At 31.1% G+C, this 57,003-nt stretch overlaps 6 protein-coding genes across 6 annotated transcripts; 2 read left to right on the top strand and 4 right to left on the bottom strand.

The window, feature by feature from the left end:
* Positions 1-9,963: 9,963 nt before the first annotated feature.
* Positions 9,964-12,711, bottom strand: LOC119675341. Its single transcript, XM_038086535.1, has 3 exons — positions 12,563-12,711; positions 12,292-12,462; positions 9,964-10,164 (listed from the first exon to the last, which is right to left on the bottom strand). The coding sequence occupies exons 1-3, from the start codon at positions 12,693-12,695 to the stop codon at positions 10,106-10,108; spliced, it is 363 nt and encodes a 120-aa protein (XP_037942463.1). The 5' UTR covers positions 12,696-12,711; the 3' UTR covers positions 9,964-10,105.
* Positions 12,712-17,359: 4,648 nt separating this feature from the next.
* On the top strand, positions 17,360-18,370 carry LOC119671692 (DNA excision repair protein ERCC-1-like). Its single transcript, XM_038082442.1, has 3 exons — positions 17,360-17,874; positions 17,931-18,104; positions 18,158-18,370. The coding sequence occupies exons 1-3, from the start codon at positions 17,461-17,463 to the stop codon at positions 18,344-18,346; spliced, it is 777 nt and encodes a 258-aa protein (XP_037938370.1). The 5' UTR covers positions 17,360-17,460; the 3' UTR covers positions 18,347-18,370.
* Positions 18,371-18,395: 25 nt separating this feature from the next.
* LOC119671691 (probable cytosolic iron-sulfur protein assembly protein Ciao1) lies at positions 18,396-19,541 on the bottom strand. Its single transcript, XM_038082441.1, has one exon. It carries the CDS (start codon positions 19,455-19,457, stop codon positions 18,468-18,470), a length of 990 nt encoding a protein of 329 aa, XP_037938369.1. The 5' UTR covers positions 19,458-19,541; the 3' UTR covers positions 18,396-18,467.
* A 130-nt stretch (positions 19,542-19,671) lies between these two features.
* Positions 19,672-21,953, top strand: LOC119671690 (Hermansky-Pudlak syndrome 1 protein-like). Its single transcript, XM_038082440.1, has 3 exons — positions 19,672-19,912; positions 19,976-21,151; positions 21,212-21,953. The coding sequence occupies exons 1-3, from the start codon at positions 19,789-19,791 to the stop codon at positions 21,688-21,690; spliced, it is 1,779 nt and encodes a 592-aa protein (XP_037938368.1). The 5' UTR covers positions 19,672-19,788; the 3' UTR covers positions 21,691-21,953.
* Positions 21,954-22,017: 64 nt separating this feature from the next.
* LOC119667187 (U3 small nucleolar RNA-interacting protein 2) lies at positions 22,018-23,829 on the bottom strand. The gene is made up of 5 exons (XM_038076475.1): positions 23,623-23,829; positions 22,762-23,567; positions 22,508-22,705; positions 22,318-22,454; positions 22,018-22,259 (listed from the first exon to the last, which is right to left on the bottom strand). Exons 1-5 carry the CDS (start codon positions 23,674-23,676, stop codon positions 22,018-22,020), a joined length of 1,437 nt encoding a protein of 478 aa, XP_037932403.1. The 5' UTR covers positions 23,677-23,829.
* A 1,574-nt stretch (positions 23,830-25,403) lies between these two features.
* LOC119671689 (G-protein coupled receptor moody) lies at positions 25,404-31,710 on the bottom strand. The gene is made up of 4 exons (XM_038082439.1): positions 31,204-31,710; positions 27,880-28,091; positions 27,327-27,825; positions 25,404-27,104 (listed from the first exon to the last, which is right to left on the bottom strand). Exons 1-4 carry the CDS (start codon positions 31,685-31,687, stop codon positions 25,819-25,821), a joined length of 2,481 nt encoding a protein of 826 aa, XP_037938367.1. The 5' UTR covers positions 31,688-31,710; the 3' UTR covers positions 25,404-25,818.
* Between the last annotated feature and the right edge of the window lie 25,293 nt (positions 31,711-57,003).

The following is a 57,003-nucleotide window of genomic DNA, read 5'->3' as shown; positions in this document are numbered from 1 at the left end:
AAGTTTTAACTATAGTGAAATTTATATCGTTTATTTATTGTTTAACTGATGACGGATCGTTGGTCACCATATCTGTGGGTCCTGAGGTGGACTTGAGGTTTGTTGGGGTGGGGTTAAGCAACCTGTCAACTTTTGTGAATAATTTTAGGGCTCTTTCCCTGATATATTTTTTCACTGAGTCGATCTTTAGATCTCTGTGCATGTCTGTTGCTCTAATATATCATGGAATCTTAAATAGTTTTCTTATAGCCACGTTTTGTGTTATCTGTGCCACTTGTACACTATATATATTTGTACTAAAAATCTTTAATATCTAATATAGTATTTATTACAGTATATATGATATAGGTATATGTCTTAAATATGTCAATCAGTACACTACTTAGTTCGATTATAAATAAAAGTCAAATAATCAACTAACAGCAACAAAAAATCTTTAAAAATATGAATAACCAAAAGTGTTAGTTAATAGAATTAAAAATGAAATATAAATACCAGTTAACAGTATTTAAAAATGTATTCTGTAGCAAAAATTTATCTTTAGTTTCCCATGAGACTGAAGCTTCTCCAACACCTCATCTTATACATGAATCCATCACCTTCTTCTATAACAAAGGTATCTGTGACTTGAGTTACAGAGTCTATAATTAACCTGCTACACTCCCGCTTGGGCAATAACCCCACCCTCCCTACGTGCTCACCTTTTTGATAGTTTCTCGCAAGAAATCTTAAGATATAAAAAGACAAACACTAAATCCAACCCATCGAATTTAGATAATTTAATAGATCTTTCGTTCTTGTCATTGAAAAGTCTGACAGTACTTTATACACGTACATCCCTAAAAACCTATTTCTTCTGCAGGCCTGAGCCGGGCTTTCACTGAAAAAATGCTTACTTGTTTCTTTTTTCTGTAAGTTTCCACAACTTTTACAATGAGTATTAAAAGGAATACGCAATTTCCACAAAACCAAGATCTGGCTTTGTTATATGAGAGCCATATTAGCAGGAAAGGTACACATGATCAAAATGTCTTCCTTTTGTTATTTGTAAGCTGAAAAAAGTTGAGGTAAGAACTTCTCTTAACGATCTCCAAAGGTACACAAACGAATATCGCTAGGAATACATGAAGCAACGCACCAAGGCGGGAGGTGGACCAAACCATTTGGTTTTTCATTTCCTTTAATGTCCATATATTCAGGAATGTAGATAAGAGTTATATCTTTTATCCTTTAACTAGTTTGATTTAACTAGTTTGATAGAACGATTGATTGAATTGTCTTTGGCTATCAATAAAAGTAGTAACACTATATCTGGTCTTGCTGTGATTTGAAAACAGCTGACATGCCATTCTAATTCCTGAAATTTTTAGTTATTTTTATAATTGGATAATGATTGGACATAATTGGACATAATTAGTTACTTTCATTTTAATACGAGTAGAGAGAACTTAACATTTTTCGCGGAGTTTAAGTTTTATTAGTTGTTAAAGTCTTTAACTGATTTCACAGAATTTTTTAGTTTTAATCTTTTTTTCGTTTTTAGTCTAAAATTGGATTTCCACCAAGAAACTTTAATGTCAGTTGTAAATAATGGGAAACAGGAACCGAAATGTTGTATCTTGGCAAACTTTTCTCATTGTTGGCATCGCAAGGAACAGACAAAGCACTCTGATAGCATTCCAGAGTGCCCGAATAAAATGCTGTCAGAGTGATTCACTTACAACGCCGAAGAATTCTTGTGCTTTCAACTTTAAGTTTTGCTTAGAACAAATCTAAAGTATGGCTCCTGCTCCGAATTGCTTTGTTAAAGTGTTGCAGATAAAACTATTGTGACGTGTTTGAGTGAACATTTCTTGAACAAATTTTGCCCTAAACGAAATTAAAATTCCTTTTAACTTAACAAAGCGAAATTTTCATATGCAAACTTTGCGAGCAGCGTTTGGCTTTGATGAAGCCGTTCACTTGCTGTCGGAAAGTGACTGTTATGGAGGTGGTGGAAGTGGTGGAAGTCGTGGAAGTAGAGTGATGAGAAACTATGGAACTATCTATTTACTTGCCTGTTCGAACGTTTCTTATTTATGTTATTGCCTGTCGGCGATGCTTTACCATATTTTCTAGTACTGCCAACACAAAAGAAGACGAAAGACGATTGAAATTATGAAAACTTTCAGAAGTTAAAAAGGAAATTGAATAGTGTAAAAAAAGAAAAGTATACTACAATGAACAAACGAGGATACCGGCAATGATATTTTATTAAACGAACTGCTTTCAACTCTCAAAATAGCTAGAGGAACACAGCGCCACTACAAAATGTCGTGCTTTCCATATAAATATTATTCAATGTTGCAAAATAGATGTTCCTTTCCATATGCTGTGATGCATTTTCAAAGAATGAGTTGAAATGTTTAAGGAAGGTGGAATATTGGTAGTAGTAAGACAGGTATTTACTTAATTTATGCAGGAGAAACTGAATTTAATAACTAATTTAAGAGGTTTTTCGAACAGTAATGAACTAAAGCAACAAAAATTTATTTTATATTATTTAAATTATTTAAAATTAATTTTTGGCTGACCGTACACTGTTTCGAGTATTGCCAAATACAAACAAAAAGTGCTCCTAAGTACACCTTTAATTGTAATCATATTTGAAGTGATTGCCTGAAATCGATATCAGTCGAGAAAAGAAAACTTACTGTTAAGACTTCGCCTGATAGAAAGAAAAGCTGAATTAATTATGTGCGGTCAGATAGAAGTAAAATAGATCTGTATTACCATATTAAATCCAGATACAAACTCCGATTCTCCTTCCTCAAAATCATGACGGGTGGGCTAGCTTCTGTGTAAAATAGAGGTTATGGAATTGGTGGGGTTTATGGTTAATGGTTAGCATGGCAGCATGATTGAAAGTGGGTCTACTTGGATAATGTCAGGAGCATCGAGAAAAAGAATCAAAAGTGTTCTGTCATATAAAAAGGTTGAGTACTGTTACTGTTCCTTGCTGTTCTTCCGATGCGCAGAACTCTAGCTGTGCTTCTTTGTAGCACTTTTTGTTTGGGTTATTTAAAGATACATGATTCTTAGCATTTAGGTAATAAATATTAAGACACTGATTAAAACAATTTGATACAGAATTTGTAAATTTTTGTGGATAATTGTTACTTCATTTGGTAAATATAAAAAATATTTCAACTTAATGAATCACACAACTTTGAAATTCATCAACTTTAATGATGTCTTAGCCGTAAAAGTATTTTTCTAAAAATGTCAATTGCGTCAATACTTTACTTTACAGTCATTAAAGATTGCAATTGTTTCACTATCAAATTGCATCTCTTTTTTATGAAAAATTATTACTTTTTCATTTATTTCCTTTGGGCTCGCTTGAGGTTATAATTATCATGAATTTAGAATTGTGTCTTCTTTGTCTTACAAAATATAAATAAACAACTTTAAAATTATAAAATTTTGTAAGTATTGAGAGTATAAAAATAAAATTGTTAAGCAAGCAAGCTTTGGTCCTATTGATCAAAGCGGTTAAAGGTTAAGAAAAATGTCAATAACTGATTTCCATCTAAAGAGCATTTTTCGAAAGATGTTATTTCGAAAGGGAGTTATTTTTCTATTACAACACATCATTGTTGTAAGTTGTTTAACAAATATATATAGTATATATATAAGCCGGTTAAGCAGTCAGATAAGAGCCAGTCAAGGAGTTAAGTAGTCAAGCAGTAGCAGTTGTAGTGGTTAAATGGCAGTCAAAGAGTTACGGTCGTGCTCACGTTGTGTATATTTAATTCTCTGAATTCTATTCTATTTATTGTTAACCTTAATAAACTTAGCAAAGCTTCAAACACTACTATTCGCCAGTTGAAAATCACACAAAACCAGGCTCTGAGAAGATTCAGAACCAGGCAACCATTGTATATTAGGACGAAAGACATTCTCAGGGACCTCAATTTTGATCCTATCAAAAAATACAAAAAGGATAGAGCCCTGAAATTATTTGCGAAAACTGACAAATTTGCCAACACCGCGGGGAGGTATGCAAATCTGAGGTCAATTATTGCTTAGTCTGATGAAGTGATAAACAATAATCCAGTCAAGGTGTGAAGAGGAGTTTTGGAAATACATCGAGTTAAGAAAGAGTAAAAGTGCTGATGATAGTCTGATGAAGTGATAAACAATAATTCAGTCAAGGTGTAAAGAGGGGTGGGTTTTGAAAATACCTCGAGTTAAGAAAGAGTAAAAGTATTCAAGTGCAGGGGCTCAAATAGCTTCAACATGTAAGTTAATAAAGTCATTTAAATGATTAATATTAATTTGAGTTTATCTTCTACATATATGAAAATATAATGAAATTTTTATGTATCAAAATAAAAAAAATTCTATCACTCTTACTGCCACTAGAAATTGTTTTATTTTTTCATATCTTGTTGAAAATATTTTTGAAGGATAAACTATAATACACTGTGCTATACAATACAGAGAACAAAGATATTATTGTGCGTTTCCTAACAGTAAAAACTCTTTTGTGAGTTTAGTTTTTGTTATATTTTGACGTAGTCTAAATTCAAAATAAAACACAATCCCATTTATACCAATACATACCGACAAACAAATATATATGTGTATGTGTATGTGTGTACAAACAAGACGAAGCTGTATAGCTGAGATATGTGATTGCAGTTTACACCAAGTAAACGCAAAAAAACTTATAAACTTACACATCATTCGTTTGCCTTTCGCCGTCTGTCAATTTGCTTATTAAATTTTACAGATCACTCATACCACCCGTTGAGCCAATACGACAATTCAATTATTATTAGCGCACGTCTGCTGTGCTATTGGAATTGTAGTGGTGTGTGTGTGTGTGTGTGTGTTCACTCGAATGGTTGAGTATGTTGGGTGTGCTGTGGAAGTGTGAGTATTTTGTTGCTTGCATTATCGCGTCTGTCATACGAACTCTGATTAAAGCAGATAGACAACGAACGAACGAACGAATGATGCTTGTTTGTGACACGCTGACATGAATTTTCCAATCACAAACACAACATTATGATATGATAAAGTGTTCGTTGACTGACAGCGAACAGTGAACAGTGAACAGAGAACAGCGAACAGCCAACAGCCAACAAACAGCAAACAAAGCAACGAAGGACGTTAACGATGCCAATGGCGTTAACGATGTTAACGACGCCAACGTCAACTGCGCTGTTGATGTGCACAACAGCTTCGCACTACAGCTAGCCACGCTGTAAATATAGCAAATATAGCAAATATAGTAACATCAATGATAACGAAGACAGGAGAGTAAACACCAAACGGTGCGGTGTACCGACGACGTTTCAGAGGAACATGGGATTGGAAATATGCTATTTTCTGTATGGTCGGAGGAATGTAATCGTAAGTATTGCATGAGCGCATTTAAGGCATTATTGCCAGCATTACGGCACTTTTGCTTTCACTTCCACCGTTCATGTGATAACGTGCTCTCATGTGGGTGGGTGTGGATGTCCTTTCATTGTTGCTCGCATTAAAGGTTTGAGGTGCTTCGTTTATTGGGATATCATCTATTTTAAAGTAAGAAAATAATGATATTTCTTAGAATTGTTGGAGGAAAATATAAAATATAAAATAAAAAAAATAAAATGAAATAAAAAGTATCTGCAAAGATAAAAATAAAGCATCGGAGCTGGCGGTGTCGTTTATGTACCAACAATGTATTGTGCAGTTATTTATTTTACGTATTTAGTTGTATTTCATTTTACTTCATTTCATTTCATTTCGTTTTATTGACACATCCGTTTTATGCCAATTTGGTAGAATAAAGACATGTAGTCTTTATGTAACTTTTTGTTTTCATTTTTGCCAAAAATTTGTTGCCACATTTAGGTTTCATAAGGTTTTGGTATGGCCAAACCATCCAAACCATACAAACATTTAAGTTAAAACTCGTTAAAGGCAGGTATGTTGTCAGACAGGTAGGAAGCCACGATTCTTTTATTTCCATTGTCATTGCTGCTGTTGTTGTTGTTGTTGTTGTTATTGTTGTTGTGTTGGAAATTTAAAGAGGAAATTTCGTTTAGTCAACTTTATTGTTGGTATTTTCTTTGATGGTAATTTCCCTCTTGCCAATCGTTTTTATCGGCCGCAGTCAAGTCACTTACTTCGCCTTAAATTGCCGGAAATGCGCTATTACGGCGGAAGTGCGTGCCTTAAGTACATTGTTATGACATAAAGAATGGCATAATGCTCTAAAGTACGTTGACCAAACAGTACGTAACAAACAACAACAAAAACAAAACAAAAAGAAAACAAAACAAAGCGAGACGCAAATTTAAAGTGAAAAATTGTGTAAAAAATTACAAGGCAGAAATGTTAATAAAATAAAGCAAAATCCTAATTGAAGCAAATAAAACACACTTACGAGTACGAGTACCGCGGAAGGCACGGCAATAAATAAGACCTCCAATAATAAAAATAAAAATAACAATAACGATGAAAATAAAAGCAACAGCAATAACAACAACGACGACGACGACGGGTACGAGGACGAGAACGAGGATGAAGAGGACGACGCCTACAATTACAATGGATCTTCGATTTCAGGCCGCATATTGAATTTAAGTGTATTTAAATATTAGGTTTTCGCATCGCAAATGCTTATATGCAAATATTTACACAAATTCTGGAGTGTAATTCGGCTCGAACAATACGGCAAATTGTTTGCATTAACATTGCCAGTTAATCGAATTGAGGATTTGGCAGTTGAATTGCCTTTTAAATTGCAAATTGGAAAGTTTCACTTCCAACTGAGTTTGAGTTCAACTGAGTTTAAGAATAATAAAATTAAATTACGAGCAAGGAAGTCCTAAATTAACTTCATTGTAATTAGGAAAAAACTAATTATGTGAGTAAATTTTATTTATAATATGCAAGACTTAATTTGAAATCGGTTTGTTGAGGTGATTTTTATGGCAATTATCTTAGATGATTGATTTTGCTACACTAAGATTTAAAAGAAATCAATCCAAAAATTTTAAAATTTATTTATCATATAAATAATGATTTATAATTCTTTGGGTCTATTCGAAAAGATAGATTATCAAGTCTGCTTGAAAGCAGATGAGCCTTCCAGTCACATTCTCTGCGATTGCCCAGCCTTGATCTGGGCCAATATAAGGTTACTGGGTCAAGAACTAATCTCCCCTTCTGACATTAGGAGATTCTCAACGGCTGACATTCTGGCTTTCATTTGAAAGGCGGAATGTCTTCTGTTCGGTTAGGGTCTGTTGCAGTACAAAAGATTAACCATGGTCGTAGTGCTTCGCTAACATGTATAGGTCGTTCATTCTAACCATACTTATCTATGCTGTATAGATTTTTAAGTAGTAGTATTAGGAGGCTGAGATAGACAAAACTTATGCTCTATAAGTCGTGCAAACTGTCTGTACTTATCTGTAATATATAGATCCTTCTAAAAAGTAGGAGTAGTTGTAGATGGCTTAGTAGGTAATTGGAATGGCGAGCTCTCTCTATTGACAGGCAAAACTTTCGTTCTAAAGATCGTTCATTCTATCTGTACTTCTATATAAATCGTCCTAAAAAGTAGGAAAAAAAGGACGCTCTACCTTTAAGAAATCTTTATACTCCACATAAAAATAATAAAAATGGAATCAGTTTTCTAAAGCCAACATACATACTTAAACAAGTATTAAATGTTTTACTTGGTGTATCTATATCAGACCTATCATATATATTTTAGTCTAAGTCAACTTAAAAAATATTCTTCCATCTCAAATATATATACAATATTCTTCTTTACTAATATAAGTATCAGTGATATATATATTTTCCATATACATTTTATCTTTTATTTGGTATATTTATATAAAATGTATCGTAGATAATTCGCTTTAAGACTCTGAAAAACTAGTTTTCTGTTTTAAAAGTAATTCCCTACTTATATATGTATTTACTTAAGGTTACTTAAAGTAAAAAAAAATTTTAAATATGTTAAATTTTCTTTAATCTTCATCATTATAAAGTCAATTTTAAACTGTAGAATATTTTTAAGTATCTACGATGTTCGGATGCGAGAAAAGAAATACAAATTTGTATCCGTATAAAAAATATATTGTATAGCTGTTTTAAAAGTGTAAGAACTGTTAAAAGAGAAGGGGGAGTAAGAACTGAATAAATACTTTTATTAACAGAAGAAATATTGTACGTATATATATTTTTGCAATAATCTGTACCTGAAATACTGGCAAGAATAAAATTTTATTTGCTTTATGTCACAATGGCAACATGACGAATTCGTTATTTGTAGGACGAATTTAATTATTTAATCATCGTGAAATTCTCAAAGGTTTCCGTAACGCATCGAGCGCAGATTGTTATGTTAACAATTTTTAATAAATTGCAAGAGTATTTTCATTTCGGTATTTCCATTGAAAAAACAATAAAATAAACTATTTTGTCCCTACCAGAAATCTTTAAATAAAGAAAATTCAACAAAAACCGTATCGGTCAATAGCCACGGAATATTCTTTTCACTAAGCCCACGAAATCCCACATTTGTTTTATGAAAGTTTTTGTTTTAAAATTCAGAAAGTTGACAAATTGTTCGAGTTCACATTTAAAGTTCACATTTGTACCCTCTGCTTTATTCCATTTCCACTATTGCACATAATATACCTTTATGTGTCTGAAGGTGTTTAGGAAGCGGTCAAGGGAACCGCTTCATCACATGCTCGTATATAAACAGCGTGATGAGATGAATCAATTTAGTGGTTTCTGTCTGTTAAGCAAGAATGGGTGGCTATCATGTGACTAACTTAGGTTCTGTCAATATTGTTACTGAAAAGATGGATGATGGTTTTTAGGTATATGTTTTTCTGTTAATTGTGTCAAAGAAACCCAATTTTGTACAGTATATCTAAGCAAATGATATGAAATATATTTAAAGTAAATATATACCTACCTTTATATATACCTTTATTTAAAAAAGTAGAAGTAAAATACTACTTACTTCTGCAAGTTAAAACTGTTTCTTAATACTTACATGTTTACTTATTATTATAGATGATTTATCCAAGTTGTCAAACAGTGACTTTACTCTATTTTGTGGGTGGAATTATTTGTATCTCAGTAGATTACTTAGATATCAAAATGTAGATCTCTATATGTAGGAATTTACTACATTCACATACCTTAAACATGTTGAACTGAAAAGAATTAGCTGTGCCAAAATTCTTATCACCTCCAACCGTTATTCAGTAATGGAATGAAAATTCCAATGCTAAGAACAGGAAGCTGATATATAACCAATTAATTCGATCGTCATTTCTTTATGGATGTGTACACTATTATTTGCAAGCTGAAAATCACTCAAGACCAGGCTCTGAGAAGGCTTTTCAAGGTGCCCTGTTACATTAGGATGAATGACATCCTCAGGAACCTCAAGATTGATCTGATCAAAAATATACATAAAGAATAGAGCCCTGAACTACTCACGAAAACTGACAGGCTTATCAACACCACGTTAGCGAATCTCAGAATTGTTATAGGCTCCTCGGGGTGGTATGCAGAACTAAGGTCAGTTATTGCTTAGTCTGAAGAAGTAATAAACAATAATTCAGTCAAGACGTAGAGAGGGGTTATAAAGATATCTCGTAATTAATAGAGAGTAAAAGTACTCAAGTGCACTGACTCAACTAGCCTCAACATAATAATAATAGTTATTGTTCAACTCTCTACTTATAATGCACGTATATTTATTTATTATTTCAATTTCTGACTTTTTAAACAACCCTCGTTTCTATATATGTATCTTAAAATAAAATAAGTTCAACTAAACATCAAAGACATACCAATTTAGTGGGAAGACATACCAACTTAGTAGAAAGACATTAATTTTATTTTATTTTGTGTTTTTATATTTTTGCTTATTTTGTTTTATTTATAAAAATTGGATAGAAATTAAACAAATTTTACAACAGTATCGATTAAATAACTTTTTTGTTAACAAAAATGACATCATTTAGTGGAGTGGCATCATTCAATCATTGACCAACTTTTGGATGACGGCGGACTTCAATTTTCAATTGCTCGAAACGCCCTTGACTTTGGCTTTGCTCGCTTCGTGATGTTTCTTCTTGACTGAAATCATGGAATTACAAAATAACATTAAAATTATTACAAAAAATGACGAAAAATACAATTTATATAAAGTAAATAAATTAAAGTTTTTTTTTAAAAGTTATTGAGACAAAATTTGAATTTGTTTTTAAAACAAAAACGTTTTCTGTTCAATCAGCAGAAGAAATCGTGTGGGTTGAGTTATGCGTTAAACATACGCCCAGTTGCACGGCTTCTTTTGGATAGGTATTCTTCCATGTGAGCAATTTCCAAATACTTATAATTACAACACTATTAATATAAATATTTTATTATATTATATATATATCATTAATATAATCAAGATGTACAGTTCAGGGTTCAATAACTATTTATAAGTAAAAGAAATTTTTAAACGAAATAATTATAAAATTCATTATCTCTATCTGATTAGATCTGATTTTCTGATTAGACGTAGATATATATTTTCTGACTGAAAATCATAAAAAAAAATTAGAAATGTGTAACTGTAGAGTTCATATTACTTACAAAGCAAGCCTTTTCAACTTTTACTCAATTTAGTTGAATTATATACACTAAAATAAGCAACAGTCAAAGTGCCAGACAACAGCATTAAAATCGCGTTAAAAATTAATAAGTAAATACGTGATCGGAGATATAATTATGCAAAAAATGCCTGTCGGAAAAGTTCGTATGCGCAATTTCAAAGTTAAAAATATAAAGAATTTAAAAGTAAGAGTTTTTATAAGGAAAAAAGTGTAAGAAAGGGATATAGAAAGAGAATGGAGAAGAAATAGAGAAGGAAAGAAAGTGTGACAAAAAAAAAGAGATAAAGAAAGCGTAACAAAAGAAAATAAGGATGTAAGAATATATATAATCAGATAAATTCAATACAAAATATGACTGATCTATGAAAAAAAACTAAGCTTGTTACTAGAGGCTATGTAGTATAGTTTAGTATAGTTTAGTAAATGTTATATAAGGTACTGTAACTGGAAAAAGTGGCAATATCTTGATAAGTTGTCAAGCATGTTCGCAAGTTATGTACAGCAAATTGGTATCAACTACTGTATTATAGCCGGTGGAATATTAAGCCTTTAGGTGTCCAGAAACAGATTTTAGGATCACTTTTATGTTTTTTAAAATGTACAAATATATCAGTAATATGTATTTCAATTTATATATGGAAATTATTCATTTAAAAAAGTCATAACTGATGAAAAGTATCTCTTTCCAGATATTTATAAATCGTTTTGATAAGCCACATTTTATTTACAATTTTAAAATTGCGACGGCCCAGAATTGGAGATCCAACATCACAATTACTAATTTACTATATGTTTATAGTATTTATACTACACAGGAATGTCATTTAGTATTAGAGTGTATGAAATGTTTATAGGTTTATACTAAAAAGTAAACTGTTTTAAATGTGATAAACTTGTTGTGTCTGGCTATTGTTATTGCTGTGATCCTTAGATGTCTAGCATGGCATCTAAGAACCCATCAAAAAAAAATTAAGAAGGTGAATTAAGAATTGAGAAGATCTGCATTATTAGAAGATCTATTGAAAACTATGTTATATGTGTTGGAAAGCAAAGTTAATATTTACTTAATTTTAGTATTAGGCAAATAATAACTATTAGAAATATTCAATTTGCTAATTGCTTTTTTGCCAATTTTATTCAGTTAAGTGAGGTTAAGATGAGTTAAAGGAATATTATTTTCATAATGATTGTAAAATAAAGTAGCGAAATCTTTAGCTTTCTAAATTTTTAACTTCCAATTTTGTTCAATTCCAACTGGCAAGAGTCCATAAGAATTATTATTTTCTTAAGAGCTGAGGGTCGGGTCTCATCTCTTTAGGTTGTGATTCTTAAACTGTTACTCATGAAAAAGATTTTGTCAAACTTATAGTAAATGTCAGTGGATATAAAATGATCTTGATTTAAACAAATTGAGGTGATAACAATTTGAAGTAGTGGTAATCTGTGAGGTGTGTTATTTTAAAACGATGGGTATTCATATACATATTTAGTCTTAACTTTCTCCCCTTTTTTTTTTTTTTAATTCCTTTATCTCCTTGTGGAGCATAGGGCCTTATAATCAGTTTCCTTATAGTCATCTTTAAATCACTTCTATACTTACTTGTTATGAGCGTATCTGGATCTTCTTGATCGGCACTCTCCGGATGCTGTACTTTCTTGCGCAGTTTTTTCAAATACGCCATTTTATATTCCTCGCTTGGCTTGCCGCCTAAGCCATAACTAACTTCGAGTACCGTTAGCGGAATGACGGTTGATGACACTGGCACAAGATCTGCATTAAATTAATTCAATTAAATTTTATGATTATATTGTCATACGTTTTTTTTTAATTAATTCGATTTTTCTTCATCAATTATTCATTTCTGCTTCACCTGCTTCGTATTTATCTTGAGTTGTTTTCTTATACAACATTGGCGTAGCAAGTGCACATTCACACACCAACGACAGCAGCAACAACAACAACACAATGCCACTGCAATGCAATAATTTTGCTTTTGCTGTCATTTTGAAGGTTGTTGTTTCTTTGTTATTGCAACAGTTGTTGTTGTGGTTGTTGTTGTTGTAGTAATGTTATTGTTGTTTACTGTTATTACACGGAGTAATGTAAAAAAAAAAATATGTAAACAACGTACGCGGCAAATAGACCAACTCGCTTAAAAGCTCCGATTCGACTGAGGAATTTTAGACTAGCGAAGTTTGACAAAGTCGCTGGCTAAGACGGTTTAAGCCAAGACGGCAGCGGCGTTTGCGCATTTTTGTTGTTATAATTTTTAACTTTGGTTTTTAATTTGTTTTAAAACAGAAGGTGAGAGGCGTTCTGCAGCTGCTTATAGTTGGCAACTTGTCGTTCAACGCAGGTACTCGTATGTATGTATGTATGTAAGTAAGAAGGTAAGTTTCAACTTTGGTTTTGAATTAAGTTTAATTAAAATAACTTGTAATATAAATGCCACTTGGAATCAAGTGAGTGATCAGTGGCTCATTAAAGAAGCAATTAAGTAAATATTAAACAATGCATTGTTTATTAACAAAATAAGCAAGTGGTTAGGGGGTTTGATTTTTACAGAGCTAATTTACTAATTTCCTTATGCTCTTAAATAAACACTTTGTTGAAACTAGATAATGTAGTGGCGGAGGTAGTCAATAATATTATTTTACCTATTGTGTTGTATTGGGCTTATTGGTCAATTATGTTAAACTAATGTTCTTAAAGACAATTCTAGATTAAACTCGAAATATAAATAAAATTATTTTTTTTAATTTTCATTTATAACAATAGGTAGTTGAACCTAATTGATCATTAGACCCAATACAATAAAATAATAATAATTCTGGCCATAAAATAATAAATATTTATATATTTTAACTGAATATAAATATTACCTTCCATTTAACTAATATTACATAAGACTATTGTCATCAAAAATTGAAATAAATGCTTATACTTAAATATAGTTGACGTAGGCCTTGGCCGCTATGAAATCTTAAGTCTAAATCTAACTTATATAAACTTAAACATATTCATGGCATAGCTTTTTCAAAGTTTTGAACTTGAAAAATAGGCAAACATAGCAAGGAGAGATAATTCTGATCCACGGACTTATCAGTAAAAGAGTCATTCCAGAGTCTTTAAAATCAGGAGCTTATAGCCAACTACCTTAAAGCAGATATGTTTAAAAAATAAAGCTTGACAAACTTTGATAAGCAAGTTATCTAACTTATATCAGTGATCAGAAATTGAAAAATTGATCATTGAAAAATATTTTTGGTGGGTTTATGGTAACTAGTAGTGAGGTAGACAAACTACGCTGGATGATTAAGCCTAGTACATGACTGTCAGAGCATAGTTATACTTAACAACGGGAAAACATCGGCTTTGCAGATATTATGAATCACAAACTTAAAATTAGGGTACAGTTTACAGACATGTAGTATATCTAAACATATCAACATATTAATATATAATGTAAGTAATGGATAGTTTTCTGATCATGAATTTACTAATTTCGTCATAATATTAATTAATGGTCCTAACTGAAGTGTTGAAATCAATTAATTAGAGTGGAAAATAGAAATAAATTTTAGTCATTAAATACAGTGTCTGTTACTTTCATTCATTATCAATTTAGTTTTTAAAATTTTTATCTATTTTCATGACCTCAAGACTGCATAATTGGATAACATTTAAAACAATCTGCTCTAAAACAGAACCACTCAAATTTCTTCTATTATTTCCATTGTTGTAACTGTACTTCAAACTAGTCCGAACTACACAAACAGTATGCAAATTTTCCCTTCTCATTGGATTGCATTGGATTTGTCTATCCGGACGAGCACTCAAATGGATTCTCATACATTTATTTACTTCTATTATGATTATTATTTGTATAAATATAATGAAACAATGAAAGACTCCCTTTGTCAGCAAGACGAACTGAATGTAGACAATTCGTACATATTTCAGATTGCATGAATAATTACGAGTCCAACAGATTTTGTCCACAATTTGCAGATGTAGATGACTACGGCTGACTACGGTTTCTACTGAGCTGAGTGAGTGTGGTTCGGTACTGAGTACGTATTAAATTCGAATAAAAACATTTTTCTAATGACTTCATTTGCATTCATTTGTTGTGAAATTATTTTTGTAGCTATCTTAAATCAATTTTCCTGATTTACATAAATATTATGGAAATTATTTAATTGTGTTTGTCTGTAAGTAAACGGAGAGGAAACGAAATTTAATTCGTTAAATTAAATGAAAAGCAGGCAAAATTTAATTGAATAATGTTTTTCACATGTTGTGCTGAGACTTGGCAGGAAACTGCTTTATTAATTAAAAAATGTTTTATTTAATAATGGATTTGAAATTTATTTGAATAAAGGAAACCGCTATGCTTCGATACGGAATTTGTGGCTAAAATGGTACCAAAGAAAAGAGATTCCAACACAATGGAATCAGCACTGCAGGCACCACACAATTGTTGCATTCACTTTCTAAGAAATATTCAACAAATTGTTAACTTGCATCCCTTGTCAATAAATCCTTGCCTGTGTGTTTGTTGTTGGTTTGTCATGCATCTGCATTTAATTGTGACTTTATGGAAGTGCAAAAAATGCAAATAAACTGCAGACTGCACACGCATGCATTTCATTTATGTTCAGACATAAATTTTTTGCTGATATTTTGCAGCAAAATCCTGACATCAGGATTTTGTCCTGAAACAAACAAAAATATTCAAAATTTAATTTATGCAAAAATATTTGCATAAGTTTCAGCTTTTACACATACTCGTATTAACGTGTTTATTTATTTTTGTAATTGATTTCACAAGTTGCGAATTATAATTAAAATTGTGAAAATGGATCAATTATTCAAATTCAAAAATATAAATATTTAATAAAAATAAAAGTTTCAAATGATAATTATTTGTAATCTCATTGAGGTGAAAATATTTACAAATTAAAAATTTTCTTTAAACAATTTTTCATAGAGAACAGTCCTCTATGAAGTTCTTCATGAAGTTCTCTATTCCTTATTTCTGTTAGTAGAATTTTCTTCACAATTCAAGAATGTTTAGTTTATGAGAGTACAATGTCCGCTAGTACCTCTTTTGTAAGAGCCCGACAGGCTTATCATATATGTTCCAAGTGATATGCTCCATATGTTGGTACTATATGTTCTTATATATGCTCTAACATATGCACCCACTCATATGTTCCAAGTTACTGTAAATATTCTTTTAGAAAAGCTCTGCTTAGACAGTACTTCTGTATTTCTTGATTAAAATTATCTTTTTCTTATTATTTCCTACTGCAGAACTTATATCTATAAGATTATTTATTCCAGTAAATTATTTTGAATCCGTTGAATATGTCACAAATATGTTTCTATATTCGGTCACTTGAAGGAGAGTATTAAGGACTAATGTTTAATAAATATGTTTACCAACGTAAGTACTACAATAAAGAAATTAGATTTAACAGATAAAATATATATATATAATAATAATATATAATAATATATATATAGAAAATCACAATGCTATATAGATAATTAGGGTTATTAATATCGATATCTCAACTTATTAATAAATATAACAAATATACTTATATTTATATAGGTCAGATATGTATGAATATTAATTTCCTGATCTTGATTTATTAGGTCCATCACATCATATTCCTCAAACCCTCGACCTCTGACACCCGTCTTATTGCAACCTTTTCGGCAGTAATTTATTTCTATAAACAGATTTGAGTAAAAATAAATTTTAACCGCATGTATTAATTAAAGTTAAGAGCTTAATTTATTGACATGAATTTAATTGGAACATTTGTGCATAGTTCCCATGTTGTATCTAATATTGTTTATTTTTCCTTTTACTAGAAAACTATTTTACTGAAAAAATATAAACTCTTTTGAATATACTTTACATCAAATTAAAATCATACTATTGCTTCAATTACAGGGCATTTTTATTTAACGAATATTTAAAGTATATAAGAATTATAATTTAAATTGCTTTTCAATACGTAACTATAACCTATAATGCTCATATAATTTACTTGGTTAGCATTCTTTATAAATGTTGAACTTCAAATTAGTCGTGATTTTCAATGAAGAGTTGCTCCGGAAGAGGGATTTTGCTGAAAGATCACATTTCGTTGAGATATATTCAGTTGTTTAGGTTTACCATTTTAGATATTTTTTATTTAAAGCACGCTCTAAGACTGTTGACAAATATCGTGTTTTTTTTCAGAAATTAGTTCTTTTTGAAAAAAACAAAATATCATTCAAATATTATTTATTTCTTCTTTATATTGTTTATAGAACTGATTATATTGCCGTAATAATATTAATAAGCATATTTTAATTCTGGTATAATGGTGAAATATAAAGCATATAACTTATGAAAGAAATAGAAAACACTTAATTTCCACTTTAAATACAAACTTTATTAATAATACAAAAAATACATCATTAGTAGCAAATATTTAATTGAATAAAAGTAAATCCATGAAATAAATACTAAAAATTACTTTCTTTCGAATTATTTACAGTTGAATCAGTTCACAATAGTATTGCATGAGGCGTGTAGTATGTTCACGCTTTTGCCTGAAATTTGCCGTTACGGCGAATTGAACAGATGATTGTTCAATCAATACATACCAATAATTAACAAAAAATTTAAATTGTTCCTATACATGTTATTATAATTTATTTTAAATTAACTATATATTTTCAATATCATTGTAAAGAACAAAAATGTTTGATGATGGTCCAGATGATTCGTTTGATGCAGAGCTGGCCAATCTAGAAATACCGACAGCACCAAAAGTACTGAAGCTAGTCGTGAAAGATGATGGTACCTCAGAAATTGCGAAAAAAGTGGCCACAAATGCAATAAAAGAAGTTGCTACAGCTTCTAAAGCTCCAACTCCGCACACAATATTAGTTAATCCAAAACAACGTGGAAATCCAATACTCAAATCAATACTGAACGCACCATGGGAATTTAATAATGAAATTATACCAGATTATGTTGTAGGGCGTACATCTTGCATTCTATACTTATCGTTAAAATACCATAATTTGAATCCAGATTATATATGTGAGCGACTCAAGCAACTTGGTAAACAATATGATCTACGTGTTTTGTTGGTCCAAGTTGACACAACAGTAAGTAGACCTTAATACTTATTGTTGGATTCATTCTATGATTTTTATTTAACCAGGAACCACACAATGCATTGAAAAGTTTAACACGTATTAGTCTACTAACTGATCTCACGTTGATGCTAGCTTGGAATCATGAAGAAGCTGGTAAAATTATTGAAACATATAAGTTGTATGAAAAGCGGCCGCCGGACTTAATTATGGAGCGCACAGAGTCAAGCCCCTATCAAAAGGTTATCTGCATATACATTTCTAAAGAATTTGTAAACGAATTTAATTATTCTAGCTTGTAGCTGCACTCACACACATAAAACCAGTGAACAAAACAGATGCTGTCACATTATTGCAAACATTCGGTAATTTGGAAAATCTGATAAATGCGAGTGACGAACGTCTCTCGCAAGTAATTGGTCTAGGCCCACGGAAGGCCCAAAAGTTGTATAAAACATTACATGAGCCATTCCTATGCAAATAAATTTATGTTTATGTTAAAAAATAATACATTTAGTCATTAATACAATACGTTTAATATATATAATAGAATATAACTTTTATTAATTCGTACACATAACCCAACAAACTCATACATCAACCAATTATTCCACAAATTTCCATATTTTAATTGTACCATCATCACTACAGGAAAGTAACTGGCCAGACACCTTTGGATTCCACTTTACAGCATTCACATCTTGCATGTGTGCCTTATCTTCTGCTGTCTCTAACGAAAACGTTGGTTCATTTTTAGTAGAACTTTCGTCTTCTTTAAGAATTCTCACTGCATCATCACCACATGCCGTAGCTATCAGTCCAGTTATTTTACACCAAGACACGTCATATATAGCACGTGTATGTAAGCCCGAAATAGTGCATATTAGTTTCCATGTATTCTCCTTAAAGCATTCTTCTTCGTCAGGTTTATAAGATCGCCAAATTTTTAATGTTTTGTCATCACTACACGACACTAATCTGTCTCCAGTGCTATCAAAATCAATACCCCAAACAGTGCTAGTATGTGAAGATAAAGTGGCGACACAATCCCAATCACAAGCACCTTCAGAATACATCATTATTGTGTTGTCATATGATGCAGAGGCCAGAAGCTCTTTATGTGGATGCCACACAACACGTTTGACATCTTGAGTGTGAGAATTGAGCACAGCTGCACAATCGAATTCGTTGTCGCCAACAACTTCCCAAATCCACACAGACTTATCACGTGAACAAGTGGCTAGTAAGCCACCTAAATTTGACCAACTCACACTTTTCACCTCATTCTCGTGCCCTTCCAATGTAGCGTTGCATTCAAATTCACCTGATGTTTTGGACCAAATCGCTGTAGTTGCATCAAAGCTAGCTGAAGCTAAATACTGCCCACATGGGGACCAGCTTATCTCTCTAATCGTGCGCTGATGACCGTCTGAAAGTATTGTTTTTGTTGTCCATACATTATCCGATACACCCCATATGCGTATTGTTTTGTCTTCACCACACGAAGCAAATATAACACCATTCACGTGCCATGCTATGCCCCATATTCTGCCCTTATGGCCTTTCAAAGTGTGTTCGAGTTGCAGTTTTCCCATATTTTTTAATAATAATTTTTAGAACTCTGAAGCACGCACGTACTCCAATTTACAAATGTTTTGGTAATCCTTAGTGACGTCAAAGAGACGTATTTGAAAGGAACGAGTAATTGCTTAGTATGACAGGTACTTGTGTTATCTGTTCTCAACTCACTTTGCTCTGCAAATTCACAATATGACATTGATAAGATTTTTTGTAAATAAAGAAGTTTTCCTGAAGAAGAAGCACCACATAGGGTAGTTTAATATTTACATCGGAAAAATTTCTCTACACTTAAAAAAAATTGCAAAAATGTTTATGGCTTAAAAGCACAAAATTTAAATAATCAAAATGAACGGCTTAATAGTGTTTAACAGTGCAAATGACGTTGTTTTCCAACAATTCAACGCCGCACTGTCGGAAAAGGTAAAGGATATAGCAATTAAGCAAGGACTGCTGGATGAAGATGCCAATGGTAGGTACATTTCCTAATATTTCGTTGTGAATAAAAGGCAAAAACGGCGAATTAATGTTATAGGTGCTGTGGATGGTAATATAATTTTACAAATATTCAGTCCAGTTATTAACTCGCAACGCATAATGCATTTCCAATTCGATAACACATACGCCAGCTTCGAGTGCGAAAACGGCTTGAATTTTACATTTGGCGAACTGCTCGGTTGCACGTTCATCAAAATTGGACAAAAACCAGTAAAAACTTTGAAACGTCACTTGGGTGTAGCTATTGCACTAACGCGTCTTTTCTATGGAGCAAACATATTTTCAACACAGGCCAGCAGCGTGCAGGAAGAACTGCTCTCCACTTGCTTGGAGTGCTATGAAGAGCATTTGTTTGACACCGAACAGTCGATGATGTTAGAAGCGCTGCCACATTTATTGATTAATGCAGAACTAAAGCGTACAGTTCGTTCAACTTTGGATGCTGCACTGGAGCGCCTACGAGAGTTTGGCTATAATCGTGCGCACGCATTAATGTTTGTCTCGCATAAGTTTGTAAGCATAACCAGCACAAAGCAAGCCCTGAGTTTGAGTGCGGCAGATCTGCTATTCTTAGCACTGCTGGTTCGCTCCCTACAGCAGGACACAAAGCCACTAAACAACTCTGTGGCAGTATTTTTGCAGGGCTTGTCGCAGGATCCATGTTCAGGCTGTGTGCCTTGCATAGCGCATCTGACGCAATTGGAAAAAGGCATTGTGCTCATACAAATCGTAGAATACGCAAATGTCCAGGTGGCTAGCAGCATTTACGACACTTTCTTCGTGCTGCAGAAAATTGTTTCCGTGCAAACGCAAGGCGATACAGATGCCTTGAAGCAATCCTATGAGTGTCTGAAAGTATTTGTTAAGCAATCGTTGGATTCCCTAAAACGTGCCAAGCTCAAGGGTGACGATCTTGAGATTGCAGTTAAAAAGTTCAGTGCTAAATGGGAAAACCTGCGCAAAATGTATGCGGAGTTTTTAAAGGGTTTTGAACGTGAAATGCTGGTACGGATAGAATCGAATATGCCCTCCTTTGTGGAGGATTTAAAACAACTATTTACGCTGTCCTGTTGTGATAGTTCTTCAGTAGCACTGGACCAACTGCCCGAAGTAGCTAGTATTGTCGACAGCAAGTTAATCGAAGTTTCTGAATTTTTAGCTGTCAAGGCGGAACGCAACATTTCCATAGAAGCTTATTTAGAGGACTTCCCCGGTATGTTGTACACCATTTCAATTACTCTCCATTGTTTATAATAATTTTGATTCATCGCAGGTTTAATTCACTTTATGTACATAAATCGTTCATCTGGGCTTATGATAGCGCCCGACTTAAGAGTCAATCAACTTGTGCCAAAGGAGAAACTTTGGTCAATGGTGGAATTCACACGCAACTATTTGAAGAAAGGTCAAACAACTGTCATGTGGAAAGACAAAACTTTCAATTACTCTTATTTTTTGTGGTTTGAGGATCAAGCGAGTGGGGCCTTGAAATCAGTTGATCTACAGCAGCATTTCAATGCTCCCGCAACGGCAGGTAAAGTTCTCAAAACGCAGTATGAGCCTGGCTTGCTTGCGATGGAGTATTATCAGCAATTGGCTGAAGAGTGTTTTCCCGAAGCGGCACCAGGCAAAATTAAATGCTACGAATTATTTTGTATACATTTGGGTTTGGTAACAGCAACGTGTGCAGTTGAACATTCCAGGAGATTAGTAGCCACTATAGCAGATGTGATTGGAGAAGACTGTTTTTAAGTTATGTAGTAGTTTTGTAAGAAAATTGGACTAGCAGATAGCTCAGTACTAAGTGCCAGCTGGAACTCAAAAAGCTTGCAGAGAAATGACTCGGCTTACCAATAATAATCGGAAGTTTGGCTGTAACCAGAATATTTAAGCTTATAACTTTGGTAACTTTACTAATCATCGCTGGTACTTTTTGATGAGCTCTGCAGTATCAGTGTTCCTTTATCAATGTTTTATAAAGGATTTGTTATCCATTTATTCCTTCTAGTCTCATAAAAAATACTTAATAAATTTTATAAAATTTTATTTTGCTTACTAAATAAAGCAAATTATATAAACTTAACTAGAGTTTTCTACTTCTTTTTTTAACAAGTCAATAACAACGATTTTATTTCTCGCCTCTTTATCACGCCACCATCGCCCCAGTCGGTGTTCTTGGCCAACGGCAGCATACAATTTAGTGCCATCGTTGTTAAATGCTAAACTATTTACAAAGCCATTCATGGGTATTTCCAGAATTTGTTTCAGTTTCTTGCCATTGTCACTAGACTGCCACAGCCGTATGAAACCATCACAGGAACCTACGTACGTATTAATTATAATTCAATTTTTTCTCAACACACTCAGATTAACACTCACCTGATGCAATTAAGTCTGTATTGACTACACAGCTAATAGCACATATCCAGTTGGCATCGGAATTGGTTTGCTTGCCATGCACTTCACGCACCGTGCAGAGTGGTCTTTTCTTCATTGCACTCCATACACAAAGTGAACTATTGTAAATGTAAATATCATATGTCTTTTATACATGAATAAGCTTGCTTACCCATCAACACCGCAAGACACGAAGTTTTCATCATTTATGAACTTGACATTTTCTATGCTGCTCTGATGAGCGTTGTAAATGAGTTGGGATTCCTCCGTTATTTTCCAAACTCGTAGCGAATTATCAGAACCACCTGATGATACAGCGCGTTCTCGACTTAGCGCATCTATGCCAGTCACACCAGCCTGATGTCCAAATCTGTGATAAACATTTTCGTAACGCTTCTTATGTATTTTATTCAACTTATTACTTACAAACTCTCTACGTAAGCCATTTCGTCCAGCGACCAAATTTTAACAGAGCGATCCTTAGAACCTGAATACAGTTCATGTGTATCTTTACGAAATACTAGTGAAGTCACCACATCACGGTGGCCTTTAAAAGTCTTCAAGTGTGTCAATTGCTGAGGGCACCAAATCTGTATATTATTGCCGCCTTCGGCTAAAGCTAGATATTTCATGTCGGTGGACAAACACATAGCAATAATGTGCGAACGTCGACTTTTTCCATTGTCAGGATCTTCTGTATAAGGTTGTACATTAAAGCTACCCACTATTTTAAGCGTATTTAAATCCCACTTCAGTACATGCTGCGTTTTCGATCCAGTAAAAAGATATTTACCATCCGCTGATAGCACAAGTGAACACATTGGTAGGTGTTGTAATTTATGTTTAAGGGTTATAATATTATCAGCATCGTAACCAGCAATTGAAGCAGCAATGCAACGTCGCAATCGTCCTACACTGTCAAGATAATCTGTACGTAATCGCTTCGATACGTGGTCATGCATTTCGCGTTCTTCAGCGCGTTCTGCTTCCTGTTTTTCTATTTCCTCCAAATATTGTTTTGCCAAACGTAAGCGTTTATCCTGAGCAGTTTCTTCTTCGCCTTCGTCCGATGAGAATACTAATGCACTTTTATTGCCATCAATATCGCTTTCATATTCTTCATCATCGCTGGCAATTTCCTCGTCATCTTTTTGAGGTCGCTTCTTCGTTGTTGTTGGTATCGAGACATCTTTCCGCTTTTTATTTTTGCTGGCGCTTCCCACATTTTGGCCCTAAGATGTTCAAATGTTGAAAACTAAAAAGCAATTATGTTATCGGATAACTTACTTTGCGCTTTTTATTTCCTTTTGGTTCTTTTTTAAGAAAAAAAGATGAAGACATGTTTAGTTATGAGGTTTTTTAAATTTTTACAGTAAATATATGAACAGCAAAAGAAATGTTTGAATTCTTTAAGATTTACCAAGAGCAGTTCATAGCGCTTCGCACAACTACACGTGAGAGCTATTGTTTTGACAGCTGAATAGCGACGATTCACAATAGATTTATATTGTGTATTCACAATAGAAAAATAAAATATTTGAGTGTTATTATAATTTGACCTGTTGATATATTTACATAAAAAAATTAATTAAATAATATGGCACATGAGAAGGTAAAAAAAATGTTCCACAAAATTTGTACCTTTTACTGAAAAAACATTATTTTTTATATGAAGATTGTTTTTACGTTAGAAATGGATGTTAGTAATAGGTATAAAAATAAATTTTAAAGTGTTCTGTCAATTTTGTGACTACTAATAATGATTTTACTACTTATAATGAATTGTGCGACATATTAGTTTATTATATTTGCGATTTATATGGTCGTTTTAGGGTGATGCACTGTAGTACGTCATGAGTGGTTCGCAATGCAGCGTAACTTTTGTTTAAACTATTATGTGTTTTTTAGAAGTATTAACAACATATATGGCTTTTCACCTAAGTAACTAAATAACAAAGCAATAATTATTTAAAATTTTAACTATAATTTCTTGCAAACAATAAAATAACTCGATTTGGTGTGGGACGCAATATAAAATAGAGTATTTGGTTAAGATTGAAGCTTCCATTTGTAAGCTTTTCAATGAACTAGGTTGATGACTAATAAGAATGCGGCACAATCAATAATGATTGTTATTTTTAGACCTTCCAACAAAAATGTTGTCTTTAATAAGAATACGATACTTCTTTGCTAGTACAATCTTGGAACGAATACTTTTATTTTTCACTATTAAATTTCTGTAATAGCTTAGTTGGATTTATCTAAGCTTCAGATTGTAATTGGTTTAAAATGAAGCACGAAGTGAAAAAGTAACAAATTTTGTTCAATAAATACAATTGTATTGAGTCAAGTTGTATCTATTCCAAAGAAATACTCCTAAACATTCGGAAATCAACAAATCGCTTACCTAAAGTCGTTAATTTGTACACAGAGCAACAACACTACTTTCTCTATCTAAACGACTAGTTATGAAGTAGACATGTGAGTGAATTTTTTTGACAGTTTTGAGGTGAATAGCTAAATTAAAGTCTGTATGATTTGATTTGTTCACAGCACATACTTTTATCAAGTTTTAGGCATTATCCTAAAAATTATTTTTAATAACTATGCCATGTTATTTGGAATCTGTAAAAATTATTGGTTTGGTGCTACAATGTATTAATAAATTCCAGAAGTCGAAAAAGTTGTTTTCTTAATTTTGTTGCTTAAAAGTAATTTTCCACCATTTTTTTTTAATTTTACAATCAAAGATTCGTTTATTTTTTGCATTATATTGAGTTTAATAAGATTTTTTTTAGAAGAATACTTAATGACAGAAGTTCTTGGTTTTACAGTTTTTTTTTTCACACAATACATCAATTAAGGAGCAAATATTATTAACTTCAAATAACTCTACGTTCATACATTTGTAACATACAACAAAATTTAATATATATTTAAATACATAATACTTTAAAAACGGACAACAATTATCTATAAATATTCAGACATAAAATATTTATACTATATTTATTTATATTTTATATAGTAATACATCTTTTAAATATTTTCTATATTTTTATTCTAGATTCTAATATGCGTTTTGCTATCCCCCTTAAATTTTTTTTCTGGTGCTTAAATGAAACCAAAAAAGTTAGGTTATGTTAAGAAAACCTCATCAATCACTCCATATTATCATTGTTTTAATACATTTTTAAATACCTGAGGCCTATATCTTAACACAGACTTTGAACTCTCAAATTATTTTTATTTAACTTATTTTTACTGTTGCTGTTGCAATCTTAGCCTAAACATATATAAACTAAAGTTAATTGGTGGAAGAATTATGTATCAGAAGTACAATGAAATAACTTACTAAAATGTGTCCATAAAACTAAGCTTAAATTAGAACTGTAAGGCTAAATGAGACTGCAGATTCTAAATACCATTTACGATTAAATCGAAGTGAGTATTGGCTTAAACTAAAAGTTCCTTAGCCTCGTCTCAACTTTCCGCAGTGGTCATAAAAGTTGGAGAGGTTGGAGAGATAGGAACGTCTGTTGTAGTTGTTGAGGTCGAACCTAGCGTTGTATTTACATTGTTTTGCGTTTGAGTTCTCGTTGTCTCTGAAACTGTAGTTGTTGTTGGCAATGGAGATATGGAGTTCCCTGCGGATGATCTGTTTTCGTGACTTAGATTTGGTTGGAAGAGTTGAAAGAGACTGGAATGCTTAACTATGGGCGGAAATATGTAGTTGCTTACAGCTTTTAATGGACTAAATTTATGTTTATACTGTTGTTGGTGGGGATGATGAAATGTATAATAGTTGAGATTATTGGTTGTGTGCGAGTTGTTGTTGTTGCTGTTTGATCTGACATCGCCAACACTAGCTAATGTGCTACTACTATTCGAGTCGGAATGTGTTGCTGTTTGTACTTCACTATCTTGTGCTTTTTTGACTGGGGAGGTTGTGTCACTGGCACAGGAGCACGAACGGCTAATGCCTTTTGTTGTTTTGTTCAGATTTACAGATAGGCGTGGAGATTTTCTGAACTTCGGCTTGCGTCCCGGTGATAGCGGATGTTTGTCATTGTCTATGACATATATTGAAGAATTGGCGAGAGATGTGTTGGAAGTGGCTTGTGAAGTGGCACTTAATGTATTATTATGCGTTAGTGTGTTTTGTGTGGGTGTATGGGGTGGCGTTGGTTTTTGTAGTAGACCATTAGCTGGCGATGATTGTGGAGTTTGCTTTGGTAATTCCATATCGCTGTAGGAAGAATCAGTCAATGCGCGTTGCCGTGAATGTTGTTGGTCTTGATAATCTGTGTCATCGGAACGCAATTTCTCCCGCAAAGCACAGGCTACTAAAGAGTTGTGCAGTTCCTTGTGATCGATGCCATTTCCATTGCTATTCACTACAGGTAGAAATACTTCATCAAAGTCAGCCTCTTCGGGACTTGTGGAGTAGTTACGATTTTCATAAGTATAAGGACTGTCTGAACGTTGTTCGGTTTGTGGCATTGAACGCCTGTGTCTTCTTGGTGGTGGGGTTGGTGTTTGTTGATCTTTGTCCTCAGGAAATTCATAGCTGGTTTCACCAATTTCAGCACCGCTTGATGCTTCCATTATGTTCCATATGTCTCGCTCAATATTCGCCGTAACTGAAGCAACAGCAGCAACGGTTTGATGAATGTTATTGAGGCATGGAGTTACCACACCACATTTGGGTGTCAGTTGGGTGCACTTTAATGATTCTTGCTGTTGTTGTCTTAGCCAGATGGGTGAATCTGAAAGTGAAAAAGTTTTTTTAAAATCAATTAGTCAAATTGGTTTACAACAACTATTTAAATTTAATACACGATACGTAAGAGAATAAATCAAAGTTTTTTTGTAGTCCAACTATTTTAAATAAAAATATACATATATATATATATATAATTCCTGTTCATTTGGTGAGTTTTGTTTTCTGTGTTAATCCTTGTCATAAAGTACTTCTATGTATAACTCACCTACATAAATTCTGGGATGTAGTGAGCTTCTAATGCAAGATGCATCCATTGATTGTAGGCGATGTTGACTTGCCAATGAGAAGCGATGTATTGTATTGTCAACTGGTTGTTCGATATCAACGCCCATTAACTTAAGCACCAGATTTTTAAGCGCAGCTCTGAAGTCCTTTAAATGATAAGCGTATAATACTGGATTCACAGCAGAGTTGAGATGTGAAAGAATAATGCAGAAAAGCGTTAACTTGGGATGAACATAACAAGTTGGACAAAAAGCCATAATACAGTTGATCGTATACAGTGGTATCCAGCAAATCATGAAGAATAGCACAATAATTGAAAGATTTTGCGTTGCCTTCACATCACGCTTACGAGCAGCACCCAGCACACGTAACATTGTACCAGTTCCTCCATGACAACGCGTAGGTGCTGTGGTTTGTATCTGCGCTGTTGACGAGCGACGACTATCACCCACGGGATTCATCGTTGTAATTTGACGTACCTACAAACGGACATCAGTATAATCACTTAGAAATAAGATAGTATTAACACTAACCTGTTTGATAATCACTCTGTAAATATGCGCATAAAATGCTAGCATTAGTATGGCGGGTGTTATAATCGTAGCAAAATAGAGAAACACCAAATAATCGTAGTCCATGACCTCGACAAACAAGCAAGCCTGATCGGCACCAAAACTGGCATGCCAACCAAAAAGCGGTAATAGACCAACTATAATGCCTGCCACCCAGCACATTGAAATGATAACTGCAAAGAGGCAACAGAAAAGAGGTTAATGTTACGTCAAAAGTACATCGCGTGATCTTATCGTGCAACACACATCACCCACTCGCATATGTGCATACGTGTATATGTGGGTAATTGGGTGTGGATGTGTATCAGTTTAATTATTCCCGCTTATTTGCGTCATGTGATGTAGCGAAGCCCCTTCAGTGCCACATCAATATTTAAAGTTTTTCTTGCGTACATGCATCAAAAAGTGCAAGTAAATTTGAATAGAATCGAAACCGACAGTGAATTAAGTAAATGAGAATTTAATAGAAGACAAGCCTCCGGAACGAGCCCCTAACAGTGCTTTATGAGTTGACGAGCGCATGAATTACACTTAATTGCAGTATCGACTTCATGGATACTACATCACTACATTTAAAAAGGACAACAGACGATGTGTAAACAAGTGCACATAAACTTCGCATTTGCTTCCTTTGGCTACATCCTTAAACGCTTTATTAATTAAGTCGGAGTGCAAGGGATGCTCCACTGTTTTCTTTCTTTGGTTGCAAAATCAATTGCAGGGTTGTGCAGTAGCTCGGAGCGCGGCGTGTCACTAAATGTCAGGACAATGTGCGAAGTGAACAGTAACAAAAATAAATTAAAACGTCATTTTTATTTGGCGTTTTCCTCAAATGATAACTAATGTTCCTGAAGGGACAAAAAACGCATTAATATGATGAACGCCACGCTTCGTCTGAGGCACAATGAACTGCACTTCGCAGTTCGCAGTTCGCAGTTCGCAGTTCAGTTCTATGTAAACATTGAAATTACCAAATAAATTAATTAAGTCGAAGACAAAAGAGTTCAATTGCAGCAAAAAGTGAAATTGTCAATGAAATGTTAGAAAAAGCGAAAGGAAGATTTTTAAGATTATAAACTCATGCCGAGTAAATGATTTCATTGCACGCAATTTAGTAAGAAAAATCAAATAAATGAAAGGTCTTTGAAGGAATAATTTCCTAAAAATTACAAATAAAATTTTTAAATTTAATTAAAAAATTTTTTATTATTTAATTAAGGACACTTTTTAGAAGTCCATAAAAAATAATACGACTCAAACAATTTGAACATTAAAAATAATAAAGATAATGTTAGACACTATCTAGAAAAATATATTTTGAAAATTCTTAATACTATGTTCAGACAACTAAATTTCCTTAATTTCGTAAAAATGAAATTAAGTTAATTTCGAAAGTGTTCATACTGCCCCAAATTAAAGAAATCATATGTTTCTTGTTTACAAATCGAATGTTAAAAATTACATGTTCGAAACACTATTTCTATCTGGGAAATTTTAAAAGTTGATTATTATAATTATAAAGGATGGTAGTAGTTTTATTTAAAAATTTGCACTACTTTCAAAATATTTTCCCGGTTTTATTAAAGTGAACTATGACTGACATTTATTTAAAAAAACGTCACTTTTTCGGTAACTCAACTTCATCTTTTGCTTAAAGTTTATCTTACGCATAGTTGCATTTGAAATGTCCCTCAACGAAATTAAGGCCATTTTTCTTAATTTCGACCTAATCTCAAAACTGAAATGTGTATGGAAAAAACCTCTTAATTTCGCTGAAATGAAGATGAAATTAAGATTTTTGCGAAATTAAGATATGTCTGAGCTTAATATAAAGTTAAACTTGAACTTTGTTGCAAACAAGGACTTTCGTGGTTTTCTTTTTTATAGTAATCACTATTCTGGTGACCTTAACTTATATAGAATATCTTTCAAATATATATGTAAGTATATTCATTTTTAATAGTAATTTTTTGTCATTTACATTTTTGGCATACATTATCTGTTTTCATAAAACTCTACTATTGTACACTATTATATTACAGAAAATAAGTATCCTTTAAGCTTCATTGTTCATGAAATGCATTCATGTGCCACTGAAAAATGTATGGCTTAGGAACACAAAAGCTTCTCATAAAATCTAAAATCATTAAACAATGAAATTCCCTGCTAACACCTACGATATATGGATGAATTGCCATCATTAAAGCAAAAATTGGAAACACAGTACTTAAGTTTAAATATAAAAATGTGTGAAGGATTAGATATATACACATACACGATTTTCCATATATATATTAGTAAGGATATCACAAGTATTTCTATCCAAATTAACCATGACATAGGCATAATGAATAAGAGAGAAAATATATAATGAATATTTAGTTTTCCTAGGATATTGAAGAAATGTTGTAAGAAGTTCAAAGTGTTATTGAAAATCGATGGCTTAATGTGGACTCGAAATAATTTTGAATGGCATGTGGTTGTAAGGAACTTTTTCAGAACAGAGGTTTGAAGTTATACAATGAACGAATATATGTTATTTCTTCAAAGGGAATAAAATTATTTAAATCGTTTAGGCTCTAAAAGCAACAAATCCTTTTTAATAGATATTTGTTGAAAAAACATTCTTTTTAATGAATATTGATACGATTTAGAAAGAAACACTTTTTCTAAAGGTGGATGATATTCCACTTGATATGAAGGTGAATATTCTAAATAGGAATATATTCGTCTTATCGAGTAATGAAGATATGAGAAGCCAACATTGCTCCATATTTCTCTAGATTTCTCGTATATGTTATATGATATTGTTTATAATATCAAACTAGATGTAAGCCAAATTGGGTATCGGAAGATAAGACTGGGAACATTTAACTTACATGCCAATATAATCTCCTTTTTTAAACCGTTTAATGATAGGTGGAGAAAATAGATTATTTGGAGATACTTTTATACCATCGGTGGCTCTTTTATTTTGGGCTACTGGGATATATTGTGAACTATAGCTGTAGCAAAGTTAGTCTATTTAAGGGTTTATTAACAGTTTAATATGCTGTAGATAAACGCGGATAATGATAACCATGATCGCAGTTTACAGAAAGGTAAGAAAGTAAAAAAAAGTTCATTATATACAACTTGTCATCAGTGGCTTAGGTATGCTACCGGCTAAGCTTATCAATTATTTGTATTGTTGTGTTTAAAAATCAAAAAAAAAATACTTATAAATATATTTTTTTCTACAAAAAATAATAATAACGACAAAAGAATCCGATTAAAAATACTTACTTATAGCAGTTCTCGTTCGCACATTACGTGAGTAAGCCATGGGGTAAAGTATAGCCCAGTAACGATCGACAGATACTGCGACCAGGCAAAATATTGATATTGTGCAGAGCATCACTAGTAGAGAGACAGTAAATAGACAAGCATATAAATTAGTGGGCAAGCCAATAGAAGCCATCACAGCAAATGGCACTCCAAGTAAGCCAACTAAAAAATCAGCCATGGCCAAAGAGACGATGTAGTAATTCGTGCGTCGGCGTAGTCTGCGTTCTCTCTGAAAGACTATGATCACCATAAGATTGCCAATGATGGCAAATATTGCAACAAGCACCTCGAAGACGGTGTATGGCACATTAAGTTCATTCGGATTGGTTTCGTTGGCTGGCTTTGATGGTTGAAAGCGTGAAATTGGTAGATCGAGAAAGTTCTGTGAGCGATCGGTGGAGTATTCAAAATCAGTAAAGGCAATGAAACTATATTCGGACATATTGTAGCGTATGAGATTTTAATTTTAATTTACTTATTATTTATATAATTAAGTTTTTTCTTAATCAATGTTAAAATTCTTAATAAAATAATTTTGATAATTTCTTTTTAATATTTTTTATAATTGCACACTTTTAATAAAAGTTCCTTTATTTTTAAAATAATGTTATTTAGTTGAAATTTTTATCATTTGTTTGCTACTACAATTGAAATTATTTTGGGGCATTTAATTCCTCACAAAATACACACAAATTACACAAAAGTTACACAAAAGCTCTTTCAGATTGTTTTTTTAGACTTTGATTAATAGAATGCACTGATTATTTTTTAATCGTCAGAGAATTTTTTAATGTTTTTGTTTCATAAATAAATTTAGTTAGATTTTAACGAGTTGTGCAATTACTAAGCGTTTTTCACAAAGCTTCGCTTCAGAAGTGTCCTTTTTCACACCCAAGCGGAAACGGAACTTCTGCTTGATAGCGCACACACACACAATGGCACCGATTGTGGAATATTAACAGCAGTTCTCGTTTGCTAAGTTGCACTTCACGTGTGCTAGCTTTCGCTTTAGTTATAATTGACCAGAGCACACTTTTTCCTTAACCCCTGCTGCGCTTGAAAAGCGGAAGCGGATGTTACATTTCTGCACTTCTCTTTGTTTATTTGTTTTGCTAGTCGTTTTGTTTGTTTTGGTTTTTGTTTCAACTTCTGACTGTGTTGCACCTGGGAATGCTTTAGGTTATGTTCTACTGCAATTTTCCACAATTTTGATATTGATACTATTGACTTCAGTTGACTGCTTCCACGTGCAGCCATTTTGTTTATATCGAAAAAGTGTGAAGCAAATTTTTCCAACAAAATTAATTGCTGAAATTTAAGTTTGGCGCGTGTTTAAAGTTGTAGATGATGCACGGAAGGAGTAAGGAGTAACGTGACACCTTCCATTAGTCATTTTAAAGTGTCCAGTTGTGCACTTGTAAGATTGAGAGGAAGAGCTGAAAAATAGTAGAGATATATCAAGTATTAATACAAATTCAATTCAATTTATTTATTTTTGGAAAGTGTGAGTTCTTATAGTTTAATAAAAATGGTTTTACTTGTCAGTAAATAATATCGAAGCATTTTGCAAACAAAGTGCAATTACTGCCTAGTAACAAATGATGAAGCATTTATTGTTAACGTGTTAAGCAACACGTAAAATTAATATGTCAGCAAAATTTGATGGATTAAGGCTGTCAACAATAACAACAACAAAAAAGGAATATGGTTTATTGAACTAGAAAAACAAGGCAATGTGTAATCAAGAACCAAGAAGTCATACCCTCCGATAAAAATAGTTTTATCGCATAGATACAGACAATGATACAGATACAGATATAGACATAGACATCGCTATAGACAATCAAATAAAATAGTAACACAGTACAATGGCAGACAACCATAAATTACCTGCCACTACAATATTTCGGAAGTATTGTTATTGCCAAAAAAAAAAATTTCAAAATACTGCAAATATTAAATTAAATAACACAAAATGGAGCCATACCAAAGGTTAAGCAATAGGTTACATATTTCGAAAGGAAGCAATCAAAATGAAATCGTAAATGCACGGACCATAAGCTGCTGTGTGCTGACTTTAACTACATTTGACCCTTTACTGTATCCTTAAGATACAAGCAGTTAGTACGAGTACGGTTTGTGATATGTTTTTCAGGAATCTTAATGCCACCTTGCCTTTAACTTTTGGCTTCGTCGATGTTTGAGCGGAAGGACAAGGACATAGCTTACAAACATAATAACGACTATTTCAACGACCTTGGCTGGCTTACTTAGGGGTCAAACAGACGTGAAATTATGACGGCTATTGACGAAATTGCCATAAAGGCAGGTGGTTCAATTCAAGCTGTAGTGACGTGAACGCATTTCCTGCTGCTCTGTGTTTTGTATTTTGGCAGACTTTTAGATTTGTTTGTTTAATTTAAATTATAAAACAAATTAAGCGTTTTAATTAACCAACACATTTTAAATGTTTATAATAAATGATACAAAAGCTATTAGGGCAAAGGTTTAGTACTTTAAAAAGGAAATATTAATAAAATCAAAGAACTCCTTTGCTTTTAAGCGGATTTTATTTCTTTTCGGTTTGTAATTAAAATTTACATAATTCGATATTTAAACCACAAATGTTTGCTGTTTAGAAAATTATTAAAATATCACAATGCCAAGTATTTGAAAGTGAAGGAAAATATACTGGAGCGGAAGAAAGTTTCCAATTTTGTAATTCTAATTTACTTGAACTTCTGTTCAACATTCACTTACGCATTTTTCTTTGGAAACTTCCGTTATTTTATGCTAAGGAACTGTTTCGAATTTTAACATTTCAAACTGCTTCACCAAAACTTTGGAACGTCTTTAAATGAAGTTAACATATTAATAATAATTCCTCAGCAGTATTTTCTTATAAACTTGCTGCAGCGTAACATTTACTGGAGTTCGCAGTAGTTTACAGAAGTTTTCCCTCAAGTATTGAATTTGCATTTTCATTTCATAAAATTTATATCAACACAAACAATGAAGTGTATGTCGCAGAAGTATTTCAACACCTCAAACTATTCTTCACAGTTCTGCATTAAGTTTTCCCCAAAACAATAAAACAAATTAGAAGTGCTCACAAACTAATTGAATTTTTATTAGCTCCATTTCTGCAAACGTCGCCTTGTCCTTCAACAAAGAGAAAAGAAAGCGAGTAACAAAATCCTACCAAAGTGGAGTATTTAAATATGCGTGAACAATAAGTTTTTCTTGTCCACTTTCCATTTTCCATTTTCAGTTAAAGGTAAATAACCGTCAGAGAATGTCAGAGAAAGTTATTGTACTTTCACTTCCACTCAGCAATTCTTTCACATCCAATCTCAAACTCCCCCAAGGTTTTGGCCTAAAATAATATCGAACAGAGTTTGGCACGTTTCAAAATGTTGATGGAGAGTCAAAATGCCGTAATTGTTGCATGTTTTTATTATCCTGTTACTTGCCGTTCTACTTCCGGTGAAAACATTTTTCGTGCTTTTGGGTTTCTATATTTGCAAAATAATCTTTTGCTTAATTGGATTTTAGTTTTCCAACATTTTTTGGTCGCCTTTAATTAAGTCACAAATGGGTATAAACTTTGTGCTCAGCTTATAAAGAAAATGCGTTTATAAACCTTTTAGAGTAAAGCTTATGTTTTCATTCAAATTTTAGTAGTAAGTAAAATATTTTGTAAATTGAATGAAACGAAAAGTTTTCTTGAAAATGGATTCAAAAATTAACAAAAAAAAACTGTATCAATTATTGTTACTTTCACTTATTATCAGACGCAGAGCTTTACTTAAAACTGAGTAAGAATTTATGCACCTATGATATAGACCCCATAAAAATTGAAAGTAACTGAGTAACTAATTATTCAGTACACAAGTGCCAGACTGTTGGGGTTCCTGCTAATAGTTGGATATGCTGACCATTTAAAAGTTCTCTATAATGATTACTGCCATTACTGTGGATTAAATGTCTCTGCTTGATATACACTTCAAAGCATATACCCACTATAGAGTCTGGTATCCTCAAATAGCAATGTGTCTGATTTGGACACTATGAAAGTGTAACCAACGGTATAAAATATGGCATGACTAAAGATGGAATATCAAAGCCTGAGTGAACCTCTTGTATTAAAGAGCCCACTCAGACTAACATATAGGTCCAAATGGATCTATATTTTATTTAATTATCTGGTTCGAAAATCAAATGTATAAAATATGACATGATAAAACAGCCAATATCAAAGCCTGAGTGAATCTCTTCTATTAAAGAAGCGACTTAGACCACCATATAGGTTCAAATGGATCTATATGAATATAACTAAAGAAGCAAATTGGCAATAATTGGTTTCTAAAACATATCGATTATAAATGATAATTATGACACAGTGCAAATGTTATAGATATTATACAAATACCACTTGGAGATCTATTAGTTTATAAAAATTCTTTGATCAAAAGTTTGCAATGGATTACAAGGGTATGATATAAAGCATTTATTTGTATTGTAATAAACTGGGGTCGGGAAGTACGCAGCAAAATTTGGTTACTATTGACTATTTGACCGATTTATTAAACTTAATTAGGTTTAATAACTTCATTCAAGATTATGCTTAATAATTATTAACAAAATTTAAGTTGGGTATAAAAATTTTTCTACTAAAAAAATGTCAATCTGTTTTGCTAAAATCATTATCTATTAAAATAAGTATTTCATTAACGTTCCGTAAAAAAATAAAACGATAAGACTTAATTTCCAGTTGAGTACGCCTTCACTGAAAATAAGTACTCATACGTCGTGTTGTCTGTGAAATGCGTATCAATCAAATTGTCAATGACGTAAATCGAGTATTTGTAAACAATGGCTAAGTCACCTGAGAAAGCTCTATAAAATCCTTATTAAATTGATGAGTTCATTTGTAATATTTTTGCAACTGACGTGCACTCGACGAAGTTTTTTCCTTTTTATTTAAAAATTTTATGTAAATTTTTATGAGGATATTTGCTCTTGAGTATAAAGTGGAAAATTGTACCAAATAAAATTATTTAATTTTGCATAATATTTTGTTTTATTTAAACTCTTATTTAAAATATTTAATTATCAGTTCGTCTTTTTAATAATATATAGTATTTTATTTTACTATCATTTGTTTATGCTTATTTTATATTATTTATTTATTAATATAAATAAATTGTGTTTTCAATTGAAATTTTTTATTTGCCACATGTTGAACTCATGTTGCTTCCATAAAGTTTTCAATCACAACACAATCTGTAGGAATCAAAACTTTAAATGAAACTTTCCAGATTTACATTTTCACAGAAATTTTCAAGAAGTTCACACACATTTGCACACATTTTGCAGATGTTTCGTACTAGTTTTTCTCAACAGAGACATTTTGCTTGAAATCTCAAAATAAGATGGAATAGAAACATTTAAGGTTCTAGTAGTTTTGAAAATAGTCATTGAAAAATACATACAATAATAAGGCCAATTATTCATCAAGAAAAGGTTAAAATTGATGCTGTCCGTGGTCTTAGCAGAAATGATATTAAAATCAACACTGAAATTCTTACAGGAAACTGTAGACTTAATTACCACATGAAGATTATAGGTGTGGTAGAAAGTGAATTCTCTTTTACCGATTCAATCGACAACAAGAGTTTTCCATAATAAAAATCGCTAAATGCACTTGAGGTAGTCTCACATTAATAGCTGCTGTAAACAAACTAATTAACAGATGATACTCAAATTTGTACCATATGTCAAGAAAGGGTGTACCAACATAACAAAAAATTTTTGAAAAAGGTCTATTACTTAAGGAGTAGTTAACAAACAACAAAATCCGGATATTTTTTGAGCAGAAGGTATTCTATACAAATGCCCAGCAGCGGCCCGACTACCTTGAAAATCGGATCTTAGTCCCAAATCAAATAGGTTAAATTAAGCCCACAGCAAATACGAGTTTTATAAATAGTCTAGAATTATATTAGTTGGACCTTTAGGCCCACAATAGATCTTTTAGGTCGAGGTCCATTCATAGCCTATTATTTAATAATAATAATAATAATAGTACTAATAGAAAGTACTTCGAATAAAAGTTTAAGTTTGGTTGCATAGCTTATAAGTTTATATGTGAAAACTCTTTGAAGACACTAGTAGTGTTTAAGTCGAAATATATCATCGTGTAAGAACCTATGTCTAAGCCGTTTTAAATCCACAAATCCTCTTAATTATGGGTAGTAATAAAAATATCAAGGTAGAACCAGCCAGAGGCATTTATATAGGCAAGAATGTGGCCAATGCTAAGGCTAGAAATATCGGCGAGTGTGTTAAAGAAGGGTGCCCGCAATAACTAAAGCATAGTTCTGGCCAAGCCTGGACATAGACATAGCAGGTGGTTTGGTGTCCTTTCTTCGATAGCTTCTAGACACGCAATGCAGGAGCCTCCGTGCCATGCTACGCAACTAGAACCACACTAATTACAATAAGGTTGACACAACAGGTTGTCTATGTTATAAATACTCTATTGAACGTTACGTATACAGACTTGTTTTATTTATCTATAATTTACATAGTGTGCATAATGAAAATTATAGACTATGGTAAAAAGTTTATAGTTGCTAAGGCCGTCAACTTTCAGGTATTTAGGGTAAATATTTCTTTTTCCTGTGGTTGGTTTTAGTTTAATATAGTGCTGGGTAGATTGTATTATATAAACAATTTTAAAGTATATATAAAATCACTATAATAACATACATCTATAAGATTTTTTTTATATAAATAAATAAATTAATAAAAATTTAATTTAAATAAAAATCTTCATAAGCCATTCTTATTTGTTTTTAATAATGAAATTGTTTTTAGATTTGCATTCACCTTAGAACATTCCTTGATGTATATTGCAAAATGTTCATTGTAAGAATATTTTTAATATATTTAATGTATTTATATATTTATGTATGCTTTTTCGATTTCATTGGAAAATTTATGAAAAATAATAACGTAATATTTTAGTAGTCATGATATACCATATTATGTATTACGCATTTATACATTGAATCGAAAAATGCCATAACATTTACAATTCCAGCACATTTAATGCATAAAAAATGTCGCATTCGCTGACAACCACACCAACAAACGCATCCGGCAATCAAAGTATGACGTATTCACACTGACGCGGACATATGTACGTTAAATGCATTACTCATACGCCGTGGTGTCCACATTTGAAGCGAATGTGCAAGTCTGAAAAACGCAAAGAGCAAGAATATTTAATGCGAGCATATTTAAGAAGTTGTAGAAATACAAAAAAAAGGAAAATTCAATAAGACTTTTCACGTACTCAAGGACAAAATTATTAACAAAATTAAAAGAGAAAGTCTTTCTTCTAAATGCCAATATTTTTTTGGAAACTCATAAAATACGCATGAAATATATTTGCGTGTTGAGAATTAGACACATTGTGGAATTTATGTGTTTCCAGGTGACGGAAAAGTTGGTTGCTCCGTTGTTCCTTCATTTCCTTTCGCTTCGATCTGAAGTCATTTGGAAACCTATTATGTTGTTGGTAAAGAAAATTGAGCGGTAAATTTGGGACACGAAGTTGAAAGGTGACAATACAAATTGTGAAACAAAATATTTTACTTATTTAGTTGAAAAGTTAGTCTTCATTTGTTTTTGTATCGAACTATGGTATGCTTCGTAAGCACACAGACTTATATATAATATATTATTTATAAAAAAAATTAATTGTTAAATTAATACTTTATATATATTGTTTATATTCAATGGAAAAATAGCTGAACTTCTTGAGCAGAAGGCAGTGCATATAATACATCAGCTTAAGTGTTATGGTTTTGAAAAATAATTATCGTTTTCTTGAGAAATATTATTTATAAAGTCAAATAGACTATACGAGAGCTGACACCTGTCTTAGATATTCATAGACAGATAGAATATAAGTAAAGTGTTTGCTCAACTGATTAGTGCATCCACTTAGTGATTATTACTATGCAATATTTGTTTTAGTCACCAGAAAAGTCTAAATGAAAACTCTTTTAAGACCAGTCTAGATATTAGCAAAGGAAAAAGTAAGATTATGACTATTGGGTATAAGTTTTTACTTTAATTCACCTATCGATCAGAAATCAAGGAGCTAGAATTTGTATAATGCACAACATTCCTCAGAAGCATAATAATACGAATATAAACGAAGTAGAGGATGATCTTATTTTCCCAGCACATTTGGCTGGATGTACAGAATATAGAATATATAGAACCGCATCCATACAACTACTGCTTTAAGATTTTAAGATATTCAATGTAAATGTCAATTATGGCAGCGCAGTACTGCAATCGATTTAAAAATACAGACTTTTATATAACAATAAATACACCGAACCTTTTAAGTTTGATGGAACCAAAGCATATTTATGTCTTGGAGAAGAACACTAAGAAACAAATTAAGAGATGCAAATTATTTACACAATAACCAAGCTGTTTTCGATGACAGAATTTGATTTAAATTGGTACCAGAGGTTCTCTGTTCCACCCGGTATGACAGAATTTCATTCCTACATGAAAATTAGAAAGTATATTGGCGTCTAGTTCAATGGTTCAATAGGTGCATGACCTACACGATATCAGCTTGTAAGCAACTTCAGGTTAGGTTCTATCGCTGATTACTTGATGCCATATAAGTCAGTTTAAGGATATTAAAATATTATCTACAATTCGAAGAATGCTATATGCAATTATATCAAGTGAATCTGCTTTTTAAACATTTTTGATTTTTTGATGTGGGAGTTTGTAGAAAAGAAGGTGTTTAAAGTAATGGATCAATTAGCGTTACACAGAAAACGATCTATAACTATTATACTTCTAAATAGTTAGTCATTATTAAAAAATATACATTATGTATAGATAGATACTTCTTTATTATTTAATTTCAAAATTTTTTAAGTTAAGTATTATGTCTTAAGTCTAAAAACATTGGTTAGAGTTACTTAAAAAGATGTTGAAAAACAAAGAATACGACAACGACTTGATAGTCGTCTGTCGGAGGTGTTGGATTTATATACATTTACTTTCTTATATATATATATTATATAAGAATATATATATTATAATTTAAAAAGTTTTAGTTGTATATTATACAATTAAAAGTATAATGTTTAAATTGAAACTTTATCAAAAGAATGTCGAGTGGAAGAGTTGACATTAATAATTTTTTTCCAAAAAATAGTTATATATTTTTAAAGCCCTTATAGATATTGTTTAATATTTAATTATTGTGTTGTCAATTACAGATATATTTTTAAATATTATATTAGTATTATATTATTAATTATTGCTGACATATTGTCATTTGGGGAAACCAAAGAGATATTTTACGTCATCAAATGTGAAAACTGCATTTTCATGCACTAAAAAAAAAACTACAAACATGTAAAAAGTTAAACTTAAAAAGTATTTGTCAAATTTAATATTACAACTGACAAAAATTTATTTTAACATTTCGAAACTTTGCCAGTAGTTCCCGTTCGCACTACAGTGCGTATGAGAAACTTTCTTTGGAATAATTTTTCAATATTCAGTGCACAACTGTGAGTAAAAACTTTTCAGATTTGTTGAGATTTTTTCAAAGTAATTTGATTTGGAAACCTAAATTGACTTCCAATTTAAATGTCAATTATGGTAACAAAATCTAACAAATAACTTTGAATAAACTACAAATTTGTCAAATTAAATTTGCTTGCATTTACTTTGCAAAATTTGACAATATTTGCCATTGAATCAATAGTCATATTTCAATTGTTAATTAATTATTAAAGTGATAGAGCGGGCTTTCAATGGAAATCAAACACTTCACATAATTGATTATGGTAATGAATTAAATTGGTAATTAGTTGACAGTGTTTGTGCCGCACTTGTGCGATTTGATTTATTGTCTTTATAATTCAAAACATATAAATGCCAATGTAAATCAGCCGCAATAGTGCTCAACAGTCTCAACAATACATCGAATAATTAATCTAATCAACGCGTTGTGGGTTCTTTTGTTTTTTGGTGATATACTCGTACATTATGCGATACAAAGTGGACGAATAATCAAGTATAATGCAAAATTAATCAAATTTTTGGCAATAAACTCTATCATTCTGTGAGCAATTCAATGTTATCAGTAAAAAGTTTTCTGTATATATAATACACAATTTGTTTGTTGGGTGCTGAGAGCTGGATGGGTTTTTAATTGCCATTATTTTAATAGTCTATTTGCTGCTTTGTTTATATTAAATTCTTATGAATTTCTAATTCTGCCCTCAATCAATAAACATTCATGTCACGTCGCTTAAACGTTTTTGGCCTCGTTACGACAAGAAACTATGTTTATAAACATTTTTCGCAATAAAAAAATTATTAGTTTGGTAGTCAATCAAATAAAGAATTTTTTATTTTTAAACAAACTTTTTATTATGGCTTTTGGTTTAAATAATATATTTCGATGACACTAGTCATCGACTAGTAGTATTTTATTTTTTTTTTATTTGTAGTATTGTGCGGAAGTATCTCGTACAGAAATTCTTAATGCTTTAATTAAATATTTATTTTCTTGAATTAATTTTTTTTTTATTTGATATGCGAACATTTTTAATTTTTATATCAGTTTTTGTTTTTTTTATAATAACAAAAAAAATTAATATATAAATTATTAGTTTGGAGTAATTAAATTTCATGCTAATATGACAACTCATTCTAGACTGAAACGGAATGATAGATCTACCATCCAGCTTTCCTTAAGATCACCCTGATTAATTTAATTTATACGCCGTGATATCTGGTAAATAAGCGCTGGCTATTTATGCAGAGTCCCCTTGAAATATTTTACAAATTGTCATATATTTCATTATAGTATGTATATATATTTATAAAGAACATATTTATAATGCAACACTGCATTGAATTATTTTAAGATTTTAAAACTTATTGTTAGGCTTTAATTTAAAGCGAATTAATAAAGACATATTTTTAATTACAAAAAAAAAAATAATTTTTTAATTAAATACTAAATTTAATTAAGAAAGATTATGTATTTGAAAATTGATTACTATTCAGTAAATTTTAATACTAATTTAATAAAGGAATATTATATAAGTTAATATTGCTGACACTTAATGCTATAAATACTTAATATTAATTTAGCAAAGGTTGCAGCTGGCGACAATGTGATTCGAAATATGCCAAGTAGTATGCAGGTGCTATCATAATCATTGCCCTTACCTATTGTGGTGCAACGTGCATTATCGACGATTATATTTCCCGTGGGAAACTGCATGAACAACAGTTCCTGTTAACGTTGCACTTTTTTACTACTAATTAATGCTATAACAATTGATGTAAGATTTTGATCAAGTCAGTTATTAATCAAGCCGAAAATAAACGGTTCGGAGTAGTCCAAAAAACAGAATATATTAAGTAACTCAGATATATTATTTATAAAGTCAAATAGGCTATACGAGAGCTGACACCTGTCTTAGATATTCATAGCCAGATAGAATGTAAGTCAAATGTTTGCTGAACTGATTAGAGCATCCACGTAGTGATTATTACTATGCAATAGTTGCTTTAGCCACCAGAAAAGTCTAAATGAAAACTCTTTTAAGACCAGTCTAGATATTTGCAAAGGAAAAAGTAAGATTATGACTATTGGGTATAAGTTTTAATCAAGCCGAAAATAAACGGTTCGGAGTAGTCCAAAAAACAGAATATATTAAGTAACTCATTAATTTATATTTAAATATATATAATTTAAACAATTGATTCCAAACCAAGACGGGAGTTACAAGAATTGAAAAAAATAGTTAAAATGGTTATCTCGCTATTACTTATCCATTAAAATGAAGTCTGAAATATATTGAAACTTACATACTGAAATCTATTGAGTTTGTATGATCGTTAGAAAGATCATCACCAGAATTGCTGGTCAAATTTTCTACACTGCTCAATACTTAATATATAATAAAGCGATATCTGAACCTTAAAATGAAATCGGAAGTCTAAGAATAATGCTACCAAAGTTTATCATGCGAGCATCAGTAGCTCATATTGTATATGAAAGACTGATTCTGATGTTAATTCAATATATGAACTTCTAACTTGAATTAAGTTTCATTGAATCAAAAATATGGCTACAGAATTTGAAAAAATACCGAGTGAAATCAGCAAACGACTATAGCAGAAGATATAGTCATCCAGAAGATAGAAGAAGACTTTCCAGCTTTGATCTGAGCCAGGAAGAGGTCACTTGGTCGAGAACTACTTTTCTCTTCTACAACTACCTTCTCCTCAAATATATTTTTAATAACTTATTAAATAAATTTATAAGTTGATCTAAAATAATTGTATTCGTTTTTATATTAAGTTATTTATGCAGTATAAATAGGAATAACTTCTAAACTGCAATTAAAATGTAAGCCTCAAGCAAAATTTCAAATGCTTTTCTTATTAAATACAACTAACTATTATACTTTATCGCATAATAAGAAGAAATGTGGTTTCAATTAAAAAAACAAGTTTCAAAGAAAATATATACGTGATTTATAAAACAAGAATAAAATGCATAAAACTCACATTGAAGTGTTCATTAAATCTAACCTTTAATCCTACCTCTTCTCAACAACCGCAACGAATGAAATTATTGAGCAACATGGCGTTTAGTAGCAGAACAGTGAGTGCACTAAAATGCAACGCTGCATTTAATCACTTCCGCTTGGGATTGAAGGAGGATAATAAATCTGTTAGATTGCGCGGTAAGTTCGCGAAAAAGTTTGTTTTTCTTGAAAGTTAAAAAAAAAACAAAAATATCGTTTTTCATGTTTTTATATCAAAAATGAGTTTTAATTAAAAACGTTTCGATATAAAATTAATGGAGTGGTAAACTTGTTCATTTATCGAATTGAATTTATTATCAAGGATATGCTTAGTAGATTAGAATCTGTTAATAAGTGATGCAATATTTTACTGTGCAAAATACAGAATGAGTTTATAAAATTAATTAAAATTAACATTTTTAGATACAAAATAATATTCACTACATTTTTTCTTTTATAATTATACATCTTCAATATTCTAACAATTAAAGAAATAATTGAAGTCTTCGAAATCTTCTTTAATTTATTATATATACTTCTTTAAATAGTTCATAATCTTTATAAGATAACGAAGTCAAAAAAAAGTTTGCTGTTTCGCTCTTTTGGAGGATTAAGGTGAAAAGAAAGCTTGCTCATATAAAATCCCTTTTCGAGTTTGGTCTTTATGTGATATCATAGTCGCTATGACTCCCAACTTTTTTCAAAAACGTTTTATGGATGATGACTTTTCATGTTAAGAATTTTGTAACAGTCCTAACATTAGTATGTACAGTATTGGAATCTTCTTAGATTCCTTCACTTTGCGAGTTTGTACTCAAGCTCACGTCTTTAAACCGAAACTATCGCTATTACTGAGGCAAGCTGATTGATACCAAAAAAGACAATAGCAAACCAACAGATTGTGATGAGTAGAGTCGCTATGCTTATAAAAACTTACTCATGCGATCAACAGATTGTGATCAGTGGAGCTGCTTTTCTTGGTATGCTTAATCATGAAGCACTTATTCATGTGTCCTGATAGAGCACTCCTGATAGGGTTAATTTAAAATAAAACGAAATAAAGGTTGGACGATTTTTACCTCCAAATCTCATATAAATATTTTCAGAGATTTTTTCCGTTTTGACAGAGTTTCATGTTTTGCAATTAAATCTCATTACTTGACGTCAATCCTTTATATGTTTGTATCTAACAGATATTGGCTAATAATATATATGTTACTCTATTCAATATTATATTATTTTATTTAATTTGATTTTATTTTATTTAATTTTGTTTTATTTCATTTTAGTTACTGTAATTTCGTTTCGTTTGTTTAATGTTTTCTTCCATTATTTTTTATTTTTGGTTTCATAAATTTATTTTGACGACTTTTGAAGCAATTTTCACCTTATTGAAGTCGCTTTACTCACATTAACCCATTTGGAAAATTACGACACATTTGCGTCATACGTAATCCACACTTTAATACCAAATTAACGTTATAATTAACAAACTAAATAAATTTGGTTATGCTAAGCATTGGATAAAAGAGTGTAATTAGCAAACTTATTAATCGTCATGGCAATGAGGCAGTTAACTAAATATTATGCCAGCCCTAGTGATGACGGCTAAAATGTAGAATATAGGTACGAAAATACAAAAATACAAAATGTCAAAAGATATAAACAGTTTGTCCATATTAAAATGAAAACAACACCTTAAAGAAACTTAAAGGATAAAGGAGCTGCACAAGAATAGGTTGGCATTATTCGCAACCCAACTACGAGAGCAAGTAAAATTACACAAAACCCAGAAGAGCATTTGCAACATGATGGTTGCCTTGTGTACACTGATATCCTGCAAAGTGTTTTCTAAGTAGTAAAAAACTAAATAAAAAATAAAAAGGATAACGGAAGGATATGACTTACTTGTAATAAACTTGTAATAAAATTACTATGAAAAAGCGAATAGGAAAAAACTTTGTTTGTGGTTTTGAAAGCGCAAAATAGTAAATCATCTTCTGGCAAGTGCGATGCTTATCTGCACTGTTGGCATTACATTCCACTTAGTTTTCTTTGACTTTCAGTTTAGCACTTCATGCAATTTTTTTGTATTCAAGAAATGCTGTTGGCCTGTCCTTCACAAAATATTCAATTGTGCTTAACAGCACCAGGAACAAATGGCAGCAGCGTGCTAGATACTTTTCAGTACTTTTCAGATACTTTTTTTAGCCTTTTTTATTGTTTAAGTGTAGTTTCCGACCCAACGCCGACTATGGCTATGTCAAGCTGGGCAGGGCTGCAAGCTTGTCTAGTTAAGAAAGTTTTTTGTTCCTTTTATGTGTGACAATGTTAATTATAATTTCTACATTTCTATCTATTTTGCACTATAAATTTGCTTATACTGACTGCGAAAAATGTGTTTAGAAATGGCATAAAATATTTAAATAAAATTTTGTGGAGAAATATTTTCTCTTGCTACTTTGTTGGCTGCCATACGCAATTTTTCAAGTTCAAATGCAGCCACCACTGACTGACCTTCAGCAAAATTAAATAGTTTCTATGTGGCTTGGCTGTTAATTAACGTCCATTTAAAGGATTATTAAACTGGAAGACCATTCATTATGGAGTACAGTTGATGAAAATGATATTAGTTTGCATACAAAATTTCCTATTCATATGTTCTTCATGTATTCTTTATTCCATATGTGCCAGGACATCGAAAAATACTTGCATTATTGGCTGGTGCGTATCTAATTTATTAATTTATGTAATTAAGTTAAAAGCTTAGATCATCAACATTGTAAAATTTATTATATGTTTCAGACATATAATACGAGTATTATTATATATTATTAATATATAATTTGGATTTTATAGTCTGAACATAATATATCTCGACGAAAAACATGGAACGAGCCACCAGTAATTGCTTGATCTGGGATGATATATAAGAAAGAAGACGATATTAAAAGACAAGAAAAAATAACTGGATAATATTCTCAACAGAAAATAATTTTTGACACTATTTTGGTCTTCAAAAAATGGTTAGTGGTTACATTGAAAGGTCAGCAGATATCATTTCACTTTTCATAGTTAGAAATTACTCGGTTTCTACTTCCAAAATTAGATCAGTTGAATCAAAGTTATTTTATAGTTGTTTGTCCTAACCAATAATGACTTTCTCAAAACAATATTATTTCAGGAAATCGCATTTCTAGTGCGCTTCCACAAATTTCGCATTGAGAAAATCTATGACTTCATATGCGCCAGTAATCAAAGAGAATTCAGTAACCTCGTAGTGTTCAAGTGATCCCTGTTAGAGAGTTTCGAGAATCTCGTTTTATTATACGACGATCGGTAAGTTACAAATAATATCTTTCACCAATTACTGGCTAGCTGAAGAAGTAGAGGTCCATGGTTATACTAATGGGGTTACATTACTTTCATTACTATTGTATATATAATTTTATGAATAAACTGTATAGTTTAATAAACTATATAGTTTATATAGTTATATATAGTTTAATAAAGAGCGAAAATATATTTAATTATTTATTTATTTTGTTGATCAAATTTTAAATAAATAGTCCTGGCTTTTAGTTGAAAATAATCTTAAGCGATATCAATACTTTTGAAACGATTTATTTTCTTTATCCTCACTAATCTTAAGCACCACCAGCATCACAATTTTTTAAACTTTCTTTTCTTAGATCAAAGTTAATATGCTTGTGTATAATCACTTACTTATTCACATCATCCAATATCCTGTAGCCAGGTTTCAACTTTACGTAGCAGTCACCTCCAGCCAGACACTAAGTCGTGGAAGTTTTTCCGATGTTGTATATCAGGTGTAATGATCCATTAACTTAATAACAAGCCAGAGAAGCTGCTAGGTCTGGTTTTCCTTGGATTTATTTTCTTCAACTACTGTTTCGTAAACTCTATTTATAGAGTATTTAGGATATTTAGAATCATCCTCAGAATATGATTAAACCAGAGAAACAACTGTTAGCTGTGCATTTCTCAAAGTTCATTTGAAAACTTTAAGACTTGCTGAACAATTCTGTAGTTACATTTGGAGTACAGAAGTTTTGGCCATGTGTATAATATTTTTTTGTTTTTAAGGTATCCGACAAATAAATTCTAGTTAATTTTAATACAGTCTATTTTTAGTAGACAAAAATAATTTTTTTTTTGTAAACAAAGGCCGAATGGTAAAAATATTTTTATATATCCATATAAAATTTTATAATGACGGAACAAACTACAGTAACTTTAATGTACCAGGGTGGCATTTGTAATAATTGAAATTAAATTTTATTATTACTATTATTTATTAAAAATATTAATATCTAAAACAATAAAATTTATTGGTATAATAACTAATTCTCAAACAACTCGACACTTAATAGTTAGAAGTATTGAGTCGTGCCTATTTTTGAATAGATAATTTTACGGCAATTTGTATGCAATCCATATGGCCTATGAATAGGTAAAGGAACATTAAATTATAAAATTATTAAAAAGAAATTTTTCAAACAGGTGTGCTCTTAAGATATAAAAAACTCGCAGATTTATGGTCTGCGCTTGGTATGAGTAAACGATACGGTGTCTTATATATTTGAAATAAAATGTCTAATGGCATATAAAAATCTTTATTGCATCTTTAGAATAATGTGAACATAAATAAATTTATTTGGGAATATAACGAAATTTATTGGTAGAACGCGTTGTTGCATTTTATAAAATGAAACGAAAACTCCTGCATGAAGCCGAGGTACTTGGACGAATTACTGAAAATTTTCTTGAATTGTGGTTATAAATAGTAACCGCAGTTTCATTTGACCGACTTATAAGTTTTTATGTTTCTTGATTAATTAAGTCTTGAGTTTTTGGAAATTTAATAGTTTTTGCTACACTTGAATTAATTTTACTATATTTAATTGGGCGTAAGTGTGTAAAATATTTGGGCTGACATCCTTGTAATCCATACAAAAGTAACTGATTTGTATTTCACTTCGCATATGAGTTTGTGTAAGAACTTTAAATATTATTTTATGAGCCATTAAAACTAATACAACACTTAATTTTATTTGTATAAATTTTCGCCTCTTCTGTAAAAGCCCACTTGTTGCACATTACGCATATATGGAGTGGTCTGAAAGTCCTTAACCGACATTTATGCGCAATTTTGGTTAAATTTTATGTTGCCTTTGCGGTTTTATAGTGCTCCATCCCTAGCTTTTGTTTGAAATTCATATATGAGTTTGCACAATATATGTGTTTGCTCTCAACAAACTTATTGTATATCGCAAATATGTAAAATTAAACCAAACGAAATTTACACCATCAAGGACGTCACATGAATTTTTACGAGAATATTGTAGTTCTCAACAGCGAATATGAGCCGATAATTTAAATAATTTTATGTTGTACGTTCCTTTTAGTTGAAGCTTCTGTAGACAAAATGCGTTAAAAATAAATTTTATTATAAGAATTCATTATTGTATAACATATAATTTTAAACGAACTTATGTTGAGGCCACAGCTAAGTGTTGAGAAAATTATATTCCATAAAAAATATAACTGAATTGAAAAAAAAAATTGTGAGGGCCAAAATATATACATTGGGAAGGGTATCCCTATATAATAATTTATATAAAACGATTATTTTTATTTAGAATAACTAAAAGTTGATTGTTTTTAATATAGAGTAGTACAATTCAAGCCACGAGAAAGCATTTTTTTTCATTATTCCCTTTTCTTAAAAGTAACTTCCGCTTTTAAGTTTCGATACCACTGAACTACGTACTCTTCCTTCCATTGGATTCGCAGCTTGGCATAGAAATCAATGAACTAAATATATATTTTTTTGTGGTTAAAAGTGAGATTTCAAGCAGAAAATACGCTTGACCTGCATAAATTAAAACGTCCTTAACGATAAGCTGACAATTTAAGGTTAAGGTTTAAAAGGAAGTAAAAACGAACTTTTTTAATCTCAATTTAAGGATATAGAAACAAAGGAAACGAAAATGTAAATTGAAAAATAATAATTTTTATAAAAGCAAATGGCAGTGTTTATACAAGTGTGAGATGGAATACTCTTTAATAAGAAAATCATTTTTAAATTTTTTATAAAGATTATTTAAAGATATTTAAAGCAAAAATAATTGCAAAATTGTTTTTTAAATATTTATTATTAAAAGGTTGAATCCTGTATTTTCTGTCACTAATTTGTTTTAAACATTTTGAACTATAATTTCAAACATAAATACTTATCAGAATGTTAAGGATGTATAATATAATAATAATGGTATATAATATGTAGCAATTAGAATTATACAAGAATAAAGTATCACAAAACATTTCACAACTGGCTTCGAAAAAATATATTGACTGAAATGTCAACAGATTTTGATTTACCATAAAAGTGATTAGTATTACCAGATAGATGGGTATTAATACCATCTAGTGCCAAACAAAATCACACTTACTTATCATTTAACTTAATATATTTCAATAAGGACGTCCACCTTTCCCAAGCGGTACAGTTGAATCTACCCGACTGCATTTATGGCGATGGAAATTATGACGATGCAGAGCACACTTTTTTTACTGTAATAGGTGGCTCACTAGTAGAGAAGAGATAATTGCACAGATTGGACCTATAAATGCAGAAAATATAGTGGAAAAGATGCGAGTGAACTCGGAGAGTGATAGCGTCATATGTGATTCAAGTCCTCAAAATGAAGAAATTGGTCTTAGAAAGGAATATCAGAAACTATAATAATAAATAGTGCACAAAAGTGGGTCTTAAAATGCCAACATAAAGGAGACTTACCTCGAAGTAATGCGAATGCGGTTACGAGGGGGAATAAGTCTCGTCGAAGAGGGAGTGTTTCAGTCCGTATACTACATATTAATGTTAGGGAGACGGACACACTATTCCGACGATGGTCGGTTTGATGGTGCATAAAGCATTCCACCTTTTTACCAAAAAAAAAATATATATATTAGACACATATATATATATGTAAGTAGTTTAATTTTCTATGTTACATACATTTCCATACGAAATAAATTAACTGGTATTGGTTATAGTTACCGAATATGGTATCTATGGTAACAAGATCTCATTCTGGATAATGACACCGTTTTCAGATTCCATTACTTAATATTAGTTATTGTTGAAATTAGTATGGTGACGATTTATTTTGTTTACTAAATGAGAGATTTACAAGTGTGATTCTAAGTGTTTCTCTCATATGACGAAGTAAGACAAGTATTTTATATTACAAGGATATTTTTTTCAAATTTCTTTTTTGTATTTCATCTCATATTTCTATTAAAGACAATAATTTTATTATTTTGAAAAAATAATTACTTTATTTATTTATTATTTCAACAGAAGTGGCTAACATCAAAAGAACAAAAACAGCTATTATGCAAATTATTTATTGATATATCGTTTTAATAAATATAATCTCACTTAAGGACAATTCCAACAATTTCTCCCGAAAATGTGTTTTTCAGATTTATAATAAATAATTTATGTATAGCCAAAATCAAAGCAAGTTCTATTTGAAAAGAAAAAAACATAGCAATAAGTATGACCCTTGGGATCTATAAACAAACGTGTATCTCTTGTGTCAAGAGTAACATTCCCTTGGTTTAAAAAAAAAAAAATGTAACGAGCATACATGCATTTTACTTGTTATCCTTTCCACATAATTGAGTAGTGGCAAATTCCCATACCACACGTCACTATTGCTTTTATGTTCATATTTACTTAACACAAACAAGAAAATATTTGCATTTAAAACCGAACGCAAGATAGCCAATTTAAAATTATATTCATGACAGAAATTCCATTCAAAATATTTGCAAATATAAAACGCACATCCACTCCAAATCTCGGTATCTGGAAACGTAATTCCGACTTGCTATCCAACGACGCAGTTGAACCGACAGGATAATGCGTAACAGAAGCCATTTTATTTGCTTTCGGAATTGTTATGTGTGATCCGCCAAACAAATGCAATTCGTAGGGAAGTGTTTGCATAACCATTCCATTTAAGGACACCAATAAGTGCGCATTTTGTCTACTGCAAATACGATGACATTCTACAAATGCAGTAAAATTTCATTGAATCTTAAAGTTTTTAATGAAGTACTTAGCTTTAAAAATTTTTACTCTGTTTAAGGTGTTTGATTAGTACCTTAATTAAGTTTTGTCATCAATACTATGTTCAGATACACCTAAATTTCGCAAAAATCTCAATTTCATCTTCGTTTCAATGAAATTAAGTTGTTTTTTTTTCATATAAAATTCTGTTTTGAGATTAGAACGAAATTAAGGAAAATGGTCTTAATTCCGTTGAAACGAAGGCTGAAATTAAGGGACATTTCAAATGTAACTATGCGTAAGATAAATTTTAAGCAAAAGATAAAGTTGAGATAACGAACAAATGATATTTTTTTTAAGTAAATGTCAATGACAGTTGACTTTAATAAAACTGGGAATTATTTTGAAAGTAGAAGTAGAACTGTAAAATAGAGTGAAAAATAATTATTCACATACCTGAAATCCATTAAAATTAATGAAACTACTTAATGCCATCCATCCATATAATTTTTAACATTCATTTTGTAAACAAAAATCATATGATTTTCTTAATTTGGGGCAGTATGAACACTCTCGAAATTAACTTAATTTCATTTCTACGAAATTAAGAAAATTTGGCTGTCTGAACATAGTATAAGTAATTTTTCATTGAAGTGTATCATTATTTGCTTATTCTATTTATGATAAATAATATCAATGCTTTATTAGCATCTCTGGCCAACATTTAAATAACATCTCCTAGTGATGTCAATAAAGTGTTTTAAATGCAACAAATTCGCTGACGTATTCGAGTATCTTAAAGATGTGCGAAAATGTGCGTCATATACAGAAATTACTTAAACTTTTCCGATGCGAAGTCACGAAATCATGCTTAGATATTTTTATGTATTACAGTATATTGTTTGCTGCGAATGAAGACCCATTGAAGAAGTTGAGTTTGTTTTAGAAATAAACGTGTTTATTTAAACCAATGTTTTTTTTTTGATGAAGTTATGTTGGCACGTAAAAAATTTTAAGTAGCCATATTTTCAAGACACGCTGGAAAATTCTTAAGGAAACATGAAGAATTGATACGAAGAAAATTTAATAAAAATAAGCAAATAATTTAATAATTTTTCTTAAGTTAAACTCTACGATTTGTATCTTTACATACTTTCTTGGATATGTATTCAAAAATTCCGAGAATATGTACATTAATAGATATATGGATTATTGATTTAAATATTTTTCGTTGTATTTCTACAATTATCTGAAATCAAGAATAAATTTGAAGTTCACTGATCTAAGCTTACTTTTACCCAGATGTATTATTATCATATTCAGAAATAACGTTAACGAACTTAGTCTAATCACAAGAGATTTCTAGTTACTACGATCGCGCGCTATTGCTCTTAGCTTACTAAATGATTTGCTCGATTCTTTAATGATGGTTCTTCTCCATATTCTTCCTTGCGTTATTCAGCGACTGAAGCCTGGAGCGTGATGAACAACCCTTTGGGTGTAGATAGCTTTATTTATTTGTGACTGCTGCATATAATCGCAATACGACAGGTGCAATCTTGTCATGACATATTGAAACATGGAATCGAATGCAATATTAGTTTACGAAAAATTTTGCAAAATGAAACTCCATCACAAAAGACCATATTGGGTCTCTATAATATGGATATGAGAGTCATAAGCTGATAGAAGCAAAATTAAATGAACTATAGAACGTTGGGATAAAAATAAAGTATGACAATGAACTATGTTAATTGATGAACGAAGATACTATAGTGTGAATGTACATGTGTATGTCTGATGTATTGAAAGTGCTACTATCAGACACTATCAACTACGTAAATTTTCTACAGTTTATGAAATGAGAATATTATAAGGATTGTTTAAAGACTGTCTAGTACTCTGTACTATTACAGTAATATAATACTATATTATTATTATTAGTTTTATTGTTTATATTGTAGGAAGTGAAATTAGGAAGTGAAATTTTTGCAGTATCTTACAGGTGAATGAAAGAAATGAACGGGTCTGTGGATGATAGGTAAATTAATGCATACGACCCTTGAGTAATAAACGTCAGCAGCTGGTAAAAAAGTTAAAAAATCGACAGACTTTGGACGCTTTGGTCCTTTAATTACTGTTACGTTAAAATAAAGAGAGTAAAAATGATATAGTAGAGAATATGTTTATAAAAATTTATATATCTTATCTTATTCTAATCATTTTTTCCATTTTACAATCATTTTTCTAGGTCATTGTCGAAATTTTAAAATAACTTCTTTTTATTATAGGTCATATTCTATATTCAGTGTCAGTATTTTTCTAAATTTCGACTTGCATAATTTGCGGGATTGTTTACTTCACAGTTGCGAATAATTTACAAGGATCGCTGCGAGTGTGATAGTTTCGTCTGCATAATGAAAATTTCGTCATAATTTAAGGGTAAGGTCAATGCAATCTATTAAATAATATTAAATTTACACTAAAAAAGGCAAGTATCTTGAAGAATTTTACACATTTTGCACAACAAGTTGTTGTTTACAAGAACTGAACTATTATTTATATTTATAATTTAAATTAAACAAGTGAGTAGCTTTACCTTGTAATTTGCTTAATTAATTTAAAAATATTCAGCTTTTTACTTGCTTAAAAAGTTAGTTTACACATAAAACATACTCTGCTGTAATTAATTAAAATGAACACAATGTCTGTCTGAATTTCAATTTCTATTTTGAGAGTAGTTCTTCCATTTCTGGTAATGAAATTAGTTAATTTGAGCTGTCATGGCAATTTTTCAACTATTTGTCAGGCACACTATGATTGATTTAAATTCTGTTGGTTTGCTCAAATTATATAGGATATATAGAATATCCTATAATTTTGTTGTTTTCCGTAACCCTCAAAACTAAAGTTTTGTGTCCTTTATGGGGTTAAGTGTGTAACCACCTGCTGACATGTCTATAATTTTAACTAAGTTGCCACATCAACTGTGAAAAAATAGTGTAAATATTGTATAAACTTGAACCCCTAAAAAAGAGAATAGTCGTCCAAATTTTTCGTTTCGTCCTGTGTATTCTCAGAAAACATTTGTCAAATTTTAAGTGCTGACATCAACTGTTTTAATGGTGAATAAGCAGTTACTATTTATTTAACTTGCCCCTGTTTTTGTGTACTTCTTTCTAAGAAATAATTTTACTATCTTTTCGTAAGTATCTTTTTCAGATTGATTGCATTTCAGTCAAAATATGTCAACATTTTGTGCAACAACAACAACAACAAAATAGTCGAGTAAAAACAAATATTTTTTGTGTGCTCGTATTTTTGTTTGACAATTTTTATTTATTTAGCAAATAAAAAGTGTTAATTCTATTATTTCTTCAATGTGATGGCACCAAAATCGCACAAACATCGTTAATAATAATTCATTCGAAATGTAGCATTTAAAAAAAAATTCCATAAAATTAGTTAACAAACTACAGTAGCACGTTCCGAGAAAAGATATATTTGTTTGATAAATCTGTCAATATTTTGATTTTACTTTAATTATTTTTTATTACATAAAATATTATTTTAGATGTAAAATGCATTTAATTGCAATTTTATGCAGAATAAGTAATTATATGTAGTAGAATATGGAGAAGTACTAAAAGAAATTTAGTAATTCTTCGATACTCCATAAAATGCAGTATTACTGCATGTTAAGTGAATATTTTTAATTTAACTATTATATACTAGTTATGTAGTTTAATTTATTTTATATAAATAAATTATAACAAAATTTATGTAAGCAACAGAATTATGTTAAACTTATGTTAAATTTTTAACATTGCAGCTGTTATATGCTTTAGAAAATTTTAATTGAGTTTATTTATTAATCTAATTGTGCAGCATTGTAAAGATATGAGGTCTAATAATGGGTTTTTGTTATCACAGAAAAAAAGGTCCAGGAATATAATAATCCCTTCCATCGTTTTTTTTACGGGTCTAGGAAGTAGACAGAGAAGTTACTTAAATCAAATATGCTAAGGATCATGCTTCTAGAAGATTACAGATGACTCTAGGTTTAAAAACCATTTCGAATTGTTTATAAAGTCTAAGATAGAACTCATGACGAAGAGGTCATTCACCTCTATATAACGTTCAATATGGTTTCATAACCTAATGTATAACAGGTTTAACGAGATTTGTCGAAATAACTCTTCTTAAGCTTGTTATGCTTAAAGTTCATAAGTAAATTAATAGCTTTAAGTCCATTTCTTAGAACACCGTATTAAACTAAATTAAGCTGATATAAAATTTATCGTCTTAATATTTATTAAGGGTTCGAAATGGTTTTAAATTTTCAGAGTGTTATATGACATTACAATCGGCTAAAAGGCCTAAGTGGATTTAATGGTTTATCATAATATGATAAATAACTATTTTACTAATAAATATAATCCTAAATTACAAAAGTATTACTATAACTTTCAATATGAAAGATACCACCGATACTTTGCAATTAATAACTTCAACAAATTTTATTTAATCAATAACATAATTATGTTAAGACGATGTTAAACTTATGTTAAATTCTGTAAAAATATTATATTTGGTATAATATCATTTGTTAATGTTGCTCAAAAAGTCGAAATAATAACAGAGAATATATTTCATTGGAAGTATTAAGGGCTGGTATACATTAAATGCAATACGATGCAAATACGCTGTTGGAATAATTCGTTCAGTTGCTGTAGTATTTGATAACCCAGCTTGTATTCTTTATCTCAGTGGTTCTCAACCTTTTTTTATCCAAGGACCACTATGATAATATTTTGTTTTTAGTAGGGATCACAAAGCTTAAGAATCATAAACTATATGATTATTTTAATAAGTTTTATGCATCTCTGGTATAATGTTGTACCCGTGGTTCGCGAACTTCTGGTTAGGGACCACTGGTTTATATATATTATATATGTACATCAGGTTTATATAACCATA

Source organism: Teleopsis dalmanni, chromosome 1 (genome assembly GCF_002237135.1).
Source record: "Teleopsis dalmanni isolate 2A chromosome 1, ASM223713v2, whole genome shotgun sequence".
NCBI lineage: Eukaryota > Metazoa > Arthropoda > Insecta > Diptera > Diopsidae > Teleopsis > Teleopsis dalmanni.
Note: the sequence above shows the minus strand (reverse complement) of the source record. Positions and strands in the feature narration are given on the sequence as shown.

Coding starts and splice junctions, on each gene's coding strand:
- LOC119675341 (XM_038086535.1), bottom strand. CDS start 12,695: ATGACAGCAAAAGCAAAATTATTGCATTGCAGTGGCATTGTGTTGTTG. Junction 12,463..12,562: donor TCAAGATAAATACGAAGCAG/GTGAAGCAGAAA, acceptor AATTTAATGCAG/ATCTTGTGCCAGTGTCATCA. Junction 10,165..12,291: donor TCCAGATACGCTCATAACAA/GTAAGTATAGAA, acceptor CCATGATTTCAG/TCAAGAAGAAACATCACGAA.
- LOC119671692 (XM_038082442.1), top strand. CDS start 17,461: ATGTTTGATGATGGTCCAGATGATTCGTTTGATGCAGAGCTGGCCAAT. Junction 17,875..17,930: donor TGGTCCAAGTTGACACAACA/GTAAGTAGACCT, acceptor TTATTTAACCAG/GAACCACACAATGCATTGAA. Junction 18,105..18,157: donor AGTCAAGCCCCTATCAAAAG/GTTATCTGCATA, acceptor TAATTATTCTAG/CTTGTAGCTGCACTCACACA.
- LOC119671691 (XM_038082441.1), bottom strand. CDS start 19,457: ATGGGAAAACTGCAACTCGAACACACTTTGAAAGGCCATAAGGGCAGA.
- LOC119671690 (XM_038082440.1), top strand. CDS start 19,789: ATGAACGGCTTAATAGTGTTTAACAGTGCAAATGACGTTGTTTTCCAA. Junction 19,913..19,975: donor GCTGGATGAAGATGCCAATG/GTAGGTACATTT, acceptor TTAATGTTATAG/GTGCTGTGGATGGTAATATA. Junction 21,152..21,211: donor TTATTTAGAGGACTTCCCCG/GTATGTTGTACA, acceptor GATTCATCGCAG/GTTTAATTCACTTTATGTAC.
- LOC119667187 (XM_038076475.1), bottom strand. CDS start 23,676: ATGTCTTCATCTTTTTTTCTTAAAAAAGAACCAAAAGGAAATAAAAAG. Junction 23,568..23,622: donor AAGGAAATAAAAAGCGCAAA/GTAAGTTATCCG, acceptor TGAACATCTTAG/GGCCAAAATGTGGGAAGCGC. Junction 22,455..22,507: donor GTGTCTTGCGGTGTTGATGG/GTAAGCAAGCTT, acceptor CATTTACAATAG/TTCACTTTGTGTATGGAGTG.
- LOC119671689 (XM_038082439.1), bottom strand. CDS start 31,687: ATGTCCGAATATAGTTTCATTGCCTTTACTGATTTTGAATACTCCACC. Junction 28,092..31,203: donor GCGAACGAGAACTGCTATAA/GTAAGTATTTTT, acceptor GCCTCTTTGCAG/TTATCATTTCAATGTGCTGG. Junction 27,826..27,879: donor ACAGAGTGATTATCAAACAG/GTTAGTGTTAAT, acceptor GTCCGTTTGTAG/GTACGTCAAATTACAACGAT.